This window comes from Ambystoma mexicanum, chromosome 6q (assembly GCF_040938575.1).
Source record: "Ambystoma mexicanum isolate Mex_15411 chromosome 6q, UKY_AmexF1_1, whole genome shotgun sequence".
Lineage (NCBI taxonomy): Eukaryota > Metazoa > Chordata > Amphibia > Caudata > Ambystomatidae > Ambystoma > Ambystoma mexicanum.
In genome coordinates this window covers 210,953,890-211,025,978 of record NC_090937.1, presented here as the reverse complement: position 1 = coordinate 211,025,978, position 72,089 = coordinate 210,953,890, and positions in this window count along the sequence as shown.

Sequence of the window (72,089 nt, the reverse complement as noted above, 5' to 3'; positions counted from 1 at the left end):
ACATCAATAAAAAAATGGACTAAGGAAGTTGGCAAAGTACATCTGTTTTAATATCAGGTATTTAAAACAGGGTGTTAGAACGATCATCAAGGACGCTCGTTCAATTTCTCTCAATGCATTTCATTAAAAAAGTAACTTTTATACTAAGAACTCAACATCAATGACGTTAATCTACGTGGCAAACTACAAAAACCTATGAGAAACAGTGGTTGGCTTTCAGGGAGCATCTAAGTATACGTTCTATATATCCGAGGGAAAGTGATTGTGTATCTAACAGGTGGGGCAACTAAGCCCTCCCTTAGTGCACGTCATTATGTACGTCAGCAAATACGCAACTTCCCATTGTTTATACAAACTATCGGGCTCCCTATTACGTGTCCCTCTATAATTGGTTGGCACCCTTAAACCCCCCTGTAATATTCCACACACGCAAGCAGTACGCAGGCTGGCAGACAGGTGCTTGGTGGGCTGGTCATAACCATAGGGTCCCACCAATTAGCTTGTCATCCATCATCACCCTTGCAGTCCACTAGTCAATTAAGGCTTTGAACTCGGCATTGGAAATGTTCTGTGAGAGGAAAAGGGAGTATACGTCTACTCTGTCCTTTAGTTTCAATGTAGCTCATCCCAGTGCCTACTTCCATCCAACCACGTGACTGCAGACCATGATTTTGAGCCTTTTGGTGTATTTAAACTCTATTAAATAAAGAACCTCTGATGTCTTCAATGCTCTCATATCATACTTCGTCCAAGAGTTCACTCCTTTCACACATTGCACTGCTTCTGTAAGAACATCCTGGCCCAAGGTGGCCTTGACTTATTGGTGTTGGGCCAACCAAGCCTTTCTTTGATTCACCTCCATGGTTAAGCTTTTAATTTTTAACTGCGACACATGGGAACATCCTTTTTGCTCATGGTGTCCAGCTCTGCTAAAATACGTTGTGGAATCATCCATAGTCCATACACTTCCTAAGAACATATGTTGGTGCATCGCTGCAAACTATTCACTATATAGCCAGCCTTCAAAAAATACTTTATCTACTTGCGTTGCTGCGACTGTACAATTGCAAAACGACTTAATATCTTCTTCATTATTTCTGTAGCATGAACATCTTCATCTCTAGCCCGAAATGTTGCTCATCTTTAACAGTTCTTCTTGGGTGCTTATAGAATATTTATATCTTCTCGTCTCTGCATCTCCTCTGGATGCATCAGCTCTGCTCCATTATGATGTCACCAATCTGCACTTTTGCTCGTAATTCCCACTTCCACTGGGATTTCATTCAAATGGCCTTCATATTGTTGTGAATGAATGTATGGCTTTCTTAATGGGAACATTACTTCCATGATCCTTTTCGGTATTGGTACTGTCACTGGTACTGCATGTGTCTCACACTCTGGGTCCCAACATATAGGCAACCTGGGGGAGGAGCTTTGGGTGGGGTACTTGGCTCCACCTTTACACTCCCCCGTGTGGGCAGTCCGTCGACCACTCTCTCATCAATCTTCACATCTAGACATCCTTGTCTGCAGAAAGGATTCTTTGTGCCCATATATTTATGACTCCTTTCAGACATCCTGCTGATTTCACATGCTCATCCGTCCTCCAGGATATAGACATGCATTGTCCACTAGGACTACAGTAGATCCATTTCCCAACATACTTCTTGTGTTTCTTCGGATATAGAAACTTCGTTCCATCAGGTGCGTGATTGCTGACCTTCACATAGTCTCTGATTTCTTCATCTGCAGCTCCTTGGTCTTCCATCCTGATTCAACATCAATCATGATCTTCATTCTGACAGGTTTCTTTGCAGTCTTCTTGCTTTGCGAGATTATTATCCTGATCACACAAAAGCCAAGTAGAATCATCACTATCAGGGCTCCTAGGAACTTGAACATATCTGCCATCTATTGTGGAACCCATGAGAATATTGATCCAAACCAACTGTCATCAGTAATGTCTTTCACTTCATTTATTATCTAGCCGTTTAAAGGACTAGTGCGCTCAAAAATATTACTGTCCCGAGCGTTCGGGCATGTGCTTTTAAGCAAACTATGATCGATCGTAAAAACATTTCCTAGGCAACTTACTTTAGTTTTCTTCACTTTTACACATGCAAAATCAACGAGCGGGGCACAGCCATCTTGTGCTAATCTTATTCGTTGATCGATCGCCCTATGTTCAAGTGCCCCTGCGGCACTAAATCATATCACCCGCCCATGAAGCTGACATCCATAGACCTGTACGGCCCATTTCACAACGCAAAAGTACATCTCATGTCAACATTCTCTGAGCCCCAGATAATAACGTGTCTCCATGGAAATGGCAGGACGCCTCTTTTCTCAATAAGGATAAACAGACCGCTTCTCATCAGACAACATCAGAGTTGCTTTTTCAATTGTTTCACTGTCTTTTTTTGTATAGCTTGTGACTCGTTTCTGCTCTGTTCAGCTATCTTCATTGCTCATAGCCTGTGCGAACAGATACTAGTACTATCATTACGATTGATTTTAATGTTGTCGTATAATATCAACAATACAGCCCTACCAGACCGAGCCAGAGTATTCCGAGGCGGAATAAGTTGAAAGAGAAAGATGCGGAAACGATGGGGCATCGAATCACCGGATCATGAGTCTGAGGCTAGTCGCATGGAAGATGTTTCCACCTGGTATACCTGTAATCAGTGCAAGGCCATGCCAACCGAGTTGGAGAACTGCTGCTGCAGGGAAAACTCTGGATGCTTGGCCTACATATCGGAAGATGACTCACCACCGCCATGCTTTATCGAGCTGCATGACTTCAGGGCAGCCTGCCTCACAAGGTCCGTGTTGAGGATTATGATGGTGCTTATGCACATACTTTGCGCAACAGTTTGCCCACGCAATCCAAGTAACAAGTAAGTTTACTCTAGATGTCATGTCACTTGGACCACTGAGGCCACTAACATTTCTCCTGATTGTCTCCTATATTGTCGTAACTTTGATCTATCACTGCCAAATGAATGTAATCTAGCAATTCAGTACATCTCTCGCGCTTTGGGGAAATCATAGTGGTCATCTTATGTGTCTCTCTCGTACAACTAAGAAACAACATTTCTCTGTGCCCTAAATGTTATGGATTGCATGGGTGTTCACTTTTGTAATGTGTCTATACTTTAAAGCCCAAGTTGATTGATCCATGAAGTAACATTGGTATGGGCAACTATGCCATAGGATACAGGGTGCATTTTCAAATAAAGTTTGTACACTTATCTGGTTTATTGAAATATAGTATGTGTTTCTCTTCCACAGGTGGTACAGGCTGGTGACCTATTGTTCGTTTACATAGTGGCTTCATTGGAGGCTTGGATACCGCGCTTGATGAGTAATACCCGCCTATGTCGTTGGAGCCATTTGAGCCAAATTCCCCACTCACAGCGGCCAGTACAGGGGATTTTCCCACACTGTGCTGCAACCAGAAGCATACAATATGTAGTACATTTGTGCCATCAACATCAGCAATAAAATAAAATAAAAATCACCTTTTATGAATAGTTGTTTCAATTTTTCAGTGAATCAAGGACACGCTCACTTGTCTATGAGCGACATGCAACAATGGTTGTTGCCCTTTTACGCTCACCTCCTCAGCAATCATCCATGCCCATCCACTATCAATTGCAGTGCAGTTCTCACCTGTGGCCTTAGGCTCCCAAGGCAGCTGGCACAGTGAACGGCCAAGGTGCCAAACACCATGTACACTTCAAAGGTATAGTCCGCACAGCGGCCATTGTGCACATGGCCTCCCCAGACCCAGTGTCTCTAGTCTCCACTGAAGCAGATTGTGAACCTGCAATCCACATAAGTGTCTCCTTTCAGCAGTGTTCCGGTACTTTTCTGCATGCTTCATGCCCATCCACCCCCACCTCCACTATCAATGGCAGTTCTCACCTGTGGCTGTGCACTCCCAAGGGGACTGGCAGGGTGGGAATGGCCGAGGTGTCAAACACCATGTACAGTTCAAAGGTATCTTCTGCACAGGGGCCATTGTTCACATGGCCTAGCCAGACCCAGTGTCTCCAGGCTCCCCTGAAGCAGACCGGGCCAGAAACATGTCACTAATTCACATACACACCCACTTTTCAAATTCTTTATAAACCCTGTGATATTTATCCGGAGAACATCTGTGAGCACTGGAAGTCAACTCGCAATCGTGCTACTTGTGAACATCTTCGAGCCGAGCACTGGATGTCAACTCTTGATCGTGCTACCTATTCACCTGCTACTAACTACCCTGCTTGCTGAATCAAATTGTTTGTTAGTCAAGGCAAGGCCAGGTCACCTATTCACTCCACTATAATCATCTCTTTCTGATATCAAAATTTCTATCTATTTCGACCAAATGTACCCAGTAGTGTAATGTTCATTCATCTCAATAACTTTACAATTGTTTAATGTTTAAAGTGTTCTGATCTCGATATATAGCAAATTCCATAAGTGTCAGATGTGATAGAATCACATCTTTCTCAGACTATAAAAACTATGAAATAATTTTAACTAATAAAACAATATTTTTTGTAATTATATGTACTTTTTTAACAGATCTTATTGATTTTTCAAAAATGCAGCCATGTCAAAAGTAAGTGCACAATCCTGCATAAATTCCAGAGGGATATTAATTTAACAAGAGAATGGGTTCAACTTTGTGGTTTTCCGGTTGACGAGTTTAAAAGTAGGGCCCAGGCTGAGACCTGAGGGCCAGTCGATTCCGCAGCCTGCACTTTTCAGATGATATGTACGACCAATCGCAGTACACAAACAAGCATTGACTCAGAACATCTCGTAAATTGCTTCCAAATGCAATTCCAACTCTATTCGCGCACACACTGCCTGAGGTGAATCCCGGATGATGAATTATCTGTAGGTGGTGGGGTACTGAACAGGTAACTACATGAACGGATTGGTGCTTTCGGTGTAAATGTGTCTTAACAAAGTTTGCATATTTACCAGATTGTATTACTTTTTAACTATAGCACATTTTACTACACATCTGTCACAGGGTTATGGAGCATCAAAGCAAGTAAATATGACCATCACAAATATGCCATGTTGCCCTTCGAAAGAAGCATAATCTTTTCGTAATCGGTTTCTTAACATGTCCATTTCGCTAGGAGACCTTACTGACGTGAGCACAGACCCTGGCAATTGACAAAACTGCCGACACGTCCAGTATACCAATGGTGAACCCTACAGACTTGCAGAAGTTTATATTCTAGATAGTTGGATCTTCCCACATACCTAATGAAAATCTTGTTTTCCCTTTTACCACTTCACCACAATGCACCGAAAATGAATGCGCAAGATTCTGCATCCATTTATTTACCGGAGTCAACAACAACTTCAAGTGCCTATCAGGTAATTTTATTTCGCGTTCCAATTACTAGAATGTATTATGCTTGCAATTTAAAATAATATGAAATCTATTATTTGTCGAGTCGGTTGTTTACGCTATGTGTCATTTATGGTTTTGGCTCTATGTGTACCATTGTCTGCATCTTATTTTCTCTGTTCATTTCGCTGTTTTCATCCTTACTAAAACAAGTACTGTGTTACAGGGGGATGTTGGTACTGTGACTAAAATTACACATCTTCCTGTTGAGCTGGTTCAGAGTATGAAGTGTGCGTACTGCACGTTCTCTTGAATGAAAGAAAGTAAATCTGAAATAGGATACTATTAGACAGTGACATTCATATAAACATGCAGTATTTCAAACTTTTATGCTTTCACGTCTAACGTTAAACTTCATCCCTAATGCAGAATACATTGCTAAATGTCTGAGGGCAACATTACAATCAGTATGTTTTGTAAGGTGATCTCTGATCAAGTAACTTTCCATCAATCAGGTGAAATTTGCAATGTATATTTGGACAAAATGACGTACACTGTTTGCAAGGGTATGTGTGTAAACGCTGTGTGCAATGAAAGTTTTTAATTTCCAATACGATTGACTATTTGCTTTTTTAATGAATATTCTATGCAAGGAATTTAGACAAGGTGTGGAATTAGAAGCGGAGGCACATGGATTACAGGTGGCGGATCAGCTTACTGTTGCGGTCGTTACAGAGAAGACCACGGTTTCACAGAAAATCAAGAAAACACAGGTAAATAAGTAGCAATTCTGTTATCTAGAATTGTTTTGGGCTGGTCTTTTCGTCATAACATTGTTTTGTATTTAAAGTGCTATCTGTTGTGTGTGTGTGCTATGCATTGAACATGTTTTTACAACCCATTTCCTAGAGGCTCAGAAGGAAACGAAGTATAAAGACACAGACAACAAATGAAAATAAAGATGCCGCGTGCCAAACAGATTTCACCATGGAGCAACTACTATTTGAGGTGCAGCATGGTCTAGTCAAAAAGCAGACTCGAGAAGCTTATGTCCAATGGCCTGAAACTGAATTGAAAGTGACCGGTGAAGCCAGCAAAGTGTTCTTGGACCATTGCTTCAATGTGAGAAATACACAGGATGATACTGAATATAATGAAGATGCATTGGAATACCTCTCAGACCACTTGACACAATTGACACCTGCAAAAAAATTACACCCAATAAACGTTCGATGTTGACGGTTTCTCCAATTCGTGTACAAATTGCACAAGCACAACTAACTGAGACTGAAGCTCCAACTCAATTGACAGAGGAACTTGCCAAAGATCTCGACTTCAGTGTGGGCAGTTTGGGCGATTTGTCCACCACAGTTCAGTCACAAACCACAGTCATGCAGACGATTGGCTAATAAAGGTGCACAAATACATTGGATCTCATTACGAGGTGGGCGGTAAGGGTTAACGGGCACCGGTAAGGAGACCGGTGCCGGTAAACCCTTACCACCCTATTCCGAGGTCCCTTAGCGGGTCCCGCTATGGGTGCCTGGTTTTAGCAGGCACCCTTAGCGGGAGCCGCTAAGGGACCAGGGAGGTAATAACGGGACCGCTATTAGTGGGCCAGTTATTAGCTCCATCCCCATTCCCATTGAGCCCTACGGGTGCTCGAATGGGAATGGGGAATGGTTCTCCGAATGGGGACTTACCGGGTCCTCCAAGGTTGGAATGACCCGGTAAGTCCCTATTTCAACAACCTGGACCTGGAATGTGGTAAGGGGGTAGCCATGGTGCTAATAGCACCATGGCTACCTCCAAACTCGTAATGAGGTCCACTGTATTTGACAGCTGCCTAGTAGAGATTATACTGATGCTGAAATGTGTCCATGCAGTGAGTTGTAAAATATGCAGGGAGCCATTGGTGAATGTGACTCGTGTATTGCAAGGCACTAACCTGAAAATCCAAGCCAGCTGTGTCCAGCTCCATAGGACATGTTCATGGTCAGCTTAACCGATGCTGGGAAAAGTGCCAGCTGGTAATCTACTATGTTCAGACGCTTTAATTTTCAGTGACTCCACTTTTAGTAAGTTGGCAAGTTTCTGTAAATTGTGGGATTTCAGTTCCTTGCTAAAACCCAGTAGTACAAAGATCAAAGAGAATTCTCATTCCCCGTTATTAGTCAAGAATGGAAAATTGAAGAAATGTCAATTGAAAACACATTCTCTGGCAAACGGTTCAGGCTAGCAGGATACGGACAGTGTGATAGCCCAGGACTTTCAGCAAAGTACTGCATATACCACTTTCAAGAAATGGAAACTATAAAAATTGTGAGTTCGGAGATCATGCAGGTAACCCAATGTAAATCCTTGGTGGCCATGGAGAAACATGGTTTCATAAAATCTGTCGAAATCTTCAACCGAGGGGAATGCAAATAGACCTCATAGCCACTGACAGACATGTTTCAATAGCCAAGGCCATGTGAGAGCAGTTTCCAAACATTCATCATCAATTTGATGCATGGCACATTGCCAAATCAGTGAATAAAAAAATGATTGCTGCTGGTAAAAAAAAGGTTTCCGAAAATATTTTACAGTGGTCTCAGTCTTTCAGCAACCATCTTTGGTGAAACTCCAAAACGTCTGATGGGTCTGTGGAAATTCTACTTGAAAAATGGGGTTCATTGATGCACCATTGTGCCAACGTTCACCCATGGACAGAAAACCTACATTTTCACGAATAAGCACATGGACCTTTATCTGAGGAGCAGGAATGCAAGAAGAAGTGGTTGATTCCATTTTCACCTCCACACAAAGCTCTTGAGAAGATCGTGTTTGATAAAACTCTTTCAAGAGACCGAAAGGTACTCACAGAATTCTGTCACACCGGAGATTTGGAGGTGTTCCACAATATGGGCCTCATTACACGGTAGGCGCTAAGGGATTACCGGAACCGGTAAGGTCACCGTTGCCGGTAATCCCTTAGCACCCTACTACGAGGTCCCTCAGAGGGGTCCCGTCCTTAACAAAGGGTCTGACCAGGCATTAAGGACGGGACCCGCTGAGGGATTTCAGAGCTAATAACGGTACCGCAAATTGTGGTACCGTTATTAGCGCCTTCACCATTCCCATTGAGCCCTATAGGGGCTCAATGGGAATGGGGAATGGTATTTGGAACGGGGACTTACCAGGTCCTCCAGGGTCGGAATGACCTGGTAAGTCCCCATACCGCCTACCCGGACCCTCTATGCGGTAAGGGATTAGCCATGCCGCTAATAGCAGCATGGTTACCTCCTACCGTGTAATGAGGCCCTATGTGACTAAAGTACAGACCCAAAAAGTTGCATTTCGGCATAGACAGAATACAAGCTCAAACATTACTAGCCGTATTAGCATATAACCTAGTGAGAGAACATTTCTAGACCTGCAGGAAACTTTGGGATGCCACGTTACACCATGGCCTTTGCAAAATGAAGTAAAAAATGGGTGGCCAAGCCAATATACCAAGAAATGGAATTCAATTTTGTGAAAGATCTCACTTTGACTGCGTTAGCCATGCATACTCATGGAATCGATCCTGATTCTGTTCTGAGCACATGTACATTGCCACAAAACATTGCAAACAAGCCCTGTCCACCTAAAGCTGAACTCGTTGAACAGTTGACTTCCCGGTATAAATGATTTGCAGCAATGTTCTTAATGTGCCACTATAACTGTTGGGATATGTTTGCCAATGTTTGTACATTGCACATGAACAATGGAATGCTATTAAACTTGAATTTCAAAGCTATTAAAAGTAGAAAGAAGTATTTAAAGGCATACTCTAGTAAAAATTTTTATTGCCCCTATGGGTCGGCCATGTTTTTTTAAGGCTAAGTGGCTCGATTTTAGAAAACTTTCCTATGGACCTTACCCGAGTTTTCGTCCATTAAACGCACGCGAAAACAAGCACCTGTGAGCCGCCATTTTCTGATAATCCTATCTTTTCCCCGATCGCCCTGGCGGACCTGCTTTTGCGGCACTAAAACAATTCCCCCGCCCCTGAGCCTGACATTATCAAAACATTCATATTCCCCGCCTTTCCCCGTGACGTTACTGTGCTGCGTAGGCAAACGCGCCCAGTCGTCTTCTGCGCGACTCCACACAGAACCCGGAAACCAACACAGATCAACTCACAACACAGCGCGCCACAATTCGGAATATGAAACTGTACTTTACAATGAAACAGCAACACGGAACATTTGGTAAAGTATATTTATTTGGCATCAAATGTTTAGAGAATATTCATATGAACTCCGGAAGACATTTATTTTCTTTTATCTGTATCCGCAATAACTGTTCCGTTTCATCTTGGGTCACGCGCTGTTCCATTATGGCACACAGGGTGTTCATTTTCATAAAAAGAATCACTTTGGAAGCACGGTGAACCGCAAGGCTGTTCCATCAACTAGGCACTAGTCCAGCCTAAAGGTTGGTATGTTGCTTCTAGCCACTAGTACAGCGTAAGGGCATGTGGGCCCTTGGCGATCGTCCCATAATATGGTGATCGTGCTCCAGTTGTTGACACGAAGCTGCAGGTGTCTGCTGAAGAATCCGTCCGCCGGTGTCTCAAACAGGTGGCAGTTGCAGAACGGGATGAAATACCTGTTAAGAAAACAAATAAATGATAATTAGTCTCACTAGCCGAACCTCATTAATATTACTCATTTCATTCATTACGGCCGATCAGAAACTATTTGCTTGCAAGGGTAGTTCAATGGAGTATGTTCTTCTCTAACATAAATGCGAAAAGTAACGAGATAAATCTAGGGCAACACACAATGATAAACGACACTCTACATGCACGAGGAATGATATGATATATGATATGGCATTTCTAACGCGCGTATACTCAAGTGTATAGTGATACTGAGTGTCAAGTGTATACTGATCGCGCATGGGGATGGGCTGTACAAGGATAGTTGAATACAAATTAAATAATAGGGCCAGCTGGGGGCAAGTGCAAGGTAAATGCCGGGACAAGGGGCTGAAGGATACAGAGACAGTCTCGTAGTGCAGGGAAAAGTGGCTGGGCCAAGGAGCGAGATCGGTGACACCAGTGAACCTGCATGCCCATGTGCCCACTTCAAACAGTTTTAACATCTTTTACAGTCTTCATTCATTCATTTATTCATGCAACCATTCACTAAATCTTCATTCCGGTATAAAAGCGTGTCAAGAATTACTTACATTATATTTGAAATTTCCATTGTGTCTCTTCGTAATGCAGTCTGTAAAACGGACCGTGCTCTTGACAACGATTTTTCGTATACTGAACTAAACTGAAACTCTAGTTTCTGAATTTTCTGCCTTACCGTCTCTTACGTTATTGCGCACTCCCTTCAAATGTAGTTCTTTCGGCATGGTCCCTGTCTCAAGGTCAAAAAACAATAGACCCTTATACTTCCAGTGCGACTTGTGGGCCTCATCTGCACACTGTCCTTCGCATTCTTTATTTGCAACATCACGTAGTATAGGCATCTGTGAGAACTTCAAGTTTAGAATCCGTCTATGTAGTGCGCCTCAATGTGCAAATGCGAACTGGCTTCTCTCCCAAATGCCACGGCCTGCTTGGCTGGCGCGTTCTAAGTGCCCCAATTTTGTCCCCGTTGTCTGCGAGCTTTGCAGCCCAAATTGAAACATTTAATTTTTTGCGGAAGGTCAGGGAAAGCATAAAGTACAACAGGAGTTGAGTTAAAAGTGAGATTTATTGTTTGTTTGTTTTATTTTTTGCAATACGCAAGCCTCCCCTCCGTTAACAGTGCGCAGCATTTACATTTACATGAGATGAGACATGAGAAAAATATATACATACACATATATGAGGTGAATAGAGAGAATTCAAAGATGACACCCAGCTCCTTCGCCACCCATGATGGTGAAGTTGGGGGTTAGGTTTACTGGTACACTGTACAATAACATTTATTTACAAAAATACAATCCTATTGCAATTATTTAAACCGCGATTTGTACTTTACAATCAGCTGTGCATCGGGTGGGCATGGCACAGTCGCAATGTTTGGTGGCAATGGATCACTGCTCTGTACAGAAACGTCCAAAATTCCATATCTGTGCTTCTCTAACACAGCAACAATAAGGCCTTTCACAAAGTCGAACTGCATTTCATCATAGACTGGTTTGATCACCCATTGCTTACTTCGTTTAGAAAACACCTTGGTGTAGCGAGGCATCCTTACTTTGCCCCTAGTCCTAGATTGTTCACGTCCGACATTGCTGTTATGGGCCAAGACGGCTAGTAGAGTGCGATGTTTCATGCCCTGAAAGCTAAAATGCAAGCGCTTTGGCCTGTACTTTAGGCACATATTGTGGAACACCTCCAAATCTCCTGTGTGACAGAATTCTGTCAGTCCTCTCAAATCTCTTGATAGAGTTTTGTCGAAAACAATCTTCTCAATGGCTTTGTGTGTCGGTGATGATGGAATCAACCACTTCTTCTTCCGTGCCTCCTCTGGGGACAAAGGGCCATGTTCACATTGGTGGAAATGTTCATTTGGTGTCCAGCGGTGAACGGTGGTACAGTGGTGCATCAGTGACCGCCATTTTTCTAGTAGTATTTCCACTGACCCCTTGCAAGTTTTTGAGCTTCACCAAAGATGGTTGGTGATAGAATGTGACCACTGCAAAATACTTTCAAAACCTTTTTTTTTTCCTGCAGCCGAGATTTTCTTATTGATAGATTTAGCAAGATGCCATACGTCAAATTGATGTTTAATATGTGGGAACTGCTCTCTCATTGCCTTGGCAATTGAAACGTGTCTATCCGTGGCTATGAGCTCGATGTCCATCCCCCTCGATTGTAGATCTTGCACTGATTTTATAAATCCTAGTTTCTCCATGGCCACTGAGGATGTACATTGTGTTACCTGCACGACCACCGAACTCACAATTTTCTTACTCTCCATGTCCTGAAAGTGGTAGGTTCAGTACTTGGCAGAAAACCCAGGGCTATCACACTGTCCATCGCCGGCTAGCCTGAATCCTTTGCCTTTGAATGTACTTGCTAGAGACAATTGTTCAATTCTCCAAGCATCACTAATGGCCGGAAACAGATAATCACGTTGGTATGTGTAGTACAGCGCACTAGAAATGAAATGGAGTCCCACAAACTGAAAGAAAGCCTCTAACTTCCTAAAACTGGAGCCACTAAAAAGTGATGCTGCTGCACACAGTAGACTGCCTGCTGGCAGTTTCCCCAGCATCGGTTGTGCAGACCATGAGAACCTATGATTTGATCTACAGGCCGCATTTATTTTGACGTTAGTGCCTTTCATTTTACGAGTCACATTAATCAATGGCTTCCCACATACTTTCCCTCTAACGGAATGCACACATTTCAGCATACTTATAATTTCCATCAAGCAACTGTCGAATACATTGTATTTGCTCTCTTTCATTAGACTGTCATCCTGTGTCAACGTTGTTTCAGCTGTTGACGCTGTGGAGATGTCAACACATTGGAAAGTATTATCGCTGCTATCAAGTATTGTTGCGTCTATGGATGCTGCGGCTGGTTCATTCTCTCTCATTTCAGCATCTGCTAATTCAACATTGATGGGAGAACACAACAATGTCGACATGTTTTTTGGTGGCAATTTTTTGGCTGGTGTAGATTGTGTAAATTGATCTGCAACTACTTCAGAGCTATCTCCAATACATTCAATAACATCTTCTTGTGGTGGTCCGGTCGCACAGTAGCTATGGTCCAATGCAACTTTGCTGTAGTCTCCAATCAGAGCTAATTCATGTTCTGGCCATTGGACATGAGCAATCCGAGCCTGAACACGCCTCGCCTCAATTAATAGTTCCTCCATAGTGTACACGGTCTGGCAAGCCACATCTATCATTCGCTTCACTGTCTGTGTTTGTATAGTTCTGACGCCCATGGGTAACTGGAGGAGAGATTGGAACAGGGATGTTCAGTTTAAACACAAGATGGAGTGTAGTAGAATTGACTAGAAAAAAACATAAAATAGTCCCCACCACAAATTTTTTTTTAAAGTTATTAACTGTTTGTAACTAACCTTTTTTTGTTTTTTTTTCTTTGCAACTTTTTTGACTCGACCTTCAACATATGCACGCTGTAGCTCCGATTCGTTTCCTCATGTCCTCCTTTCCTCTTGCGCTGCAACGAGTATATTTTCTGTATCCGCATAGACAGCAAGGAATGAGGCTCCATTGTCTCCCTGAAACATAGTACTTTCATTAGTATGTATCAAAATATTGTTAGCATAAAACACGTGAGGACAAACACACAGGTACATCTCAATAGCCAAATACGATTTAAACATTGTGTGCAACAATCAAACGACAAGTATTCGACCAGTGATGATCTATTTCGATGGAACTGTCAGTATCCATACCTCCGGCTCTGCATGGACAGCCATGAATGGTTGTATTGGAGAGGAGGCATCCGCATCTCCCTGAAACACAATACTTGCATTAGTATGCTTTTCAATATTGGAAACATAACACACACTTGGGGTCGAACGCACAGGTACATATAAAGAGATAACCGCGAAAGATGCATTGTCCAAAAGAATCAAGGAAAATCCAAATATGATCACTTTTCATCGACTTATTTCAACGATCCCTTTACATCTGCATCATCTCAATGAGATGTTGTGATTGGGGTGGAAGCTCCGTCGTCTCCCTGAAACACAGCACTTGGATTAGTATGGTTTTCAATATTGGAAACATAACACACACTTGGGGTCGAACGCACAGGTACATATAAAGAGATAACCGCGAAAGATGCATTGTCCAAAAGAATCAAGGAAAATCCAAATATGATCACATTTCATCGACTTATTTCAACGATCCCTTTACATCTGCATCATCTCAATGAGATGTTGTGATTGGGGTGGAAGCTCCGTCGTCTCCCTGAAACACAGCACTTGCGTTTATAGGGAAGAAAGTATAGCAAATGGAATCACGTTATATGATCACGCATGATGGAGCTGTCAGTATCCATACCTCGTGCTGCTGAAGAATATCTATGGATGTTGCAAATGTAGTGCGCACTTCCGAAAGCTGTTGCGCCGATTCGTATACTTGAAGGTCAGGCTCTGCATCAAGTGTAGGGGTTGACGCCCCATCAACTGCCTGAAACATAGTACTTGCATTAGTGAGGATTACAATTGTGAAAACATAACATACACCTGGGGTCGACAGCACAGGTACATATCAACGGCTAACCACGAATGAAACATTGTGTAGAACAATGAAACGACAAGAATTCCAGCTCTGATGATGATGCTCGATGGAGCTGTCAGTATCCATACCTCGTGCTGCTGAAAAATATCTAAGGATGTTGCAAATGTAGTGCGCACTTCCGAAAGCTGTTGCGCCGATTCGTATACTTGAATGTCAGGCTCTGCAACAAGTGTAGGGGTTGACGCTCCATCGACTGCCTGAAACATAGTACTTGCATTAGTGAGGATTACTATTGTGAAAACATAACATACACCTGGGGTCGACAGCACAGGTACATATCAACGGCTAACCACGAATGAAACATTGTGTAGAACAATCAAACAACAAGAATTCCAGCTCTGATGATGACGCTCGATGGAGCTGTCAGTATCCATACCTCCTGCTGGTGAGGAACATCTAGAAACGTTGTAGATGTGGCGGACGCTTCAGCATCTCCCTGAAAGACAGTACTTGCATTAGTATGGATAACACTAATTATAACTGAAAACAAACACCAGTGGACGATAACTAAGGTGTATATCAATTGGAAAGCAGTAACCAAAAATTCGGTAAAATAATTACACGATAGAATAAAACTATTACTTGACATGCATAAAACAAGTATGTAGCGGATTAGCCTAATAAGATTACCTGATACGCGCTAGAAGTGGTTGATAACTGCGACCACGTCAAGGATGTAGACTGTTCTTGCTTCAGATTCAAGGGATAGTCAAGAAGTTGTAAAGGTCAATTAATGATTGATAATGAAATGCCAATATTAAAAATAGCCATGTAAGCAGACAGAATACTTGAAAAATGCTCAATACAGCACAGTTCCCTGTCCCCATATATATATATATACATTGCGTTTGTGGGTTATGAAATCGAAAAAGAATATATTGATAAATGTCATTTTTCAAAAAACTATACACTCATATCAATATTGAAATTATTACAAGGGATAGAACACCTACAATATCAATTAATCCATTTGGCTACCCACACACTACCGCAAGGCCTAAAGCTAAATCCGGACACTTGACTCACCGGTGGCGGAATGTGGACGAATAGAGTCGGAATAGCGTTTTCGAGCAATTTCCGTGTCGTTCGCCGTTTATTCTTCTTTGTTACCCAAGATGTTGTGTACATGTCCAAGGAAAAGTTCCGGCTGCAGATGCGGTATCGATCGCCCCTCTTGTCCTCTAAGACTTGTTGGACTCTACTTTCCAGCTCATCCAGTGGATATCCGCAATGTCTGACCCATTCTCTTATTCGATCGACAGTTTTCGGGAATACATGCATTGTAGTTCCTTCAGATTTCGCATGGGTCTTCGAAGGGCAACCACTAATCGAACAGGCAGGCATTGTTGATAAATCTGAAAAGTAAATATCGACATTATTATACAATCTTCAAGAATAAAGATTTGATACAAAAGTAAATGAATCATACAATGATCAATGCAAGGTTTGTTTTGGTCGCAGGAACTGTACCAGTTCATTATGTGCAGCTTAGTATTTGCATAAATTGCAGAAATGTATAAATGATGAGATTAAAATCTGAACATGTGACTCATCCCTTGGATGTTCTGTATTGCACGAGAAGGAAACATGCTTACATCATAGATTGGATCCCCGAAGGATGCAATTCGATGACAATAGACACAGATGAAAATAAATGGATCTATTGATAGCATAGCAATGGAAACTATAGTCAATAGCAATGAGACCAATGAACATAGCACTATTGTGTACTCTACTCGCAAATAGATAGAAATTTAAAAATCTGCGAAATAGGACTGGGATACATGGCCTTACCTTGACCAACAAACAATCGGATTCAGCAAGCAGTGCAGTATGTTACAGGAGAATAGGTGGGTGGCCACTGATGGGTTTGCTCTAAGCGGTCACAGAAGTTCACGGATAGCACGACGATGACCAGATTAGCGTAGATCTCGGTGGTTGCCAGGTAAAACGTTCAGGAGTTGACTTGCAAAGCACAAAGATGTTCTCATGAGACATATCAAGTGGTTTATAACGTTTTTGGAACAGGGGTGTGTTTGTGAATGAATGACGTATGTATGTCGTGGTCTTAGGGGGGCGGCCTGCTTGAAGGGGAGGCCTGGCTGGAGACACGGGGTCTGAGGAGGCCATGTGAGCGATGGCCCCTGGGCATGGGATACCTTTTGAAGTGTACATGCTGTTTGGCACCTTGGCCGTTTGCGCCCCTGACAGCCCCCCCCCCATGCCAGCGCTCATCGACGGGTGCGACCCGCCTTTGTTAGAGGGGGAGGAATGGATGGGCCTTGGGCATGCAGATAAGGCACAGGAAGACTGCTGAATGGAGACACACTTATGTGGATTGCAGGGGGCGGCCTGCTTCAAGGGGAGGCCTGGCTGGAGACACGGGGTCTGAGGAGGCCATGTGACCGATGGCCCCTTGGCGTGGGACACCTTTTGAAGTGTACATGTTGTTTGGGACCTTGGCCTTTCGCGCCCCTGACAGCCCCCCCCCCATGCCAGCGAGCATCCACCGGCGCAAACCGCCTTAATATCAATATACAGTATATCGCCTTTATTTGAATGATAGTATATTGTTGCTTATCAATAACAAATTCCACATACCGCAGATTCTTGTGAGCCCAGACCCACACTTCAACCAGTGTATTATAGTGGCCAAGACCCGAAGGTCTGTATAATCCAATGGTAATTGATAGTATAGATATATGTGATTCATTTAAAAAATCGAGACAAATGTGGTTAAAATAAATGTGGTGTTTTATTTTGTATCTTATTTTCATGACACAAAAATACAAGACTTTAAAGATTATACAGGTCAGGTTGCAGCACAGTGAGAGAAAATCCCCTGTACTGACCGCTGTCACTCGGAAACGTTTCTCTAATGGCACGAACGGCACAAAGGGTATCACTCTTCGAACGCGGTGCCCAAGCTTCCCGTGAAGCCACCATGTATAGGAACGATAGGCCACCAGCCTGTACCACCTGTGAAAAGGAATGAAACAAACTGTTTTTAAATGACCCAGATAAGTTTAATAAACGTTTGTTGTCAATGACAATTCTTGTAACTAATGGCATTTTACACGGACAAATGCTATCTAGACAATGCACACTATTCAACGCCTTACATGCGTTACAATGATATGTAGATGTAATTTTGGATATAGTAGAAGACCATGAAATAGGAGTGGCATGACAAGCAGAGTATACTTACTCGTTACTCGGATTACGAGGACGAACAGTTGCTCGAAGTTCGTGCATAAGCACCATCAAGATTCTCAACACGGCCCGTGTGAGGCAGGCTGCCCTGAAGTCTGGCAGCTCGGTGATGCATTGCGGTCGTGGCTCGCCTTCCGAAATGTAGGCCAGGCATCCCGAGTTTTCTCGGCAGCAGCAGTTCTCCTCCTCGGTTGGCATTAGATCGCACCGATTGCATGTGCACCAGGTGGAGACGCTGTCCATGCGACAAGGCCCAGGCTCTTCATCTGTTGAATCGTCCTCCCAACTGCCGTCCGAATCCCCATCGTTTTCGCGTGCTTCCCTTTCCAGTAGTTCCTCCTCGGTATACTCAGGCTCGTACATGTAGGGCATTATTGTAGCCATTGTGTGGTAAACAGAGTAAAATAATTTACCGAGATGGTACAGGTGTTCACACGGGCTACAAGCGGCGAAGGTAGCTGACCAGAGCACTGAAACGAGGCACAGAATACTCAAAGTAACACAGAGAGAGGAATGGAATCGATAATCGGCTGCTGTGTGTTGTGAAACGGTCTGTTTATACTTATTGAGGAAAGAGGCGTCCTGCCATTTCCATGGCGACACGTCATTAGCTGAAGCGCAGCGAATGTTGACACCAGACGTGCTTTGGCGTTGGGAAATGGGCGGTACGAGTCTGCTGATGACAGGCTCAGGGGCGGGGGAATTGATTTAGTGCCGCAAAAGCAGGTCCGCCAGGGCGATCGGGGAAAAGATAGGATTATCAGAAAATGGCGGCTCACAGGTGCTTGTTTTCACGTGCGTTTAATGGACGAAAACTCGGGTAAGGTCCATAGGAAAGTTTTCTAAAATCGAGCCACTTAGCCTTAAAAAAACATGGCCGACCCATAGGGACAATACAATTTTTTACTAGAGTATGCCTTTAATTATGCACTAATCTGGTTTATGAATCATTTATTTAAATCTCGAAAGATAACATACATGTCTCTGGTTGCTTGGTGTCGGTAAAGCTTGACATAGGTGGCCATAGCGTCCGAATTGTCCTTTCAACTGTATCCTCTATGTCAATTTGTTTTGCAAGAAGTACCTATTGTACAATGCCATATGGTGTAATTTTGTGTTTTCCTCCTTCCCGCTTTTGGCCAGCTCTTGTTGGTTATTCACTAATCAGGGCATGGGAGGGTCAGATGGATATCAGCATGAAAGGAACAGTGGGGTCTAAGATGGTGGGCTCAGTACTGGCGGGTGTAGGTTGTAGTGCACGGGAAGTTCAGTGATGATGGAAGGGCCCTTGGATTTATGACTTGTTAGTGTATCACGTTATCCGCAGAGGTGCATAGGAAATGTTTTTACTATCGATCACAGTTTGCTTAAAACCACATGCCGAAACGCTCGGGTCAATAATATTTTTGAGCGCACTATTCCTTTAAGTTCGTCAACATCGATATGGCCCCTGTCAAGGTGTCATTCTCATCGTCGTGCGAAGGTATAAATGTTCAACATGATTCTCCAATTTTGGCACAAACACCACCATCCATAGCTGTGATCATGTCCAGAGCGTATCTGTTTTGAAGACTCATCAGTCGAATGGCTCTCAACTCTTCCTTTATAGCATTGAACCCCTTTATGGTAGTATTAATGATCTGTAGGAGATCCCATCTAGTTATCTGTAACCTTTTGGTGTTGGCTACAGTCTGGATCCTGGGCAAGATTGTTGTGAATATAGATGATGTCTGGCTGAACAATCTGTGCTCATATGGGATAGCATCAAAAGCTTCTATTGACTTTGCTGAGAAAAAGTTCTCTATCTTCATTCGATTCAGGAGTTCAGCAGATCTCCTCTTCCTCAGGTGAGCGTGTGCCTTCGGACATTTGCCAATGTCCAGGTCACTTCTAGGAATTACCAATGCTGGAACATGGACGTTTGCTATAGAACATAGTCCTCCCCAATGTTTGGGCAGCTTCATGTATGCTCTGGATCCACAAGCTCAGCATTGATCCATTATTACTGCTGTTCCTATGCTCATTCCTGGTACATCAAAGGTCCGACCACAATTCTGGTTTTCTCAAAGTTCTCTTGTGCCATTATTTCTGCAACACAACTTTGAACTTTCCAGAGCCACGTTCTGCAAGGATCATCCTTTATCTTGGACGCATGTCAGTAGTTTAGCAAGTCTCAGCCATAAAGGCTTGCATCTATTCTGTACTCTGTAAATTATCAGTTTGTAGAATCCAATTACTACCCGTGCTCTGCAGATGACCACTCCCTCTTCCCAACCATCTGGAGAAAGTACTGATCCCCAAATCTGCATTTGGCCCCTGTTCTTTCATCTTCAGATTTCTCCTGATGATTTTCCTGGACTTCCAAGTCTTCTGTTTACTTCCCATCTGATTCCAGATTATTTCACTCCAGGCTGTTTGCATCTTATCACATGATTCTTGGTGTGAACTCTTGCTCTTGTCTTTGTGTCTTGCACATAATCATCTTCATCTGGATCTGTCCATTCTTTGGCCCATGCTAAATAGGCTGTTTCGGCCCATGAACTGACCTCTTGTTCTGCAGAGTGCAATGTGAGATAGACAGTATGCAATCTCAACATCCATTTCAATAGCTATGAATATCTTAGACTTCTCCATACTATAAGGCAGGAGTGCACATATATAGCATTCCTCCTCTGAGGTCCTTCTTCCTACCTCTTTCATGTGCTGATACCACATGTTCTTCCCCAAATGTGCTGTGCTGTCTAGATAATCATTCAGGTCATGATCATCTTCTTTTGCAACTCTCTTAGGTCTCCTCCTTGCCTTATGAGCATGTATGATCATCTCATGAAGTATATCAGCATCATTCCTTCTCACTGGGGGAATCATAGAGACATTTGTCAGTATAATTGGTGTTGTTACATGTGCTACTGGTGTAGGGTCAGTTACGTAATGTCTCCTCCTTTGTTTTTCTCTAAGTTTCTGTACATGGTGCTCAGAAATGATATCTATAAGAGACATTCCAGCATAAGGATTTCTAGGGATATTTGCCAGAGAATTAGATGCCTCCACATAAGCTATTGGAGTAGGAACAATCACATAAGGCTTGGCTGCCTTACAGTTGTCACATCTGTACCCTCCTGCTGTATAGGAAGATATAACTACTGCCTTGTTTGGATCTACATAATACACAGTACATATTGTACGAGAGGGAAGAATGATAATGAACATAATGCATGTTTATATAATGTACCAGTAGGTCCACCTGATACAACAATAGCTTCTTGCACGTCGTGGTGCACTCTCAATGGTTGCCACATTGTTGTTGCTATCAATGTTGCCCATGATGCTTTTCAATGTTGCCCATGATGCTGATATTACTTTTAAGGAAGGAAAAAACAAACTTTAATCAGGCAATCTCATGAAATCTTCTTGCAACTGCAGAATCTGCTTCACAAGTTCCAGTATCTGCTGGCTGAATGCAGGACAATTGAAAGGCTCCTGGTTGAACACGAAAGAGTTGTTTTTTCACCAAACCAAATGCGATTGAACCTTTCAGCAAATAGTAAAAAGTTAATGCCAATAAATTGTGACCGTCCCCAGTCGACAACACCATCAGGAAGCTCGCTGTTCTGTCTCAGACATGAAATGGACTTGCTCAATTATATCATGTAGCAATTGATTGATTGCAACTTGATTCCTAGGATCTCTCAGGAATGAAAAAAACATTGCTTTGTCTTCCTACAAGATGCAGGCATTCTTCAATCAATTAGTAAAAGACCATTCCACCTAGTCTATGACTGTCTTCCATACAATATTCAGGAAGTTGGAGGATTTGCTCAATTATAGCTGTGAGCTATCTCCTCAGGACTGGGACATTTTTAAGATCTTGCAGGAACTTGTGAATGTTAACAGTTCTCCCAACCAGTGCAGGATATGCACAAATAATGAAAAGGAAAACAGTAAAAATGATCCGATGAACGTTGCCATCAGGCACCACCATAGTCCCCTCCAAAGAAAAACTCAGTAAGAAAGGAATGAGGATATTGGTCCTTCTTCCAATTGCTGGCATGGAAATCCAATTTTGGCATTCATCACTTCATCCCAAAAGTCTCTGATCAGCACACTTCTGTGGCTCAAGAACAATAGCTTTTTTCACCCCATGCTTAGCAGCTACAACGAGTGTCTTGAATGAACTATAGTCCAATTAACTCTATCTGTCCACTGGACAGTCTCTGCGTCCTTCTTCCTTGTCATCGATTTAGTCTGCACATGCTGAACTTCTTCTCCGATGCTTGCTTGCTAATGGAGTGGGGGTGCAGTGGTATTGCCGGTGTAGTTCTTTACATCACCAAGGAATATCCAAGCGTATCTCCCTAGCACCTTCACTGCTGATGAAGTAACGTACCCTACAACAAAAGGGCAGTTAAACCTGGGTTGATGCCATTTGCAGACAAATTTCCTGATTAATATTTGATCGCTTGGGAATAATTTTGGCAATAATAGTTCCTTTGGCCCAGTTGCGGTATAGTCTTCAGCTGTGTTGTGAGACCTGCACCCAGTCTGCTTAACATGTTCTGAAATGACACAGACACGTAGGCATCATACATGTTAAATATGCACATAGATCATCTCCTAACAATTCTGCTGTTATCTAGGCATCACTCTAGTCCTCGATGGAGGAGTGAGAGGCATACTCATTTGCCTTCCCGTACTAGTTCATGTGGTGTAAGATGATGGTCAGAGCCTGGTTGATTCCTCAATGCATATAATGCAAGGGGCATGCAATGCAGCCATGCTTTTTTCAATGTTAACTTAAGCTTGGCTATTCTCTCTTTGAACAGCTAAATTGAGCTTCTCACATATCCCGTTAGCTTGCAGGTGATAAGCTTAGGAAAATGTATTTTTTATACTGAGCAATAAGATGATTTGTTTGAACACTTCGTTCACAAAATGGGGGCCATTGTCTTATCTCCATACCTCACAAATACCCCATCTAGGAAATACTTCTGTGACTAAATATTTTGCAGCACAAGTGGCATCTGAGTGTGTGCACGGACTAGCTTCGATCCACCTTGAGAAATGGCACACTACTACTATTATATATCTGTAACCATTACAGACCTGCAGCATATCAACATAGTCGATATGTAAATGCTGAAATTGACCATTAGTTTGAGGGATAATACCTCTGACTGTTCCCAATGTGTGCCTATCAGTAAACATTTGACATACAGTGCAATTTACTACATAAAATGCAACGAGTTCTAATACATTTGTGATGAACCAGTCCTCCGCAATTGTTGCTGCAAGGCTTTCTCTAGTGACATGCACAGGGTATTATAGCTGTTACAACGCCACCCTTAATAAGGCTACAAGTATCACCAGTTTACCAGTGCTTTCCTGTCACCACGGTGCCTGGGAAGGGGATGAAGAACACCCCCTCTGTGTCCACAGATCTTTCTCATTTTGTCGTGCTTCACCTTGAACTTCCATCAATTGTGTTTTCGATAAGTTATTAAAGCTTTCTTTTACAATCATCATCAACACCATTCTTTCATTCACATCTGGCATATCAAAGCTCATGATATCTACTAAATATGCAACTCTTTTTGCTTCTTCATCTGCGGCTTGATTTCCACGCAAGATAAAGTCTGCTCTCTTAGTGTGCGCTTTGCACTTAACCATCGCAATGACTACTGGGTGTTGCACTGCTTTAATAAGTCTGTCCAATAAGGTGGCATGTTGCACTGTTGTGCCGTCTGCTCGGGGTTAGTCCCTCCTTTTCCAACTTGCTAGTCCTGCTTGTATTGTCAATGTCACATAGGCAGAGTCACTGTTCATGGTTACTTCCTGTTCTGCATGATTCTTGAGCGCGACAACCAGCGCCACTTATTCTGCAGCCTGCGCTGAAAGTGAGATGGCAGTCGTGCACTTATCAAAACTTTGAATTCCCCGTTAGCCATGTAACTTACTACAGCAGCACCTGAATATCTTTGGCCATCAGTTTGATCAATTTTTGAAGAACCATAAATAAAGATGATCTCCCCACCTGCCAGAGCATTTTCTTTCACCCTCAGGATCTCATTATAAAACTCTTCATAGTTTGAGCAATCAGGTGCATGCTCATCTTTTGCCAGTGGTTAGTTTACAAACGTGGCAGGATTCAGTGTTTTACATCTGACTATTTTAATCACCGGATTCGATATGACCACCTCATAAGCAGAAGCTCTTTCAGATGTCAGTGTACCCTTGGGTTTTTCTAAAACAGCAAATAATGCATGCTCAACAACAACCTCATGGAAAACCCCATTACTATTCTGGCAGACTTTTCAATGGCGAATGCGGTGGCTACCAGTGATTGTTCACAAGGGAAGTGACCCCTCATTAAAGGGTCTAAAATCCCACTGTAATATGCAAGAGGCTTGTACGCCTATGTAGTTCTCAGCGTAAGTGCTGCTGTCATAGTTGTTCCATTTGTGTGTGAGAATAAAAATAATTCCTCTGAATAATTAAGAATCCCCACAACTGGAGCAATACAAATTGCTTTTGTTAACTCCTCAAACCTTTCCTCCATTTCCTCAGTCCATACAATCTTGTCATGACTCGCTTGAGCCTTTTTCAAGGCCTTCATCAATGGCCTTGTGTATGAACTATAATCAAAAACCCATGCTCTCATATAATTGCAGAGTCCCAAAAATGGTTGCATGTGATTTATCGTGTGTGGTTTTACAGTTTTCAAATTTGCATCAGCCCTTTCAGGTGTAACTTTCTTTCCTTCATGCAAGATTAACTGGCCTACGTATAACACTTCTGTCTACAAGTACTGTAATTTCTCTTTGTCCACTTTATATCCTTTCTCTGCTAGAATAATCATTAGCTGAACTGAGTCTGACATGGTGCAGACCAAAATGTTCATCTACGTATTGCAGCACGACACTTGGCAAATCAATATTGGTTAAATCCATTTGCAGAACTCTATTGAAAATCGATGGTGACTCACAGTACTCACAGTACCCTTGGGGTAACCTCGTGCTTTTCAACTTAGTCTAATGAAACGTAAATTACATCAGATCTTGAGAATCTTTATGCAATGGGATTGAGAAAAACACATTTGTCAAGTCAATCGCAGTAAAATATTGCGCCCCAGCAGGGATATTACACAAAATGTCACCGGGTTAGGAACTAGTGCAGAAACTCGGCCTCTACAATGTGGTTGATTGGGCACATGTCTTGCACTAAATGCCAGGACCCCCCGATTTATTGATAAGATGCACTGCAGTATTGCATGGTGATTCTGACATCACTAAAATGCCTTGATCCATCATGGCGAATATCGTCTTAAAAATGCCTTTGTCTGCCTCTCGAGACGTAGGATACTGCCGTGCTCGAGGAAAAATTGCTCCTGGTTTCAGTTTAATCTTAACTTCTCTAACACCCTTTAATAGGTCTACATCCTAAGCACCTTTAGTCCATAAAGAAACTGGCACCTTCATCATGTCTTCATCAAAAAACGCAAGACGCTGTCTTACTATCATCATTTTCTGTGGCACCTTGCGTTTATCTGCTCTAACCCAATATATAATGCTCATTTTGAACATTACTTCCTCATCAGAGGGATCATCATTAAACATGTCCTCATCAGTGACATAGTTTCATCTGTAGCCTTCTCCAATGGTGATCACTTTATCATCAAATCCTATGAGAATAGCCAAGACTCCTCTTACTACAGCTGCTTGTAACTTCAAAGGAAATATTCGTCCCCCCTCTTCGTCTATGGGAATCTCTGGCCTAAAGAGAAATTCATCAGCAGGTATTCTTATAACCTTACCCACTAGACCAGGCAACTATGTTAACAGAATGCGCACCCCATAATGAAAGACTTCTGGTTCTAACGGTACTCCTCGTATGGCTATTTGTCCTGCAAATGCCATGATAAATTCACTCACATTTAAATAATGTATTCCTGGCGTTGAGCACACTATGCCTTCATCAGTAAAAGAAATCGTCATATTCAGCTTTGTCATTAAATGTCGGCCCAGTATGTTAACTGGAGTCTGCTTTGAATACAACAACGGAACAGACATATCGCATTCTCCAATAGAGACTGGCAATTTTTCAGTAAAAGGAATTCTACTTGTAGCTCCTGTGAAACCCTGAGCATTCATGGCATTTCCCGACATTAAAAATGTTCCCTCTCGTATACATGAGCAAGTTGCACCCATGTCTATTAAGAAAGAAAAGGATTTGCCTCCTATCATGATGTCAACCCTTGGTTCATCTTGAGGATTAGGCATTACAGATGCTATCGAACACATCAAGTCACCCAGTGAGCTGTCCTAATGTGGTACATACTTATTCTTGTGCCCATAAAAGAATTCCCACCCTCGACAGTGACGCCCCCCATCCTAGGAGTCAGTAACTGTCCTGTGTTTGCACTCTGCTGTATCTGCATGGGTGCATGCTATGACTGCCCTTGTGATGGATTCAATGATGCTTGCTGTGATTGCAAAGCCTGCTGTGTTCTCTGCGCTTGTGCTTGATACACTGTTTGATGTTGGGCAAACCGATTCCTTCCTTGTGAATTGTATGCAGGAGGATAAACTGTCCCCGCTCTTGAAAATTGCTCATTCTGTATATACCCTTGGCTTCCACATGTTTGCGCTATATGCCCTGACATTCCGCATGTCAACCATACAGGAGGAGGTCTTTGGGTCTGCCCTCCATGCATGCCTTGATTATTGTTCTGCATAGGTTGAAACCCACCTTGGTTACTCTGGAAGTTTCCCTGATTATTCTGAAATCCTCCTCTTCGTGGAACTATCCCCTACCTTGTGGTGTGAATCCATTCCCTCCTTGATCAAACTGCGCTGGTTATTCACCTGTGGCATACCTGCTGCTTGCTGCAATCCTAGCCCTTCTCCACTAGTTAACATCACCCCTTCTATAGCATACTTCTATAGCTTCTTCTGTACCAACTTAGCCTCCTCAAGCTTATTATTATCTTCTTTCTTTAGATGTTTCTCTTGCAATGATCGACAATGATGCGCGATGGTCAGCAGTATTTCTGGCCATGATTTTGCCTCCATACCCACCAGATTCTTAAGCTGTCTCTGTACCTTGTCTGGTAATCTCTGACATAATATATGATAGAACACTGGTATAGATTTTCCCCCATCACTCCGGCGTTTCAAAGCCCCATTGCTCTTGGAAATTTTGAATATAAATCAACAGATCTTCCCCTTCCTGCATCTTTCGTGCCATTATGGCCCCCATATCTGATGTGTCCGGATACAGTACTCGAAGCACTTTCCAATCTGCTGCACTGCAATTATTAAATGGTACTCCATCATGAGCAGTGTTCTGAACACCTGCATATCCTGCTTTTGACCAAATGTCATCAGAGCTTCCCCCAATTATAGCTGCTAGAAGACCCTTAATGTCCCCTATAGCCAGCGTATTTCCTGTCATTTTTTCATAGATCCAGTTTCCCACACCCAAAATCAAACTCAGGAGTTTACACCTTGAATTATCTTTATCCTTTTGGGGCCATGGTATATACTGTGGTCTGACCCCTCCCTTCTCTAATAACGGGAATTGCAAGATCCCAAAATCACATTCATCCTCCATCGTCTGCCTGTTCATAGCAGGGACAACGGTTCTGAACCGTCTTCTTCCTGATAATGACCTTAACCTTCTCACATAAGGGGGCGAGTCCCCCCTCACACTATGGGATTGCCCTGCAGGTTGATCTAGCTGTGCCAGTGGTTCTGGCATTCTTGGTTTAGGTAGGTCTAGATCTAACCATCTCACTTCTCTGTCTGTCAGAAAATACCCCTTGGGACCATATGCATTATCTCCCTCCTACTCACAAAGGTTTCTCTGTCTTCGTCTGACATATCCTGTCCCCAACTGGTGTGGCTTCCCTCTTTTCTATCTCTATTTAACTTTAGTTTGTCCAAAGACAAAGCTCTATGAACAAGGATGAACAAGCCTCCCTCTTTGCCTTGAGACTGCGCACTTTCAAATCGATCATTTTTTCCCTTACCTTTTGATTCACTTCTGGTCCTCATGTCATGATAAACTTTTTATTGATTTTCTCCCCAATTCTCCTTATATCAAAATTGTCCTCTAGATCTGCTCTAGATGGACCTGGCATTGGTTCATGTGTCGAGAAGAACTCTTCTGGGTCCTCACATGCTACTACTGGATTATGTTCCATTAACTCTTTTTCTATGCGATCAATGTCACGTGCCCTTTGCCTTCTCTTTTGTTCTATTTCTTCATCGACTTCCCTGCGCTTTTTTGATTCTTCTCTAACCTTGTCCTCTTCCTGTCTTTTTATCTCTCTTCTCTCATTTGCTCTACGCACTTCTTCCTCTCTGCGTCTTTGAATTCTTTTATCTCTTAATTTCTGTTCTTCTTCTTCCTCTCTTTTCTTTTGTAGCCTATCTCGTTCTTTGATTGTTCTCTGCCTATTATCATGCTTTCTCGGCTCCTCTGCTCTTTCTTGCTTTTTCAACTGTTCATCTTGATACAGTTGCTCTCTCCTTTGTCTACTCTTTCGTTTAGCCATGTCTTCTTTCAGTTGTTTCTCTCTTTCCTTGTCTTTTTTATCTCGTTCGTCCTGATATTCTTTTTTCTAACTTCCTCTATGCTCTTTCCATCAGGTTTGAGCAGTATCTGACCGCCCATCCATTCATTCTTCACTACCGCTACCTCATTAGCTTTGTCTTTCTCTCCTTTCCATCTCTTTATTTCTCTCTCAATCTCCAAAGACATACCTGGTTTGTCCCTTCTCTCCTTGTCTCTTTTCTCCCTGTCCCCTGGGTTTTTAGGGATTCCATCCCTTTCTGGAGTCTTTTCGGGACTCTTGTCGCTGGTACATGCAGGTGACTTATACGTTGGGTTGCTATATCCTGTCGCCGCTTTAAGCTCTCTTAAAGGATATACTTGTTCATCTTTCATACTATCGCCATTTATCTCAGGCACAATAGGAGGGCAGAAGGCTCTTCACCCCCCTCTTTACACTGGTTAAGCATCCAGTCCTCTGGAGCTGGGTCTGCCCTTTCCTCCTGGTACATTTCCCAGAGCACTAAGCTCGCTAGCCTTTTCTCTAACTTTTTCCCTGCATATGCTGCATGCAAATATGTCATCATATGCTGCAAAACTGCTTTACACAGTGATCCTCCTTGTGGCTATGGCATGAACATTTTATCTGCTGTATCCTTAACCCATTCTGCACTGTATTGTTTAAGCTTAGGTGCATGTTTTGGTAGCTGTCTGCACAAATATACAAGAGGAGTAATGTCCTTCAGCAGGATTTTAATTGTAATCAATTATCACAGTTTTATCATTATTTCACACAGATAGATGCTTTTCAGAAAAATAATACAATATAAGCATGCACCAATTCATTGCAGCTCCAAGCCTCTATATCACGTTTGTTTCAATCTACTTATTCACGGAACATCAAAAGTTAATTAATATAAGTAAATTATTTATCTCAAATCTCAATGTTTCCACCACAGTCAATTTCTTCCATATTTCTCAATATTTCATTTCTTTACCATATACAACATACAATATACAGACAAATAGACAAAACTTGACAGACTTGCCGGCCCACATATAATTTGGTCCACGCTCTGCGTGACCTTTCCTCTGCCCCTAAAAAATGACTCAGATGGAGTATGAACTGTCCTCTTTAATGATCATTGATCATTCATAGCCTAGATTCGTCCACTTGGACTTTATGACAGTTTCCGTCTATAAGTCCTTGATGTAGGATTCCGGGCTCATTATATAGAACGCTCCTTGTCTGTATACCTTAAATGTTGACGCTCAACGCCTCACAATGATGACGATCTTTGTCTGAACTTACAACGCTCTTCGTCTTAAACTAAAATTCAACTCTATCCTCATTTATCAATCTCCCCCACTCAGTGCTCATTCAGTTTGCCACCTCACTCAGGCTACTCACCATTCTCATTTTCGACTTCCGACCCTCGGGATCGTCTCCTCCTCAACCAGCCTCTTTAGCCTTTGTTTCGTTCAGCTTCCTGTAGAAGTCTGGAGAGGAATTCCACTTGAAAACGAGGGGCCCGTTCCACCTGGAGTTGCAAGATTTATTCAAGCTAACAACCACTATCTTCTTAAAGGAGCTTCACGTTCTTTCAGCTAAATGGCACAGGACATCTGATATTACCGGGACCCCAAAGCTTACTAGATCAATTCGTTTTTAACCATCCTCTGCTACCACGTGAACTGGGGTTTCCAAACCAGCCCTTTAAGACGAGATAGCAATACTTTGAGATGGATGGTGATGCAGAATATACTGAAACATCAATAATAATACTGACCCAGGAAGATGGCAAAGTACCTCTGTTTTAATATCAATTATCTAAAACAGGGAGTTACAACGATCATCAACAGACGCTTGCTCGAGTTCTCTCAATACATTTCATTAAAAAAGTAACTTTTATACTAAGAACTCGTCATCAACTACGTCAATCTACATGGCAAACTAAAAAAACTATGAGAAACGGTGGTTGGCTTTCAGGGAACATCTAAGTATATGTTCTATATAGCCGAGGGAAACTGTTTGTGTATCTAACATAAGGTGGGGCAACTAAGCCCTCCCTTAGTGCAGGTCACTATGAACGTCATCAAATACACGACGTCCCATTGGTTATACAAACTATAGGGCTCCCTATTACATGTCCCTCTATAATTGGCTGGCACCCTTGTACACCCCTCTGATATTCCACACATGCAAGCAGCACGCAGGCTGGCAGCCAGGTGCTGGGTGGGCTGGTCATAACCATAGGGTCCCACCAATTAGCTTGTCATCCATCATCACCCTTGCAATCCACTAGTCAATTAAGGCTTGGAACTCGGCCTTGGAAATATTCTCTGAGCCTGAGAAGAAAAGGGAGTATAGGTATACTCTGTCCTTTAGTTTCAATGTAGCTCATCAGAGTGTCTATTTCCATCCAGCCACGTGACTGCAGACCATGATTTTGAGCCTTGTGCTGTATTTAAACTCTATTAAATGAAGAACCTCTTCAAAGTTCTCATATCTTACTTCGTCCAAGAGTTCACTCCCTTCACAAATTTCATAGCTTCTGTAAGAACATCCTGGCCCAAGTTGGCCTTGACATATCAGTGTCGGGCCAACCAGGCCTTTCCTTGATTCGCCTCCATGGATAGCTTTTAATTTCTAACTGCGGCACACTGGAATATCCTTTCTCTCACAGTGTCCAGCTCTGTTAAAATACGTTGTGGAATCATCCATAGTCCATACACTTCCTATGCACATATGTTGGTGCATCGCCCCAAACTATTCACTATATAGCCAGCATTAAAAAATACTTTATCTACTTGCGTTGCTGCGTCTGTACAATTGTAAAATGACTTAATATCTTCTTCATTATTTCCATAGCATGAACATCTTCATCTCAAGCCCGAAATGTTGCTCATCTTCAACACTTCTTCTTGGGTGCTTATAGAATATCTATATTCTCTCGACTCTGCATCTCCTCTGGCTGCGTCAGCTCTACTCCTTTATGTCATCACCAATCTTGACTTTTGCTCGTCTTTCCCACTTCCTCTGGGATTGCATTCAAATGGCCATCATATTGTCTTGAATGCATGTATGGCTTTCTTAATGGGAACCTTACTTCTATGACCCATTTCGGTATTGGTACTCTCACTGGTACTGCACGTGTCTCACAGTCTTGCTCCAAACATATAGGCAACATGGGGGAGGAGCTTTGGGTGGGGCTACACTGGAGTTACTCAAAGGTTATAGTTAAACATACATACAAAAGGGCTCAGTATTATAATCGTGACATATTACAAACCAAAGAGAAAACACAAAATGATAGGATGACATGTGTGATCACCTATGGCCCAAACAGCAATAAAATCAGGAATCTTATTCTTAACAATTGGAGGATTCTCCATGTTTATGAACCTGACTTGCCAAAACCTGTTTGCATTTAAGAAGGGCAAACACATCAGGCAGCCTTTGGTGAATGCCACCAGACAGGGTGAGGACAGCCCAAGGGATCTCAGGAGCCACTTAAAATTGCCACCTCTCATAGGGCATTTTCCATGTTGGCATTGCACAGCTTGCCAATATACCATAAACATTCAAACATTTCCCTATATAGGGAAAACATGGGTTCTAAAAAAAATCATACATATTGCAATAGTGACAATGTTGTATATAGATGTTTTGCCCATGCAACCCACTCCATGTAGGTAAAACAGAGCGGCCAGTCCACTTCAGGATCTGTGTGCATATGTCCAGGTTTCGCAAACAAAAATTAGCAAGCTCCAGTAGTTGCACATTTTCTTGAAAAACATCATGAAGTGGAAGATATATGCTGGTTTGTTATAGAACAGATTAAACACACTAATGCCCAAGTGCTTCGAGCAAACAGCGAGCAATTTGGGATTTCCACTGTAAGGCCCTATCAGAACGGGCTCAATGAATGTGAGGATTGGACAGCTGCACTGTGAACTGCTACAGCACAGACTGGTACTAGTCAAGCAAACATTTAGACAAGTATTGGTATTCCCACAGGCGGGACTATTACCGCTCCCCCGTATGAACAGCATAGACAGTGGCCTCCCTTAACTATTCTATTAGCATAGGGTCCTTAGCTACGGTACAATGAGAGCCCCAGGGCCCCCAATATGTCGACATCTATCAGGCGTACTACATGATTATCGGCTCACCCATGCGGGGAGATGCAGCTATTAAAATCATGGGTAGAGGATAGGACACAACTGGGTACTCATAATGTCAATTGGGACATGACACTGGTGTTACTACATCCATTCAGCCCACATGATCACAGAACCCTGAATAAAGAATTAAGCATAGATAAACATGGGCGAGTATGATAGGAGGTACTTAACCATCACTTACTACCCTGGGTACATTATATATTATATATAATGTATTTCCAACAGTCCAGCAAAGTAGGCAGGGTGCCCGTAAGAACTTGAAACGCCAGAGCATAAGTAGGTAATAACACTACCGTAGCAAAATGGCTGCCATATTTACAGCAGCCACCCTAGAGAGAGCCAACATTGAACCCAGAACACACTCTATGTTGAGATTCAACTTTAGAGAATTCAGAACATTAGTGAAGCGGTGACAGGTTGTCACCTAGTATCAGCGTGGAAAACCATTGTCATGCTCCAGACACCTCAAAGGTAAGCGCACAGAGCAGGTCCAAACAGCAGCTTGTCGCAGGGAGGGAAGCATTAGCCATCTATCAGTACACGCCCCGTTCTGAGATCTATAACATATCCTTTATCAACACAGGAAACAGCATGCAGCGCACAGAGATGTATGTATCTTCCGCCAAACATTTATACAATGGAGAAGATACACTTTACTGCCGACGAGCCATGAAAATCACCTGATGGCAGGTAGTATTACTATTCAGGTAACAATATAGTAAACAGGAATAGGTAAAAGTATTCAGTAGATTTTTGCCATCAGTTCTTATATGTCACACCCTGGGTGTATTTCACTACATGTAAGCATGTAGTTAGTTAAGTGGTGTGTATGAGGACGACCTAGTGACATTTACAGACTAGAGCCTCATTGTCCCATTTGCACAAGATAGAGTATCACAGTAGCAAGATAAGTGATCTTGTCCAATTGGATAAAATACTCTCTCAACAGGGTCCACAAACCAGTAAGGGAGAAACACACAAAAGTGGTCTACAGTGCACAGACAAGACTTGCAGCCTTCGCAACACCGTGCCCCTGAAGAGCACCTAAATTATAAGGTACATCCTTTAGGGTCACTTTTATACATTAGTCCATTGCACATGTATGTATCAGCTATAATGAAATTGTAAACACTTAACTGGGTTTATGTTTTTATATTGCAGTATCTATCCAAATCCTTCCGAGGTTGGAGGTAAGGAATTACCGGCACCGGTAAGGGTCCCGATGCCGGTAATCCCTTAGCTCCGTATTCCGAGTTCCCTTTGTGGGTCCTTCCTTACCTCCTGCTTTTAGCAGGAGTTAAGTACGGGACCCGCAAAGGTACCTCGGAGGTAATTACGGTACCGTAATTTACGGTGCCGTAATTACCTCCTTGCCCATTCCCATTGAGCCCTACGGGGCAGAAATGGGAATGGGGAAAGGCAAAAGATGAATGGGGAATTACCGGTCCCTCCAACACTGGATTGGACCGGTAATTACTCCATTCACCATGCCGGATTTGGGACGGTTTCGGAGGCAACCATGTAGCTAATTACTCCATGGTTAGCTCCAAACCTGGAATGAGGCCCCTTGGGCCTCGTTACGAGTTTGGCGGCAGCCATGGAGCTATTAGCTCCATGGCTGCCGCCAAACTGGGCTCCTTTACCGGGTTCCCAGAATGGGGAATTACCTGGCCATTCCGAGTACGGAGGGCCCGGTAATTCCTCCCTCTGGGAACCCGGGCCTGGGCCTTCCCCATTCCCATCTGAGTCCCCATAGGGCTCAACGGGAATGGGAGAGGGAGCTAACAATGGGCCGATTACGAGCGGCACGTTGTTTGCTCCCTCTTCCCCTCGCGGGACCCCGGTAACGACGCCTGGTTTTGCCAGCCGTCTTTACCGGGTCCCACAAGGGGACCTCGTAATTTCGCGGGACGGGTTTAACGGGTCCCTCTCCATTAGCGGAGCCCGTTAACCCATTCTGCGAACCTCGTAATGAGGCCCATAGACCTAGTCGAAACTCATGCTAGTCTAGACTTAGAGACTTTCTCCTTCTAGACGTAGCTGAAGAACATTGCAATATAGGTTTTGCTAGTATACACTACGTATTACAGAGGCACTGAGCACTGTAGCATAATATGGACAACTTGAACAATTAGAAACTAGACGAGAGAAAATAATGTGTTGAATCATATAGCACTTCTAGAGACAAGCTATCAATAGAAAGACACATTTCTATCTTTATATGAATGATCTCCCAGAATTAGTTGGAATTGAGACAAAAGACTTGGCACCATTAAATGGAAAATAAGTCCTCATGCTGCTGTATGCAGATCACTCCATCATTATTTCAAGGAGGCCAAAGGCATTCCAATAGATATTGTACTGGAGGCCCAACTATTACACAGAAAATGATCCTAAAATGAAACTGTCCAAATGGAAAGTTATGACATTTGGTCCAACTTCGAAAAAAGTATGGTCTCAGAGCTCCAAGTTGGGGATGGATACCCTTGTACAAGTAGCACAGCACCTTTTAAGTTTTCGTCATCCTAGACTCATTGTGCTCGAAACCCCATTTGGCACAAACAGCGAAGAAAGTGGAAGCAGCAGTTTGTGGATTAAAAATCAGAAAGAAGAAACAAGGGGATAGGCTCAAAACAAGGCTGCATTTAAAGCAAAATGCGGAGGCTTCACGGAGTAGAGTGTGGAATGCTGTGCCAATGGCAATTTTCTGAAGAAATTAAAATTAGCGAAGGACAGCTTTTGGAAATCTGTCCTCAAACTGCCAAATAAGCTTACACACCACCTCTCTAGAACTTGACCTGATCGTAGTTCCAATTTTATGCGAGATAGTGGCAGTGCAGGCAAGATATTTCATAAAGCATGCTACATCACAGGGAGAAAAGACACCGTGGAAAGAGCAGGAGGTAATGCCAAAAGCACGACAGCTGCTGGCTCCAACAGGGAAAATATGAACTGCATTTCATTTTGATATTGCCACTTCCAAGAAAATTCCACAGAGAACTAAATTGAGCACAATTATGTAAGCACCCACAATTTATAAAACGATGCAGAAATAGAATTTACGTTCTTAAGCAACCAAGTAAAAATGAGGAATTTTTTATGGGATATGTGTAACAAAAGTAACCTGGCAACTCTCGCCCTCTGCATTGCCATTTTCTGCTCAAATTTCCAGTGCTATGCTGATGACACTCAACTCATTTTCAGGCTTTCCTCGGCCAACCCCTCTCCTTCTCTCTTCTCTGATTGCCTAACTGCCATTCAAAATTGGTGTGCCGCTAATGATATTTCTCTAAATGCCAACAAGACTGAGATCCTCCTCAACGGTACACTTTCTCCATCCTTTCCCCTCACCCTCTGGCCTTCCTCCCTTAGCCCTCCTCCTACCCCTACCTGTGAGGCTAAGAACATCGGGGTCATCTTTGACTCTGCACTTTCATTCTCCACCCACGTCTCTGATGTCTCTAAAAAGACAAACTTCCTACTGCACCTCCTCAGAGGTACTCTACCTTTTCATCTCCTTCCCCTAGAAGCTCACTGTGTCCTTCTAGTTCTCTCCAGGTTGGACTACTGTAACAGCCTCTTTCCGAATCTACCTGCCTCCACTCTCCACCCTTTACAACTAATGCAGAACAGGACTGTGAGACTTGTCCTTGGCCTCAAGCCCTGCGATCGTATTTCTCCAGCTCTGAAATCCCTTCATTGGCTTCCATTTAAAACCCTCTGCATTGTCCACAAGGCTTTCTGGGGCATGGGTCCAAAATACCTTCAACTATCCCTCCATAAATACCTCCCCTGTCTAGCTATTTGCTCCTCTAACTCTAACTCTCTCAGGGTCAGTCGTTTTTCAAAGAGACAAGCTGGGGGTAGATCTCTCTACCTTTGGCTGGTGCCTCCATTTGGAACAGCCTCCCTGCCACTCTGTAACTTATGTAGAACCATCTCCGGTTCCAGAGGCACCACAAAACCTTTCTCTTTGCTTCTGTATTTGCCCCCCTTCTCCCCTGCTGATATGTTTTCTCTCTCAATATTGTGCACCTGGCCACCCTCTGTCCTCCAAGCCTAGATACCTGCTCACCCTGCTACCCTCCTGCACTGCCTCTGGGCCACCCCTTGCACTGGGGTCTGTATCTGTACCCACACAGTCCCCCGCCCACTTTTCATATGCACTTATCCGATTTACCCTGTCTGATATAATCAGCACTTGCCACTTGCTGGCTGCACTACCACCGTTTTATTGCCTTTATTTATTAATTTTATTTATTATTATTTATCTGCTTTATCCCCTCTTCCACACTTTCCACTTCTCCCCGTTCCAGGCACTTTTCCCATGCACTTGCACATTTTCCAATGTCACTGGGCCTAGTAAGATTGTTGTTTTTGTTCTCCCCTGTTCCCCTCCCTTGCCTTGTCGCGGTCTGAAACACCTGTGCACGAGCACTATATAAATAAAATATCATATCATATCATATGTAGCTACTAAGAAAACCTGAGATTAATATATGAAACGAGGTTTCAAATATCTGATCCCTCAGATCCCCATATCCAATAGTTGCCCTGGATTGTAGATGGCATAGATGTATAATGTTACTAAGATTCAACCAATTACTCTCCGTTAGGTCCCAGCCTTATCATCCCAACATCGGAACGTTAGTGCAGAATGCCAGCACATTCTGATTTAGAATGATTTAGAAAAAAGAAGGCATTTGTTAACACAATGCTCATCCTTAGACCTAGCACATTATACAATACATTCCTAGGCAAACATGTACATAGTACACAGAATATAGGTCAATGATCCTATCAAATGGTTTACATGAAACCTTTTTGAATAATTGATGAATTTTACGTTTTTTTTATTGATGTTTTGTTTGTAATTTGGTTCATTTGCTCAGGCGATGGAATTGTGTTAAAACAACTAAGTAATTAAGAATTAGATATTTGTGTTTTTATCAATTTTAAGATATAAGACTTTTTTTAAAACAAATGTGAAAAGTTCATCTGTCACACACAATAATATAAATACATAAATAAAAAAGATATTTCAAGGGAAATCAATAAAGTAGAATTACACTAATGTAGGAGACGCATGGTGGAATGAGGCAATTGTAGGAGGCAAATACCTAAAGGCGGTTTATCTTTCGTCTGTCAGATTCACAAGAAAAAAGGAATTTTATGCTATGCAGTGATGATTGACTCATTCTAAAATGAAATAAAAAAAGCTGTATACAGGCTGCAATCATTGATGCACCAACAAAGATTCTCTAACTGATTTACTCCATTCTTATCCATTGTATAACATTTTGAGAAGAAGTCTGATCTTCCCACATCTAAAATCGGAAGGCATCTGCAATGATAAACCAACAACAGCTTTTTTGCTTGCTGATTCGGTGCCAGCAGTCACATCAGAAATGTCAAGGTTTTTGCACCTGGCTATAAAAACAAGACTGTCATCTGAGGACCACCATAGATCCAGTTAGATCTTATACTAACAGTATTGCTGTATGTCTGGGTAAAGAAGACTTGATGGGGAGCACTGATTATCTGAACTTGCGCTCAGACATTCTGTTATGTGCAGCTGAATGTGGTTTTATACATTTTTTTTCTCTCTCTGGTTTTTCCTTTTTCTTTTTTTTATTTAATGTTGAATTATATATCAGCAGCCTTTGATCTGATTGAACACTCTATTCTTATTCCCAGATTACAAGATGTGGCCAATCCCTCGGTCTCGGCAGCACAGTGGGTTCAGTCTTTCCTGGAGCATAGAAGCAGTAGAGTCTGCTCGGCTTCGGCAGAAGCCACTCCTATATCGGTGCTATATGGCGTTCCCCAAGGGGCGTGCATGTCACCTTGTCTATACAACCTCCTTATGGCACCTTTTTTCTTCATGCTTGAGGAGGAGGGGGTCATTTTTTCAAATTATGCAGATGACACTCAATGTGTCATCTCATTAACAGGACACCACAAGAGGGACGGGTTTGAGGTAAATAGAATTTTCACCTTAATTGAAAGGTGGATGTTGGAAAACTTCCTTGCCCTGAACCGTAGCAAGACAGAGCTACTGATCGTGGGTAGTCCAAGGGCTCTAAAAAATCTTGATATAGCTTACAGCTCCTTCAAATTAGGAGATGACATCATCTCTCCTTTACCGAAAACAAAATTCTTAGGGGTTACCTTGGATTCTACTCTAAGTATGAAGGCTCATGTTTCCACGGTTGTGGCGGGAGTAGCTTACTATGTTAAGCTTCTCTCCCATCTAAGGCCTATGATCTCACAGGATTCCGCAGAGACTATTGCCAGGGCAATAATCGGGGCAAAGTTGGATTACTGCTGCAGTCTTCTTCTAGGCATTATTCAACTTGAATTACGCAGATTGCAGGTTGCTCAGAATTGGGCAGTCAGAGTAGTTCTTAAACTCCCTAAATATATTCATATAACAGAGGCTAGATGTTCTCTTCACTGGCTTCCGATAGAAGACTGAATAGTCTTCAGAGTTCTGGTTATCACCTTTAAGTGTAGGCAACAAGTTGTGCCCATGTATCTAAAGCAGGGGTGCACAACTGATTTTGACAGAGGGCCGAAAGTACCTTACATGAGGGCTATAGTGGGCCGAAAAGTAAAAGTGGGCGGGGCGGTAGACGGGACATGTCAGGAGGCTTTTTCAACCCCCAATTTGTATTAAACACATTGAAAAAGATATGTTTTTGAGGGGTAACGATTTTTATTGCATTTCAAACTTACATTTTGTACTACACATTTTCCATTGCTATCATTTATTTCGATTTAGTTATTGTATATCGTCTGTTTAATTAAATTATATATATTTTATTGACCCTTGATTGGACATTCCGTTATTTTGGACTGCTATAGTTTGCTGTTTGGGTTACCCAAGAGGAGTATGGCCTTCGTTGAGTCAGGTTTCCTCAAAAAAGCAAAGGATGTACATCTCCTAACTGTGCCTGTTTTAGCTTTATTATTGAGTTCACTCTTGGAGTGCAACACTATGCCCCATGGCTCCCATCCCCAACCAAACACTATGCCCCATGGCCCCCTCACCCCCAACCAAACACTATGCCCCATGGCCCCCTCACCCTCAACCAAACACTATGCCCCATGGCCCCCTAACCCCAACCAAACACTATGCCCCATGGGCCCCTCACCCCCAACCAAACACTATGCCCCATGGGCCCCTCACCCCCAACCAAACACTATGCCCCATGGCTCCCACCCCACCAAACACTATGCCCCATGGCCCCCACCAAACACTATGCCCCATGGGCCCCTCACCCCCAACCAAACACTATGCCCCATGGGCCCCTCACCCCCAACCAAACACTATGCCCCATGGCTCCCACCCCAACCAAACACTATGCCCCATGGCCCCCACCAAACACTATGCCCATGGGCCCCTCACCCCCAACCAAACACTATGCCCCATGGCTCCCACCCCAAACAAACACTATGCCCCATGGGCCCCTCACCCCCAACCAAACACTATGCCCCATGGCTCCCACCCCAACCAAACACTATGCCCCATGGCCCCCACCAAACACTATGCCCCATGGGCCCCTCACCCCAACCAAACACTATGCCCCATGGGCCCCTCACCCCCAACCAAACACTATGCCCCATGGCTCCCACCCCAACCAAACACTATGCCCCATGGCCCGCTCACCCCCAACCAAACACTATGCCCCAAACACACTCAAGCATGCACCCATACAGACCTGAACCCCCCACCCCCCAAATCAGCACACACACAAACATGCACCCATACAGACCCGAACCCCCCACCCCCCAAATCAGCACACACACAAACATGCACCCATACAGACCCAAACCCCCCACCCCCCAAATCAACACACATACAAACATGCACCCATACAGACCCAAACCCCCCACCCCCCAAATCAACACACATACAAACATGCACCGATACAGACCCAAACCCCCCACCACCCCAAATCAGCACACACACAAACATGCACCCATACAGACCCAAACCCCCCACCCCCCAAATCAGCACACACAAACATGCACCCATACAGACCCAAATCCCCCACCCCCCAACTCAGCACACACACAAACATGCACCCATACAGACCCGAACCCCCACAAACATTCATAAACATCCGACACACCCCCCCACCCATCCGACACACCCCCCCACCCCCGCATCTCAACATGCACTCAAAATACATTAAAACACAAACATTCAAACACATCTGACACACCCCCCCACCCCCGCATCTCAACATGCACTCAAAATACATTAAAACACAAACATTCAAACACATCCGACACACCCCCCCACCCCCGCATCTCAACATGCACTCAAAATACATTAAAACACAAACATTCAAACACATCCGACACACCCCCCCACCCCCGCATCTCAACATGCACTCAAAATACATTAACACAAACATTCAAACACATCCGACACACCCCCCCACCCCCGCATCTCAACATACACTCAAAATACATTAAAACACAAACATTCAAACACATCCGACACACCCCCCCACCCCCGCATCTCAACATGCACTCAAAATACATTAAAACACAAACATTCAAACACATCCGACACACCCCCCCACCCCCACATCTCAACATACACTCAAAATACATTAAAACACAAACATTCAAACACATCCGACACACCTCCCCACCCCCGCATCTCAACATGCACTCAAAATACATTAAAACACGAACATTCAAACACATCCGACACACCCCCCCACCCCCGCACCCCCGCATCTCAACATGCACTCAAAATACATTAAAACACAAACATTCAAACACATCCGACACACCCCCCCACCCCCACATCTCAACATACACTCAAAATACATTAACACAAACATTCAAACACATCCGACACACCCCCCCACCCCCGCATCTCAACATGCACTCAAAATACATTAAAACACAAACATTCAAACACATCCGACACACCCCCCCACCCCCGCATCTCAACATGCACTCAAAATACATTAAAACACAAACATTCAAACACATCCGACACACCCCCCCACCCCCGCATCTCAACATACACTCAAAATACATTAAAACACAAACATTCAAACACATCCGACACACCCCCCCACCTCAACATACACTCAAAATACATTAAAACACAAACATTCAAACACATCCGACACCCCCCCCCACCCCCGCATCTCAACATGCACTCAAAATACATTAAAACACAAACATTCAAACACATCCGACACACCCCCCCACCCCCGCATCTCAACATACACTCAAAATACATTAAAACACAAACATTCAAACACATCCGACACACCCCCGCATCTCAACATACACTCAAAATCTCAAAATAAATTAAAACACAAACATTCATACACACAAACATAAAGCAAAACAAACCCGACACACAAACACAAACAGACCACTTACCGGAGACGTGCTGGAAGGCAGGCAGGTAAACTGGAATCGCACTACGGCTGGCATGGTCCAAGGCTGAAATGCCTTCCGGCATCAAGCCTTATGGGCCACGCCAGCCGTAGTGCTGCTGGCCCTCCATTGGTGCAGCACACACGCATTACATGGCTCGTAGGAGCGACGTGATGCGTGTGTGTGCTAGCCAATGAGGGCCAGTGTTTTCACCGGCCCGGAAGACAACAAAGACTTTCCTAATGGAGGGCGGCCGCGGGCCGCCCTCCATTAGGAAAGTCTTTGTGCCTTGCGGGCCGGTCAAAAGGGCATGGCGGGCCGCAACTGGCCCGCGGGCCGTATGTTGTGCACCCATGATCTACAGAATCACATAAAAGAGAAATCGAACCAACGATCCCTTAGATCAGGAACACATAACTTGATTGTGCAGCCCAGAAGCAGGACTGCTAAGGCAGAAAACGGGGCTTTCAACGTCAAGGCTCCTTCCCTGTGGAATAAACTTCCTGACCGATTAAGGCATCAGAATTCCTTGCAAGTCTTTAAGAAAGAACTTAAAACACATCTCTTTGCCTAATCTAAACTAAGAGAACTACTCGTTATGACTTCTCGTTCTACCATTACCTAGATCCTGCAATTTGATCTCTAGGGTTGACCCAGCTGTATACACCCCGGCCGTCCCCTTCTACCTCTTACCTTTTTGTCCCTAAGAGGAAGTTGTGTCTTGTGTCCTATTGTTGTATATTACTTGTCTGTTTGATCTGCGCCTGTATGCCTGAGGGTCAATAGTGTGCACTATAAATGTAATGTAATGTAATGTTGAGTTATGTCCTGTCATTCTGTACAAAAGGTTTGTTTCAGCTGGAGGTGTTTTAATAAATATCAAATCAAACCTATGTCACTTCACAAACAAAAATACCCTGATGTTCACGGCTTAACTTTCCTATTAACAGTCAGGACAGGTTCAAAAACAAAAGCAAAGGTTCTGTGGTCCATAGAATATAGAGGGAAAGTTAGCTAAAAAAGAAATCTTTCCTAATATTATAATTGTAATTGGTGTTTATAACGCACTTAATACCCAGAGACCCAGAGGTTTCTAAGCCTGGACCTGACCTGTGTTGCTCTGCGTCATCTTGCTTCTAAGGCGAGCGTGTTGCCCCTGAGCTATCCTCCTGTTCATAATACTCCTAACACTCAGTCTTTCAGGTGCTTTCACTACAAGTGCCCACACTTTATTACACTCCTAACAGTAGGAACTCCTCGTCTATTTGTTATGCCTTCACGAATAATGAACATGACCAATAACCACAAGGTTCCTCATTTTCCTCTGCCACCATTTCTCATGCAAAGTTTGACAAGCAATAATTGCCTCAGCCATATTTGTCACATAATTGAGTTGATATTCTGATGCTGAAAGACACTCTTTAATGAAACCTTTTTCCTAAATGTGTCATCACACACCGTGAAACATGGACACATTTAAGAAGCAGAATGCTCTTTTGATGTCACATTCAACAAGAAAGCCCAGTTTAATGAAGTTGTCTTTTCATCATCATTTGCCTTCATAAATGTGAAAAATTCTTTGACAAAGAATTTTAGCAGTCACTTTTGCAATCTTTCAGACACTGGCGAGTGATGTTTGCTGATAACATTTATGTTCAACTTGCAGTCACAGGTTCTAATCCCAGCAAAACCATTCTACCTCTGGATAATTCGTTAATGCCAATCAGTAGGGTAACAATAACATCTGATTTCAGTGTATTTCTTTTTTCATAATTATCTTTTTATTTAAGGTGTTATCAAAGCTAGGTAGCTGTCCTTCAGTGCTAACGTCTTCAAGGCTAGAATGCAGCAATTCCCCCGAACTTTCCTCCACCTCCTCCTCCTCACCTGGTGACGTGGGTAAATCCGACTTCCTTCTTCGAAGTTTTTGGGAGAGGGGCTTTTTCTTTTCATGCAGATAAGGTCTGCCTCGGAAAGAAGCCACCGTGACCCAGAGTCTGGGACTCACCGTGACCCCCCTCCGTGACAGCCAGCAGGGGAAAAAGCCTTTGGCAGAAAAAAACCCTGGTTGGAATGGAGTTGGTCGCAGAAGACACTGCAGCAGAGACCGATGAGAAGGATGCAGGCTGGTCAGGACCGGATGGAATAGCGTAGAAAGACTTCAAGATACTCCGTGTGCAGCTGAGAGCAGGCAAAGGGTAAGAACCCTGGCAGGACAAACGGGGAAAAAATACTCCTACAGGAGCTGAAGAGGAAGAAAGATAGGAAGAGGAGCAGGGAGGCGGAATGAGGGCAGAAAACAATACCCAAAAAATTAATTAAAGGGCAAGCGGGAGAAAAAATGGCAGAAAGAATCCAAGCAAAAGGGGGAGGAACAGAAGCCTTGAAAAATAAAACAGGCGAAAACAAACGCCCAGAAAGAACACTATGGAGCGCAAGCAACAGGGAGGAAACAATTCCTTGCAAAGTGCTGAGCTGCCCTAACGCCGTCTAGTAAATACTATCCGGCGGCGGCCATCTTGGAAAAAACACTAGACCGCTGCCTGCACGTAGCGAAATACGTGGCAGCACGGTCTAATGGCGGCCCAACCTCCACCTCTTCCACAACCGCCGTGACAGGTGTAAACTGTGCAAATCAACCAACAGTCGAATGATACATTAATTGCAACCCGTACATAAGCAGTTTAATTCTGTGTTCCCAAACTCCACCAGCAAAGATTTCAGTGTATTTCTATACATGGTATACATTATTATCATCATTGTCATCATCTTCACCACCATTATTATTATGAGTATTATTATTTTATTATTAATATTAATATTATGAATACTATTATTATTGTGATTACTATTATTATCAATGGCCCATAGTTGATTAGGTTTCTGTTAGTAAGGAACATCAAATGCCACTGAATTTCATTGACAAAACCCATCACTACTTCTAAAATGCATTAAAATTTCAAATTGCATGGACGTTGTTTACATTCTCATAAGTTTATGAAAACATGCACATGTGTAAGAAGGATGCCCTATGGAATGAACATAATAAATTGATTATCTACAATACGATAGAAGATAACAATCAACCATTGTCACAGGAAAATTAGTTTTAAACTTCATTTTACCGGGTAGAAAGATTTCTTTTTAAGATATATGTCTCCCCTTAAGTTCTGCAGATTTTTTATTTTGTATTATTCTCTTGTATTTTGTGTTTTTTGGAGGTGGGGATAGTTTGTCCAACGTAGGCTTTTTCTACCATTTACAGTAACTTAGCTGTTCAGACAACAGACAATTAAAATGCTACCTTAACCTGCTGTGAAATTTATTGTGTGCCAGCAGCTGACATTAATGCACAGGTAAACTGTGAAACTGCTGTGTGGCACTACAGAGCTTCCACTGTCATGTCAGTGGAGTGGCTACAGCAAGCCATCTGTGTGCACTAAAGTTTTCCTAAGGAACATTTTGAAAGGGGGAGGTCTGATGGGCAGAACACCTTTCACAAACAGAGTTACCCACACCATTTTATGAATACTAATCAAAACATCTAGGGCTGTCACACCCTTGCAGGTGGCAATTTGCCAGGCAACCAATATGCTGTGAGTGAGTAGGTTTCCCATACATAGGCACCTTTTTAGGCAACGTAGGGTGAGGCATCAGACTGCTCTCTCCTACCCCTTCCGCCATGAGAAATAGGAAACGTGGACCTGCAGTTTTCAAATCCATCAGAACTCTTTCAACGTAAACATTAATTCTCAGACCTCTTGAAAGGCACTTAGGAAAATTAGGGGAATTTCCAGGTAGCCACTCACCTATCCGTCTCAGATCCTTATTGCACAATGGGGGTCATTACAAGTTTGCTGGTCTGGGAACTATGGTACTGGTAAGCTTGCTGGTATCGTAGTTCCCGGACCGGCAAACTATGAGTTTTGCTCGCGAGTGCCTTTCTTTCCACCAGGTCTGACCTGGCGGGCGTTCCCGGTACCTGCGAATAGAGCATGTTGCACGCACCGGCACCATTCTGAATGGTGCCGGTGCATCCGTCCTCTCCATTCCCATTTGAGCCCGAACGGGCTCAAATGGGAATGGACAGCATTTCATTCCAAGGATACCAGCAAACTTATAATGAGGCCCATGTGTACCATGTATCTATTTAGAGAGAAGAGAAAGTGGAGCGTGCCTGGAGATAGAGAGGGGGAGAGAGGGAGAAGGGCACAGAGAGAGAGAGAGAGAAAGAGACAGAGGAGGGAAGAGGGGCAGTACATATGTACATAGGCTACCCTCCATCATTCCACGTTTAATATTTCACTTTGTAATATGCTGTATTGCATGATGGAAAGTGGTGTATTCAAGGTTTTGCAATGTTTGCAAACTTTCATGATCCATGAAAAATGATTCTACATTTATGAACATTTTTGATGTTTGATAGTTAATTCTGTGAGTAATAAAACTGCCATCATCGTACCCTAACGACACCCACTTCCCGTGCAGGTGTCTGGGAAGTCCCTTTTGGGACACATTCTTTATGTTTTCAAACGTGTTCAACTCTCTTCACTGCATATACAGCACCAACATGCTGAACGTGCAGATGGAAATGGTTTTAACTTTGTTGGTCCAGAGAGAGCACACTTTCCCTATGGAGGCATATATGATAGTGCTTTGGGGGTCAGGTGGATTTAAAGAAAACACTTTAAAGTCCCTTTGGTGGTTGACTATGATATAGCAGTGCTTTATTTGTAAAAGATATGTGTCAAGGCCCACACATTGTCTAGCAAGTCTGTGACACAACAGAGAAGGCACTTGCCCACTGTTGCCAACAGCCATGGCTGCTTCGATAGCGTCAGGATGTTATGCATGCAAAGCTAACGGACTCACAGACTATGTCATATGTGCAATTTACAGATGCCAATCATCACAACATAAGATAACATATTAGTTGTGTCTTGAAATAAGGTTATGTTTAAGTGCTTGTTCAACACATTATCATTGTTAAAATTGTGCTCTGATTCTGTAGGTGGCAAGTGGAACCTGTTGACCATCTATCCACAGGAAAAAAAGAGCAAACAAGCTTCCTCTTATGGTAAATTGATGGACACATTCAGGAAAATTACTATTGGATTGATGTACTTGCCTGTCAAACACTGCAGAAAGATCTTCTTGCATAGGTTGGAACTCATGACAAACACTCCTCTTTGCCTGTGGCCTTTTCCCTGGCCGTGCTCCTTTGTTGGTGCTGCTGGCTGGTGACTGTTTTCTTTGTTGTCAACCTACACTGCTGTGACAGTTCTGCTGGTTATTACAGTAGAGGAACTGCAGCAATGTTGCACAGGCTAACTGCAGCTGTATGTAGGAATAACCAGCAAAGGTAGTCAGAATCGCTGCATTCCAACTCAGTTATCCATGAAAATAGCTAGCACTGCCCTGTTCACCTGGGATTTCAGACTCACTGACACAAAGATCCAGCCCAGAATGTAGGGGCTCTGGCAAGTCCAAACTGTTATTTCTTGTGGTGTGATAATGACTGGCTGACAGTTAAAATGGTAAAGATCCTAAAACAGCACATCAGTATCAAAATTAGTCTGAGACAGTAAGTGTTGTCACTCTCAGAAATAAGTGCTGAGGCTGAGCCCTGGCAAATACCCCACAAATTAAGCATTTTTATATAGTATTCATCCTGCTGATGGTAGTTTCAGTGCCTTGCCTGTGAGTCAATCCCTGTTTTAAATCCTTGAGCATGGTATTTGTTGTTTTTGGTTTTGATATTACAAATCTTTTCTCATGTTGTGAGGTCACTCTGGAGAGCAACATTGCCTGTATTTTATACTTTTGTCTGCCATACTTGCTCGTAAAATGCAACTGTGAGACCACTGGATTGAGCAATTCCGTCTGTGTTTTTTTTTTTTTTTATAGTTGCAACTATATTAATGGCACAAAAAGAAGACTGTGGGGCAGTAAGTGCGTTGCACAGTGTCCTTTCCCAGATATGAGCAAGAGCTGCAGTTACAAACGGAAAGATATACCATCCCCAAATGTTATTGGACACAAGATTCTGGTATGTTATGGGAACATCCACCGGCACACTCCCTCTCACAGCCAGCCTGTCTTCAACTGTCACACATAAAGCATTCAGCAGTCAGCACTCACACTACATTCTACTCTCAGAACTCTCATGACATCACCATAGCAGACAAGGCAGGGAAAAAGTGCATTATAACAAAGCGCTTAATTGTTGGGTCGGTATATCCACCTGATTGTATCAAACCCACATATATTGAACGTTAGAAATGTTCAATCATAATTGAAGAATCTTAGAGAACAACACATACGGATAAATATAAGAAATGCTTTCTGAAAACAGCAAACGGTGGCATAGAAAGAGGCCAGGAATGTGAGAGGAATGTATTACTGACATGCCACCTTTGTGTTCTTATAGGGGTTTGATGCAGAAAAAGGGAGGAATACATTGGGAATAGTTGTTTAATGACTTATTGCCTTTGGGATATTCTGTGGGTGTAACAAATGCTACCTATGAGACAACCTAACATATCTGTTTAAAAGTGTTTATTGTCCTGATCAGGCTAGTTAGATCATTTACGAGTGTCATTGCCAATTGTCTACAGAATGGCTTCTCCTTTGGTTCAACGAGGAAGTCTCTGGGTTCTGTGCAAAAGCCTCTTGGTTTAAATATAAGTGTCTCTAGACTCTAAGTCTGCAGGGTATCACAAAAGTCTCTCGGTCCAAATACAAATCTTTGGGGCTCTCCTTCGGTAAATGCAGGTCTTCTGTTTCTCTGACCCTTCCATCCTGACTCTTGGGGCCCTACATGTGCTGGCATGATTTCCCTGGCTAGTGGAAAGAGCTAGGGCTGGTCACCTGAGGTGCAATCAGAGGTTCCCCCCACCTCCATGTCTTCATGTTCTGATGCTAGTTCCAAACACCCATCCTCGTCTATCACCTTGACAAGTCACAATGGTTTCATGCCTAAGAGTAACATACCTTTTCTATTTTTATCCTTTCCACCTCCTCAATGCTACACCATGTGTTCAAACCTCCACACCTTCTCAAATCACACCCCTCAAATGTAGGGTTTGAATGCTCCTCTTTCACTTCACTCTGCTCTTTGCCTGTGACCTCCTCGCTCACCTCACTAGAATTGTGCTCCACCTGTTCCTCCTTGGCTCTCTGCCACATTCTCATTCCTTCCACCTCCCCAGGGTTACCCTTTTTAAGTTTAGGTTTTGACTCTAAGGCATCTGCAACCTTGTTCCTCTTATGACCTTGTGTTCCTTCTCCTCTAAGCACATCCCGAATACACTCCTCCTCCACTTTCTTTCTAATAGCATTCTTCTGTCTTTTCTGTGATCTTTCCTCCAACCACCTTCTGGATACACCCATGCTCCTTTCTATTGATATTATCTCCAACCTATTTCCGAACACATTCTTCCACCTCTTATATATAGCCAACAACCTTCTCTTCACTCTTGATACCTTCCTCCTCTCTCCACCTGAGGTTCCACCTCTCCTCCTGATCACTCCTTTCACCCTCCTCCTATCCTTGCTGCAATCCCTCCTTATCACCTTCTTTTTCTCATGTACCTCGCCACACTCCTCCTGATATCCCCACTTACTCTTCACCACTTCAGACCTCCTCATCTGCCTCTGGCCACCTCTCTCCTGCCTCCTTCCTCCTGGTTCCGCTCCTTCTGCTCTCACGTCATGGTTCCTGCAGGGCTCTCTATCTGCCTCATTCTACCAATCTGCAACTCTGGAGCTGCTTCTCAATGCTGCAGTGGGAGCTGGCACCTATGATGAATGTCATCAGAGTGATTGTCATGATCAGTCCCTTGCTTGCCCTGTATATCAGATACTAGAGAGAAAGACTTTAAATAGGCCAGCTTCCATTGTGAATTCCATTCTGGACATTTCTCTCTACTGGATGGATAAAAGGTATTGCTCTCTTTCATACCTTCCGTTGCAGCGACTCTCCCCCCTCGAGTTAATCTTGGTGGATTCCTGTAGATATCAGTTCAGTGGGAGTGCTGAGCATTTCACTTGAGTGGTGGGGGGGGTTAAAACCCCACTTCTGTTTGTGGCTTGGGTGCGATGTTTCTCCCACTTGTAAAATAGTGCGAGGGGCATTGCTTTCTTCTGACCTTCTGCTTGTCATATGGGCCAGACATGCGTGTTCTTTATGACTGTCTTCTTTGGGGAAACATAAAGCAACTCAGTGGCGTCCTTATATATTCACCACAGTTTTCTGCCTCCAATTCTGTTAATACAGTTCTCTAGTCTGGTAAAACTCTTCCTTTCTTTGGAATGAGGCATTGTGGTATATTCACTCTTTTTTCTGTTGGCAGAATCCAGGTAGCTTTGGTTATGGATATGTCCTTGGGTGTCTTTTTGAGGTTCAGTGACATGGCTATTGTCTTCAGTGGTCTTTCTCCTCTGGGATCCATATTTGAATCTCCTTTATTCTGTCCAGGCTTTTCTTCGGAGAATGTGGGTAATTCTGTGAGTCACATTGCTGGACTGTTGGCCTCTCTGCAAGAGTCACTGGGCCTGGGCATACGGCTGGTCTCAGCGACCTGTGGTTTTCCTCCTAGGGAGGGTAAAAGTGCTCTGTTGCTTCCCGAAGCTAGGTCTGCGCTAATAAAATACTCTGATAATAATTATATCACCTACAGGTCCATGTATTAAGTGGAGCAGGGCTGGCAGGCTCCAAAAATTGTGTCTGAGACAAGGCTCTGCTGGGGCTCCTTAAACTCTGCTTCTAACCCCAGCCCACTAGACTGCTAGAAGCCAAGTCTTTTTTCACAAAGCCTGAAGCTCCCACTCGTAAGCAAGAGCTTCAGGCTTTAGAAAAAAAGCCCTGCCTTTTCATTGTGTTGCCGACCCCCCTGCTAGGCACCCCTATCATTAGAGATGCAGGGGTGATGATGCTTGGGTATCAGTGATCATCAACCTCACACCCAACGTGAGAGGGTGATGATCCACGGATATCTATTGAAAGAGGTGCCTGGAAGGGTGTGAGCACCACAATGAAAAGACGAGGCAACACTTACCTGACCTGAATGTTGCTTGTTGTGCCACGGCCCTGGCCTTTTGCAAAATCAAGTCAGGTCTCTTACAGGGCGTGGCCTAACAGGCAGCATTCAGGAAAGGCAAGTGTTGTCTCTTAATTGCGGCACCAACCACCTGCCAGGCACACCCACCTAAGAGCCTGGGCTCGAGTTTGAAGGCCAGTTAAAGCACTGCCCCAACATAGATATATAAATATCTATTCACACACAAGCACTCCACAAACACACACAAGCAGGCCATACACGCGCGCACACACACACTAAAAATAATAATTATTCTGTTGTTACCAAAATCGTTTTTATTAACTCTTGAGGTTACATGACAATAAAAAGGAAAAGGAGAAAACATGTCCGTCTATATTTTGACCTTGACCATGAAAGTTGACCAAATTGTGAGAAAAAAACAAATTGACCACATTCAGGCAAACATGCCGTATTCAGAGTATTTTAAGGGTCTTGTCACGTGAAAACAAATGAACTACAAACATATTTTTTGCACTGTTTTTTTCCACAGACTAAGGGCCTCATTACACAGTAGGCGGTAAGGGTTAACGGTCACCGGTAATGGTACTGGTGACCGTTAACCCTTACCGCCTTACTACGAAGTCCCTTAGCGGGTTGGTACTTTAACGCCAGGCGTTAAAGTACCAACCCGCTAAGGGACCTTGGTGCTAATTACGGCACTGCAAATTTGCGGTACCGTAATTAGCACCTTCCCCATTCCCATTATGCCCTATGGGGCAAAAATTGGAATGGGGAAGGGCAATGGTGGAAGGGGGAATTACCGCCCCGCCAACCTTGGAATAGGGCGGTAATTCTCCTTTCCACCAAGTCGGTGCCGGTATTTTACCAGCATGGACCAAGGTGCTATTAGCACCTTGGTCCACAGCCTACCGTGTAATGAGGCCCTTTGGCCCTCATTACAACTCAGGCGGTGGGCCATGGTGCTATTAGCACCATGGTCCATGCCGGATTCCGCCATGGTGGATGGCGGAATTACCGCCCCATTCCAAGGTGAGTGGGGCGATAATTCCCCATTTACCATTTGCCCTTCCCCATTCTCATTTTTGCCCCATAGGGCATAATGGGGATGGGGAAGGCGCTAATTACGGCACCGTAAATTACGGTGCCGTAATTAGCACCAAGGTCGCTTAGCGCCTTGGACTTTAACGCCTGCAAAAAGCAGGCGTTAAAGTGTGAATCAGGCGTTAAGGCTTAACGGTGCCGACGGCGCCGTTAAACCCTTAACGTCTGACTTGTAATGAGGTCCTTTGTCTGTGGATTAAACATGTGTATTCACAAATCACACACGTGCGCGCACACATACACACACGTGAGTAACCCTTGGAAATATGCTGGGAATATGCATAGGTATTGTTCTTTTTTTTTTTTTTAAATGTTTACCTTTATTTAATTCTGACAGAACAGCATACAGTATACAGTGCGGGACCAAGCCCGCCATATGAGTCATAAAGTGGTACAATAAAGTGGTACAATAAACATTGCTACACTAAAACATTCATCGTTCATTGTTCACAATTGAACCATACGATCTGAATAAAATGCACACACTCACACAAGCACACCACCCAACTATTTCATCATGCATGGCCGAGCCTTAGCAGGTGACTGCAGACGAGGGTACTTTGAATTGTAGGAGAAAACAGTAGAAACCATCTTGCCCTCATTGCACATAATGGGGCCCTCTTCAATATAGGCCATTCTTATCGCAATAGCAATCTTTTTTTATGTTTTTTATTTATTGCGTAATAGCCAAAATATGACTTTAAACGCATGCCAAATAATAAAAAACAGAGGAATAAAATTAAATCAGTTAAAACAGTTACAACAAAAACAATAGCAATCCAACCCCAGCCGCATGTGAATGAATGTGCTCTCCAGTTTCATGCTCATGCGGCTCATGCTTCTCCTTGACGGCCTCTGGACTGCACAGAGTGTGTTCACTGCCCTCTTGGTTATCACCCTAGTCGGCCATGTCAAACATTCTGCATGAAATAGGGTGTCAGTGTGTCGCCATAATTCCCACTCTTCGATGACGTGCATTATTCCGTGTAGGTTGTGGAGATTGGTGTTTACACACCACCAAGCCTCGTAGCTGAATAAGTGTAAAACGCATGAAGCAACACTGACTAAGGTCTAACCCAGAAAGAAATGGTCCTGGAGAGCCTAAACAAAGATCCGTGCTAGCATTCTTCAGAAACCTTGCACTGCAAGAACAGACAAGTGTATTACCAAGAGATCTCTGGTTTTGCGCTATTTCAGAAGGCAACATACATCCAGTAATACTGAAAGTAATACGGAAAGCCCACCCAGTGATCAGGAACTGCTTCTCAGTGTGTGGGCAAGGCGAAATAATCCTAGAAACGCTTCTCTTGTTGAACGACAACAATCAATCATCCCCAAAACACCGATATGATGCATTATTGATTTTGGTTTTGGATAATCACTCTGAGCCACATCAAATATTCCAAGGAACCGAGGCAACGTAAAGCAGTTGACTTCAGTGCAACACCTCCAGGTTCATGGCAGGCGAGATGTCACTTTCAAGTCAACACAAAGGGATTCAGTGATATTTATCACATTCTCTGCAGGACAATTCTACAGCAGGAGAAAATAACTAGATGCCACATATTCGCTGCGGCCAAAGCAAGTCCAACCTAATTACACTAAGTTAAGAAATGCTGTAGCGCCTTCAGGAACTGTGCATGTCCTGCAGAGAGCATAGAGAATAATAGGCATCTTAATTACGTGTCTTTGTTGTTGCCATTTACGTTACACATTTGGAACTGCTGGATATGTAGATGTATCTATACTCTTCGACCCTAGTGCAGGGTTGTGTTCAATTATGCTTTCATAAAACAGGACTGGCTGGATGAACATTGACTTGTGTTTCTGGGTAGTGCTACCACTTCAGTGTTTTCCGGGGAATATGATAGAATGCTGACGTATGGGGTTAATGACCAGATGTTTACATGTGACAGTTTGTAATGGCTATCAAAATACCATTCACCTGCATTATACTGTGATCCTGTGAGATGTGGCTCCCACAGACAATGTGATAGTACTGTGGCAGATTAATTGTGCTAATGAATTCTTCAAATAGAAACATATAAAATGCCAAGAACTGACCATTGTATGTGTGTGCGGGTGTGTGTCTGTGTGTGTGTGCGTGTGTGTGTGCGTGTGTTTGTGTGGTGTATGTGTTTATGTGTCTGTTTGTCTGTATTGCATTTTGGAAGAATGGTTTTTGAGAAACCCTAAATTCATGACGAACAAATAATCAGAAATGTAATGCATGAAGTCAAAATTCATCAGCAGGACGAGAACAAAATAAATAAATATTCAAACAAAGAAGAAGGGGCAGGAGTTTATTTTTGCCTGTGGACTCTTGATCATGAACCAAAAGCATATTGGCCCATCCCTATAATGTCATATTGCCCATTTCATCATGATTTTCTTTTCGAGCAGACCTTTGACAATGGTTTCCCTGGCCCGTCTCGGCTTCGTCATTGCTTGTCCAAATTATGGACTATGGACATGAATTGTGGACTGCACATTAAGGATCCGACCAACAGCCGCTGTCCGGCCCAGATAAATGGGCCAAAGTTGAAGACCCTAACTCAGCTGACTAACAAGTATAAACTAGTAAGCGGCCCCGGATAGGCAGACACGATGTCATCCAATTGGATGTATGTCTTTACTTATTCAGCATTCACTTCGACATACATTCACTTCCTCACATCCACCTCTTCATAAATGTACTTCTTCTGTCTTTCATTTCTTCTAATATTCAGTTTGTTATTACAGGGGGAGGCCCCTTGAACTCCGCCTTCTTTTATAGTCCATAATCTTCCCCCCAACTTCTCATTGACCACAACCCTAACCTTACAGCTAACCTTACCACATCCATTGCCACCTTGACAATGTGAAGATGCAGACGAAGTAAAGGGAAGATGAAGTTAATGCATGTATAGGTAAATGTCTGACGAAGTGAATGTAGAAATCAGCAAATGTTGAAGAAGCTTTTTTGGCAACTAACGGCCGGATATCATTCAATTACGTCACTATCCACTATCGTATATGGAAATGAAGAAAGCACTACTTGGGAATTAATACATTTTGGAGGCAGACGGGATAAATGTGACGGAAGGCCTGCATGTAGCTTTTCATGATCATTCTCAGGTCAGGTGACTGAAGCTCTTTAAACTAAAGGAGTATGGAGGGCAGTCAGGTCAGTCAGATGACGTCATGTTAGATGCATTATGATGTTTTTCCTTGACGTGCAAGGCAATGAACTAGCTGTATCGGTTTGAAATGTGAACCTGGTTTCATCATCAATTCTTGTGCCGTGACTTGGACCTGCACCGGGGCTTGGGCACACCGCTGATTTTGAATGCTGCCTCCTCTCAAACTCTCCACTGCATAACCAAACAAGAGGTAATGAGTCCTAGTTAAAAACTCCAAGGACAGGTCAGGAGAAGGTTGACCATATGTTGTATGTTTGTATTGGGCACATACCTATTTCATGGGTATGGTAATATGTTGGAGGCTTTGGGTCAGTTATATAGTATTTCTGTTTATATTTGCCTGGCATACTATCATGATTCTGGGAGATATGCAATTATTGTGTCCTGGCATAAATCTGGAAAATGATTTGCAATTTTAGGTTTACATAATTCTGGTCTTGTAAGAATAGCTAGGCTCTCTGGTAAACTCTAGTTTCTGGTCTGGTTCAAGTTTGTGTATCCCAAACAATTTCTGACACCCTGGTATAATTAGTTAGTAATGGGAAAACGTAAAAACTGCACCAACATTGGATATGTGGAAAATGGTTCAGCCCAAAGTAAATACCGGACAATGGGGTTGAATTCCGATTGAGTGTCCCCATGAGTGTCCCCATGACCATTTCAGGACTACTTCCCGCAGTCGCAGAAAAGATCCCTTCCTCCTTAGGACCTCATAAGAGTGAAGTCACACTCTGAATAGTTTAGGAGCGAAAGATATGGTATCAGTGGTATTAGAACGAGGGACAGACATGAGCAATGGACAATCTAAGCAGGTGGAGGCACAACCAACGCGTACACCTGCTTATTTCATGTACGCTAGAAATGATAGCACTACACGCTCACCAACACAGATGTCAACATTGGTGAGTTCCACATGACTGGCACTTTAAGCACAATCCCAGAGAGGTTCTGACCCAACTGATCCGGAAATAGTGTCTACTGAGACAACCATACAATGGGACATAGCCTGTGCAGAAGTGCACTATTTCCCGAACAAGCAACATAACAGCCTAATAGAAGATGTGTTTTATCACTGCAGGGAGAGAATCTTTGGAAGTCACACTGGAAGGCTGTGGACATGGGAAGACCTGTGCAAATACAGTGGTTGGAGATGGGAAAAGTGAGCATGCACTTTCCAGGTGGAACAACAAGTAGAGCAAATGAAACTAACAAGCACATTTGTGCCAGGTCTCTGGGCAGGCTGCAACTGGGACCGGGTCACACTTCAAGGCATGTCAGAGGTGCCACTTTGCAGAAGTTCTGCTCACTATCTCACTTCTGCTCCATCGACAACGCATGACCTTTGGTTAGATATTGGATCAAATTGAAATGTATGTCCCCTAAAACCTCCACAGCTTCAATGCTTTGTAAGTTTCTAAGTGGACAGGTTGTGTTGATAGGAAGAGAATATGTTGGGATGAGTTTACAGTACAGGGTGAACTGCTCTTTTAAGAAAATAATAGTTGTATTGAGATAGTGTCTTTGCTTTCTATAGATATTCATTTTGTTTTACAGAAAAGAATGAAGTGGTACAATGTCTACTGGCCTTCTGAGGAGAAAAGGGTGGTAAGACTGCAAGTTGATTTTGAGCAAGAACAGATAAGAATGATTCTGAGAAGATGTAAGACTGTGTTAGGGCTGTTGTAGCAAATAGAAAGAAAAACAGATCTACAACAAGATTTGCATGTGCTAGAGGTTGTGTTTAACAGTGAGAAAAGGGCATTTTAGATCACCAACTTTACTGACACTCTGGGCCTCATCCCGAGTTTGGTGGCAGTTCGGCAGTATTTCTGCCAAACTTCAGCCAAAATCGATTACTGTTACCACCACTCCATCCTGTGGGTTTACCACAAGATTACAAGTGGTATCATCGTGGTCTAAATCCCCATTTTCGGAGTCCACAGGACTCAGTGGGCATTTTGGTAGAACTACTGCCAGAATTAGTTCTGTTGTGGAAGATCCACTGAAAATTGGGTGATAAAAAGGATTTACTCAAAGCTCTTTGCTGGATGTAAATCCAGTCCTCGACCACTAATCCCATAGTTGGGCAGTGTCAGACTGCAGCGAGAATGCGGAGGTAAAGGGATTACTGCAGCATTACTGCCTATTTTACCAGCACTGCTAACTGTAAAGACCGGTAGGGGGTGGCTGTACTTCCGCTCTCTATATGGTAGAGGAGAGGCACAGCAGATCCCAGCCAAGATTCTCTATTACGGTAGCAATGGAGCAAGGCCTAGCTTCTCAGGAGGTGATGCGGGCTGGTTCTAAAGTATAGTGTAGTCCCCGAACCCCCACAAAGGAATGTCCACACACTGTTTTACTGAAAACACAGTCTTCATATAATTAATATTCAAAGGTATGTACACGATCACAATAACGCACTTTGTACTCGGAAGTCAATAATGATAAATATATACACTTCTAGAGTGGTACCACTAATGTTATCAAATCTCATTAAAGTGCATCAACTGTACCGTTAAAATGTCACACAGATCAATAACGAGTAAACCAGCAATAGAGATAGGCAGGAACGTAAGATGGTTGAAACAATAGGCAGAACACTGACCCCTACCACTAGGCACAGTTCTGTGTGGAGATCCCCCCACCTGGGCAACCTGTAAATAAAGATATATAGCACAAGCCCAGTCCATATAATGTTCGATAGTCTTACTTCTTCCTATTAAGGTTTCACCCCCCAATGTACCTGGTGGAGTAGAGTTCTCCGACGATGCACCGACCGATCCTTCTTGAGTGCCTCCCTTTCAGGCGGGAGCCACGGATCGTCGAGAGGTGTCCGGGAACTTGCCGTTCGGTGTCGGGGAATCGACGGCCCTTTTTGAGTGCCCTCCCTTTAAGGCAGGAGTCACAGGTCGTCGAACGTCCGACGGTGAACAGGGTGAACTATGGTAGGGAAGTGGCAGCTTCGTTCCTAGCGGTGCTCGTCGACGACAGAGCGTTGGCGTCCTGCAAGGAAGAGGCGTGCGGGGCACCTCGGTGACAATAGTTCTGGACCGCAAAGAGATGATGAAGAACTGTGGCCCAGCAAGGGCGTCGAGTCGTCTGCGTCTCTGCGGTCTGTAGGTGGCGGGAAACCAACCGCTGGATGCTCCTCGGCGTGTCGATTGTCGAGCCTTCTCCAGCGGGAGACAAGCGGATGATGATGCAGACAAGAGCGTCCGATGATCAATGAAGTTCTTAGGAAAACGGGAGCACGGCGGCTCCGGTCGGCGACGGCGGTCGTCGACAGTGGCGGACAACAGTCCGAGTGCTTCTCCTAGGTGTTCCGCAGCAGTCCCCGTATCGGGTCGGCAGCCTGTCGAAGGTCTGTCTACCAGGGAGTGTTGGCAAAGATCAGCTGTGCACGATGGTCCTTCGTAGCTCGGGAAGAGGGCGCCTTACCAGGTCCTCCCTGGGTCAGTCCTTGGAGGCACAGCAGCTTTCAGATTGTGAAGGAGAGCAACAGCAATTCTTCTCGTCCAGTAGGGCTTCAAGGTCAAGCGTCAGTTAATCCAGTTACTCGTCGTAGTGGACTTCAGCTTCTGAACACGATTCCTAGCAGTGAGAGGTCCCCAGATATACTGTTGATCTCCCATTCATTCCGCTGGGTCACACTCAAGCATCCAATCATGACTACGGGCATTCATGCAGGCAGGCAGCCAATCAGGCACACAAGGTATTCAGGCCATTCACTTCTCTCCAGACACTCACAACAAGTTATGTGTATTGGAACAAGTACCGAGCCATTCAACACTCCAAGCTGCATTCATACTGGTTTCGGGCAGGGTTGTCTCGGTCATTGTGTCAACGACCAGATACTAGACACCCACAACAAGGAATGCATATTCGTCACCCACTCTATTCACCCAGGTCCCACCCACAGGAGGTACCCACAACATACATCACCGGGAAGGCTCCAGCTAGTCTGACTGGGCCTTCACAACAACACCATATATGGCACTTCCATCCAACAGCCAGTCAGGGGGAAGGGACAGAGTCAGTGCTTCCCAGGACTTTGGGAAAACAAGGTAATGGGTAATAGAAAGCAAGAGGCCACCGGGGCCATCTTGTTTTCCATCAGGAATCAACTCAATGGCAGGGCCGGGGTATCCCAAAATGGAGGATACTCCACGCACCTGTCACATTCAGCATGGAGCTGCCACCAGCCCATACCCTGCTCTGTGGGCCACCCACAGGTGCCCAAAAACATACACTAGGGGCACAGGGTTGTACCCCCACCCATGCGTGCCAGAAGGGTATCCCACGGGTCCGTTCACCAAACCAAAAGAAAGAGAGCTGCACCGCCAGGAGTCCCACATGAACTCCTGCGCGGAAAACACGACAGAACACACGATAAAAAGCAGTAAAGGACAAGGATACAGAGGCCCTGTCCCTCCGATGCATTTCCAGCATCACACTAACCTTTTAATGTGGTCCTCTGTATACTACTTATGATATGATATGCTCTGTCACCAGTGAAGTCTGAAAAATACCTTTTCTTGTCTGTAACACTTTACTTTGTTCTCTTGACAGGAACAGTTGTTTGCAATGGTAGATGTTGCATTAGAAGGGATCAAGTATTGGTGACTGCTGGCCCCTCCAGACACGGGGGAAATTATGCTTTATTATTATTAGTCCATATTGTTGCATGAAATCTATGATGAGTCAAAGGAGTTACAAATAGAGCTAGATGCCCTGATGCATACTGAAATCCAGATTGTAAAATAGGGGACTATTAAACTAGGCTTCTCTTTGTTGGCCTTGTTCCGATGAAACCTTAGTTGCTTCTGTAACAGGGCAAGGGACAAGATTTGTTGGGTGTGGGCATTTTTAGCTGGCACAAAGGTGCGTAGGGGTGGGTAGGTGCCTGGCAACGACCCATGGTTATACGGTGAGAGAACTGGTGCTGTGACAAAATTTCAGGGGTGGGATGATCAGAAGGGTCAGGTTATGTGAACGGTTGGCTCAAATTTTTCATGGGTCTCATCTGTATTCCATAGGATGAGAAGATGTGTTCTTTGTGTATGATTAATCGAGCAGAATTTATTGATTGGCATTCGGGTGATTGGGCTAAGCCTGTGCGGGTATGGATATATTATTGTGGAGGTGTGCTCGCATTTCCATAAAAGAGAGATTGATACCTGTTTGGAGAAGATCTTGCCGAGTTGATCATCAAGGCTTGACTGGGTTGCCTTTTGAGGGGTTGCTGCTATGTCCCCCCTTGTTGACTTCTCAGGTGCCCTGGCATTCCAAGAGGGGGTGAGAAATAGTTCCTCCAGAATATGGGCTGAGTTTTTAGGGCTGTTGGGGGAAGAGCCAGGTTTAAAGACTCTTCCTAAAGGGGTCAAGATCTTCTATTTGCTGGATGGTTAGAGGGATTGAGCTCCAGCTGGTGGGTGCTTGGACTGAGAAAGATGAGCTCCCTATTCTTGTTGATTTTGTCACTGGTATGAAGAGGAGAAGTGCTGCGCCTGATCTAAGGTTTCTGTTGGGCCTGTATTGTGTATGTTTGTGCTGCAGGTATCGCTGTCCTGTGTTGTGGAGTGCACAGTGGGTGATGCACATTACTTTGAAGGTGAAACGTTGCTCGATTGGGAACCAGTGAAGTAAGCAGAGGGTGGGTGAGATGTGTTCTCTAGGGCCTATGGCTAGGGCTAGGGCTATGAGAAGATAGAGGCACTGTTTTGTACTCATTGGGGTTTTCTTAGCTGTGATGCGCTGGTTCCCAGGTATATAGCATTGGCATAGTTTGTGCATGAAAGGAAAGCAGCAGAGAATGTAAATGTGTAAGAAGCAGCTTTTTGTTACAGAGTTGATGTGATGTTATAGGGTCAGGTAAGCATCCATATCGCATGCAAGGTTTTTTATTGTGTTGGAGAAGGTGGGCGTAGGGCATAGAGGGAGTAGCCACGGGGGGTGGGAGGTGCCGGGAAAGAGGGAGGTATTTCCACAGTGCATGATCTTAATATTGCCTGGGTTGAGTATGAGGTGGTTGATGTCTGAGAGGTATGTTTTGAAATCTTGGTAGCAGGTGGAGTGGTTCCACCTCCTAACAAGGATTTTGGGATTTTGAAGATGATTTGGGTGTCATCTCTGTAATCGTAGCAGGTTAGGCCATGGAATTGAATGAGTGCAGGAAGGAGGAATAGGTAGAGGTTAAATTGCAGAGGGAAGAGAGAAGCCCCCTGGGGCAGTCTGTTGGTGACTGGATGGAGGTAGAAGAGAAAGGAGGCAGGTGTACTATTTGGGATCTGTTGCAAAGAAAGGAGGATATCTGCTTCAGAGCTGAGTCCCTGATGCTGAGCAAGTGAAGTCTGTCTGTGAGGGTGGGATGGTCAATAGTGTTAAAGGCTGGCGAGACGTAGGATTAGGGTGTTAGAGCCTTGCAAGTCTGAGTGTCTTTTGATATCATCCCAGATCGAAACTAGGCAGGATTCTGTTCCTCCTAGAGGTTCGAAGCCAGATCGGGGCAGGATTGAGAATTCAGTTTGATTCTGTGTATGCCGTTTGGTCAGTTATTTTAGCTATAAAACCGTTGTTTGAAATGGGTCTGCAATTTGTTGGGACAAGGGGGTTGAGTGTGGATTTTTTGAGTAGGTTTTGAATTCTGCAGGGAAAATGGTGGGGATGAGTTGACCATAGATCTTGCAAAGTCACCGGTGCAGGTGGATGTCAGGATTTCTTTAGGTAGAGTGGTGGGCGGGTTCTCTGGGAAACCTGCAGAATGTCTGTTTGTTAGTAGCTCGATAAATTCAGGGTGGGAGAGAGGAGTGAAGGATGAGAAGAGTGTGGGGTGGTACTGATGTCCCAATTTTGGTCTGGGGTGGGAGCGGTGAGCAAATGTATTTTCAAGCAGATGGTGATGTTTCTTTCTAGGGCTATGTTGTGGATATGTTGGGCCCCCTCAATGAGGAGGCCTAACAAGGGTGAAACACATGTCTGGGGTTGCTGACGGTTCAGAGGTGAATTGCCTAGCATTTTGTTGCTGGACTGTTATTGTGGGTGGGACAAAGACTAATATGCAAATGGGAATTTCTCCTCTGTGAAGGGTGCAGTGAGCTAAAACATGGTTGTAGATCCTCCTGAGAGGAAGAAATTCCATAGAACAGGTAATTTGACCCATGTCCATTCTCAGAAGTAGGACTCCCACACTCCTTTGTAATATTGTTTCACCCTAAGTAACCCATGCATAAAACAGACATGGACTCCTTGCTCACTGTACCTTAGAGAGGCTGAGCCTCACCTCACTGGGGAGGCCCAATAAGACTGAAACATGTCTCTGGGGTTGCTAATGGTACTCTTGTTCAGAGGATAATTGTCTAGCATTTCGATGCTGGACTACTCTTGTGGGTGGGACAAAGACTAATATGTGAATGGATATGTGTCCTCTGTGAAGGATGTAGTGAGCTAAAACGTGGTTGTAAACCATCATGAGTGGAAGAAATTCTATAGTACGGGGAATTTGACTGATGTCTGTTCTCAGAAGAGGGACTCCCACACTCCTTTGTAATTTTGTAAAATTTGGCGTTTCACCGTAAGTGACCCAGGGTAATCTGGACGTGGACCCCTTGCTCACTGTGCCTTAGAGAGGCTCAGCTTCACCTCACTGAGGAGGCCCAATAAGGCCGAAACACGCGTCCGGAGTTGCTGATGGTAATCTTGTTTAGAGGAGAATTGCCTAGCATTTTGGTGCTGGACTGCACTTGTGGGTGGGACAAAGACTGATATGCCAATGGATATTTCTCCTCTGTGAAGGATGCAGTGCACTAAGACATGGTCATAGACCCCCCTGAGTAGAAACAAATTCCATAGAACAGGGTATTTGACCCATGTCTGTTCTCAGTAGAGTGGCTCACACACTCTTTTGGAATGTTGTTGTGGAAGAGCTCTGAGAGGGTGTCACAGAGGGTTTATGTGTGAATGGGGCTGGAGTCGGTGCATGCTGGTGAAGAGAATTCAGGGATGAGCTTATGGAGTTCCCTGGGGCTTGGGAGGTATGTGTGTTGTTGATTCTGTTCCAGTAATAGGATTTTTTGGCCATGCGTATTTCTGCCTGTTAACCCCTGGGCTAGGTGATGTATGTTAATCTGTTTGATGGTGAAGGGTCTATGTGCAACCTCCGTTCTAGGGTATGGTTCAGCGATTTCAGTGTGTTAAGGGCAGTGGTGAATCAATTGGGTTATATGCCTTGTCTATTAGAAAAGGATCTGGGTGGGACTAGGGGTCTAAGAGCTTCAGAGAGACAGCGATCAAAGTGGGGATGAAGATCTGACCAGAATGGGGGGTTGAAACGGTCAGGGAGGCCAGAAGGGAATCTTCAAGATCAGGAGTTACTTTGACTTTCTTCCAGAGGTGAGAGTGGGTAAGTGTCACCAGGGATGTTGGTGGGGATGGAGGGTTCACCGTGGACATATTGAAGAGATGGCTGCATGGTCAGTCCAGATGAGTGGGTGGAGTCGCAGTGTGGTGATGAGGTCTGGTCTAAAGACTGCATGCAGGATGCGACCTGCAGAGTGTGTAGTGCCTGACCCAAGTTGTGCGAGATTTATGGTTTCTAGTTTGTCCAGTAGGGCTTGTGTGATAGGGTTGTGTAGGATGTTGAAGCAGATATTGAATTTCCCTAGGAGTGTGAGGATTGGGTGGAAGACCATAATCAAAAAAGTGATGGTTGGAAGTTTTATAATTAATCTGAACCACTAGCATTGCTCTGGACAACCTTCCACACCACCATTGCTTAGCCTATCTGTGCCATTGCAGAAGGGTTCCCATTATTTGCAACTCAGTCAGGCACTGCCACCAATGGGAGCAACCCTGCCCCTACTGTTAGGCCAGGTTCCCTCTGTTTGGAGCGGCTTGTGGTCTCATGCAAAAGGGATGTGACCAAGCAGTTTGGGCTGGGCTGCCCCTTTTGGCGTGGGACCAAGCCTAATTTGCATATGGTCTTTTCCCTTCTGTAATGGCTTGGCAGATGAAGACCGATGGTCTGGAGGGTTGTCCAGAGCAATGGTTGAGGTTAGGATTAATTCCAAACTTTACAGCCATCACCTCTTTTGTTTTGCCTAAGTCAACCGGAGTGGGACTGGTATGCCCAGATCTGCATCCCGTGCCTGCTGGGCCTAGAGACCCAAGCTACTCCTCACTGATGAGGCCCAATAAGGCCAAAACATGTTTGGAGATGCTTGTGGTTTTGTGTAAAAGGGATGTGACCAGGCAATTCAGGTGGGGCTGCTCCTTTTGGAGTGGGACCAAGCCTGATTTGCATATGGTCTTTCCCCATATCTAATAGCTTGGCAGGTCAAGAACAATGGTCTGGAGGGTTGCCCATGGTAATGCCAGAGGTTAGGATTAATTCTAAACCTTCCAGCCATCACCTCTTCTTTTGTTTGCGGAAGACCATAGTGGTGGCTACAGAATCACTAAGGGATTCTATGAAGCATCTATTGTATCTCGGGGGTCTATATATGAGCATAAAGCTGTAAGTTTGCACAGTGTTGGGATGCAAGTGCAAAGTCCTAACAGTGGAAAGAGGTTTTGACTGCGCAAATTGGATTAGTAAGAAGCACTGGTCATTTAGTGTCAGTATTTTGCTCATTGGTTTGGCAGTTCTGCACACTGGTTATTTGTAGTTATCATTCACACACCTTAGGCAGCATCACAGAGACTTACTAGATGAAAAGAAGGAGCCACAATGTAATAACGTTGCTCATTATATCTAGAGGTTAGAGTCAGGGATTGGGTAATAAGATTTGTAGCTAGTAGTGATTGATGTTGTGCTTTGGTTGTATTAAGATTTCAGAATATGCTGTTTCATTTTATTTCCAGGAAAGCTTGTGGTACCAGGTGAAAAAGTAAGGTGTCCAGCAATGAGATAGGGTAAGATTTGTGCTATAGTAACAGGAGGGTTTATTGCCTCATGAGCTAGAGTTTTTCCATTTTTTAATTAGACCTCGTTAAAAGTTGCAGGTTCTGGTAGTTGGAGAATTAGACCACCTGTTGGAGTTTTTGCTCTGTCCACTTAGAGTGTATACATCCTTCCCTTCAGCGAGTGTGCAGACAGCCAAGGCTAAGGAGGAAGGGAGATGCGCAGTTCAGTTAGAAGCTAATTGTACCAGGCCGAGCTGAGAATGGACTGTTGGTTTCTAATGATTAGTACCCGGCAGGGAGGGTGGCAGCCTCTAAGCCAATGAACAAGGGAATAACCACATGGTAGTCTTCCCCCACCGGAGAATCAGGCAAGTTTTCCTGTCCCCCTCCACAGATTTCCTTTCCCCCTTCCCTCCACTTACCTGCTTTTGTGCTCCTGTCCAGGAGTGGATGCGCTGGAAACACTTATGCACCTCTCTGATATGCCCCCATGGAAAGGAATACGGGACTACACAGTCCTTGCTCCCCTTTTCATGCAGCCATTTATTTTCTTACTTTTTTTCTTATTTTCGTAATGGCCGCCATGGAAAGGGAGTCCATGTAGTCCCTTCTCCTGTTTCCATGGCAGCAATTTTCTTTGTTTACTTTTCTTTCACTATTTACCACCATGGAAAGGGAGAACAGACTATGTTCGCCCTTATATGGCACCAACTGGTTTTACTTTATTATTTCTGTTGTGAAACGCTGGAGCATTTTGCAACAGAAAAACATGCTTTTAGTACCCCAGTCCTACGGGCCGGGGTACTAATAGCAATAAGTCCATCGCAGGGGGGGCATTACCACTTCAGATAATGCCAGAGGGCCTTTATTAATTAACTGTGGCCCTGAGGCATTACCTGAAGTGGTAATGCCTCTCCTGCTCGGGGCTCATTGCTTAATTAGGTTAGTGCTGCCGACGTGAAGGACAAATCTATTGAGAATGGAGCCTGGTGTCTGGCAGTGCCAAGGTGTCGAGCTAGGTTTGGAATAATATTGCCTCCATGAGAAGTGGCCGCTCCATTTGAACTACAGGTGTCTGAGCAAATATATATTAGAAATTCAGCCCCAAAAATTGCCCCTTGACTGTGGTTTTTATAAAGCACGTGGTTCCCAAGAGTGATAAGGTAGGAGGCGTGCGGGGGAAGTAAGGTGTTCTAAGACGGTAGTAGCAAGAGGTTATGCTGGAGTACAGCTGCAAGGTTGAAGGGCTATACGAAAGTGCCAAATTGACTGTCCCATGAGGGAGCCATTTATTACCAGGCAGGGTTGACTTAATGGTTCTCATTCGCTCCTTATTGGATTCTGTCGGGGGTATGGACATCATGAGTTGGCCAAAGTTACCTAGACCAATAAGGAGAGTCCATTGTTTCATTTAAGTACCCCAGTAGCCCACGTGCGTGCAAAAATGACACACGTAGTACGGTGTGGCAGCCAGGAGCCCAAAAATAACATAGGTGATCAACAGGCAGGCCAGTATGGCCGTAAAAAAAAAAGGGGTACATGACAAACACGGACACCCGCGGTGTGAAAAATAGCATGTGCGTGTATTTCGGGGGTGCGCGGGAAGTTTCACATGCGATAGGCCCTGTGTGAGTGGGGTACGTGTATTACTGGGGCTCGCGGGAAGTTTTACACGCGAAAGGGCCCTCTGTGAGTGGGGTACGTGTATTACTGGGATGCGTGGGAAGTTTCACACGTGATTGGCCCTGTGCGAGTGGGGTACGTGTATTACTGGGGTGCGCAGGAAGTTTTATACGCGAAAGGGCCCTGTGCGAGTGGGGTATGTGTATTACTGGGGTGCGCGGGAAGTTTCACACATGATTGGCCCTGTGTGAGTGGGGTACGTGTATTACTGGGGTGCGCGGGAAGTTTCACACGTGATTGGCCCTGTGCGAGTGGGGTACGTGTATTACTGGGGTGCGCAGGAAGTTTTACACGCGAAAGGGCCCTGTGCGAGTGGGGTATGTGTATTACTGGGGTGCGCGGGAAGTTTCACACATGATTGGCCCTGTGTGAGTGGGGTACGTGTATTACTGGGGTGCGCGGGAAGTTTCACACGCGATTGGCCCTGTGCGAGTGCGGTACATGTATTACTGGGGTTCCCGGGTAGTTTTACACGCGAAAGTGCCCTCTGCGAGTGGGGTACGTGTATTACTGGGGTGCGTGGGAGGTTTTACACGCGATTGGCCCTGTGCGAGTGGGGTACGTGTATTCCTGGGGTTCGCGGGAAGTTTCACATGCGATTGGCCCTGTGCAAGTGGGGTATGTGTATTACTGGGATGTGTGGGAAGTTTTACACGCAAAAGGGCCCTGTGCGAGTGGGATACGTGTATTACTGGGGTTCGCAGGAAGTTTTACACACAAAAGGGCCTTGTGCGAGTGGGGTACGTGTATTACTGCGGTGCGCGGGAAGTTTCACACCCGATTGGCCCTGTGCGAGTGGGGTACGTGTATTACTGGGGTGCGCGGGAAGTTTTACATGCGATTGGCCCTGTGCGAGTGGAGTATGTGTATTACTGGGGTTCGCGGGACGTTTTACACACGAAAGGGCCCTGTGCGAGTGGGGTACGTGTATTACTGGGGTGCGTGGGAAGTTTTACACGCGATTGGCCCTGTGCGAGTGGGGTACGTGTATTACTGGGGTGCGTGGGAAGTTTTACACGCGATTGGCCTTGTGCGAGTGGGGTACGTGTATTCCTGGGGTTCACGGGAAGTTTCACACGCGATTGGCCCTGTGCGAGTGGGGTACGTGTATTACTGGGGTTCGCGGGAGGTTTCACACGCGATTGGCCCTGTGCGAGTGGGGTACGTGTATTACTGGGGTTCGCGGGACGTTTTACACACGAAAGGGCCCTGTGCGAGTGGGGTACGTGTATTACTGTGGTTCCCGGGTAGTTTCACACGCAATTGGCACTGGGCGAGCGGGATACCACTCACCGTCTGCCTTGTGTGTAGAAGAACGCGTAGCCAACACCCACCCGCTGTGAAGTAATAGCGTGTGAACCCCAACGGCTGGAAAACACACGCCCGCACCCCAGGAAAAGCACGTACAGAGCAATGGAAAGCCACGTGGGATCTTCAACCCGTGCCAGGGCAACACCCGTGCGCGATACGTCACAGACGTGCTTACACGCTAAGGGCCTTTGGTCCAATGAAATCACATATGTGTGCTGACGCGCTTACGCGCTAAGGGCCTTTCCTGGGATTTCACACTGACGTGCACTTTTTTCACGTGCCAATTCACTCTGTATCAAGCTGGCCACGCGTACACACATGGAAGACCATGCTCCTGCCCTGAAGGCCATTTTCCTGCCCCCCAGAGCCCCGAGCATGCTCCCACCTGCCAACTGCTGCTGCCTGCTGCCCACGTGGCCTGCTATTTGTTGCCTGCACGTCAGCCAGGGTTCCAGTTGCTGTGTCCACCCCTGCTGGAACAGAAGACTCCCGACTGGGATACCATTGCTCCACAGCCCAGCCCCAGGACCCAGTTGCCCACCCACGCCTGCCTCGGGGGTCACCATGTCGGGGCAAACACCATCTGAGACCACTGGCGACCCCCAGCCAGAGAGGCAGAGGGCCACCAGCTTCAGTGTGAAGGAAGTTGGTGTCCTGGTGGAGCATGTCCTGGGGCATTATGATGCTCTCTTTGGAACATCACGCGCCAACAACGAAGGACGGGAGAGGATCTGGGACGACGTAGTGGTTGCCATCAACGCGGAGGGGGTGGCAACCCGCAACATCAAGCACGTCAAGAAGTGCTGGGAGGACTTCAGGTCCAGGACCCTACACAAGGCCTGGTGCCTCGCGGAGGGAGGCCGGGTCAGCATGAGTGACATCCAGATGAGGGTCCTGGAACACATATGCCCAGCACTCCACGCCCAGATCCTTCAGAGGAAGACCCGTCTGGAGTTGAGCGGTAAGTGGCCAAGCATTGGTGTGCGAGACAGGGCATGTTGCAGTGTGCTGGTAGTCTGATACTTGCCTGTATGTGTGACATGGGCCATGTATGGATGTGTGTGTGCAGGGACATCATGGTCATGCATGTGAGACCAGTAATGTGCGAACCACATGGTTGGTGCATGAGTTCCAATGCTACATGGGGAGCTGTATGGCAAATGCACACATGAAAGCATGCCAGTGTCTGTTCTTGCACATGGTGGGGGTGTGAGGGATGGGTGCTGCTGTCATGTACATGTATGGTGCACATGTGTGTGTGTCTGAGAAGTGTGTGTGTGTGTGTGACTTCGATACGCCATGGATTCATGACACATGTCCGTGATGATGTGTAGATTCATTCATGCAGTGCGGTCACCGTTGTATGCACTGTGTCTATCCACTGTGTCTGTGGTGTACAAGGCATGATGCATGACCCTCCGGTGATGTGTGTGCATGGGATCAGTGAGAGCCAGGATGCATGTGAGTTTGAAGGCAACATTTTGATTAATAGAGGCCCTTGTACGTGGATGCTGATGTCGATTGCAGGCACCATGCCTGTTTATGCATGTGTGTTGCGTGCATCCACCCATGTGTTGTGGAGGGACAGGATGGAAGTGATGTTAGACACTGCCACTCATGTGTTATTGCTTCCTGTCTAGGGGAATATTGTACTGTACCCTCATGCTTGTGTTCTATGTCTCCCTCTACGCAGCGTCAAGTGAAGAAGAGGGCGGAGACGGCGCTGTGGAACCAAGCGGCGGGGATGCCTCCACTGGGCGGCAACGCAAGGCCCAGCCACCCTCCCAGGACTTGCCATCATCCGGGAGTGAGGGGGCTGGTGCCTCGTCTACCACTACGGCTGTGGCGGAAGGGTCGGGTGAGCCCCCACAGGGGCTTGCAATGGCGGAAGACAGTACAGAGACATCCAGGTTGGTGGTCTCCACAGAGGAGGAGGAGCCCGCTATTGAGCCGCACATGGGGCCTGGTGGGGGTAGTACCACTGGTGCAAGTGGTGCAGTCCAGGGCCAGGAGGCAGCACAGGTCACCGCAGAGGGGCCTGTGCATGTCCCTGTCCTTGACCCTGTGACTGCACCACCATGCACCAGCAGGGAGGCCCCGTCCCAGGCCCATCTGCAGGTAGGGGAGAGTGCTATGTCATCTGCCTCTCCACTACCTGCGGACGAGGGGTCCCATGAACCTGATTGGTGTTGCGTTGCGCACGCGTGACATTCGTGATGACGTGCATTCTTCCTGGGCAGAGAACGCACGCCATCACGAAGAGCAGCGTCATGACGTGGCACTGTTGGGAGGGGCCTTGGTTGGAAGGTTCCTCCATGTGATGCACACTCTGGCGGACCTCTCCTCCTCTGTGGAGATCCTGCACCAGTCATTCTCCCTGCCGTCTTCCGGCCCAGATTCCACCAGGGCCCCTTGTGGACCTGGCCTGACCAACACAGCCAGCTTGGTGGAGATCCCATCCCTGCCACAGTCGGGAGTCGGCGGTCCAGCAGGGGTGGACACCACAACTTGAGACCAGCTGATGGAGGATGTGCAGGCATCAGCAGACAGGGCACATGGATAGCAGCAGCAGCAGCAGGAGCAGGAGCAGGCTGTAGGTGGGAGCAATGATGGCTCGGGGCCATCGACATCAGGGGGGCAGGCATCGGCCAGAGGGCAGGAGGACCCTGGAATGGATGTGTCTTCCATGTGGCTGCGGTTGGGCCAGTGTATAGGTGGGGAGCGGCGGCGGGCATAAGAGGCCCGGCTCACCATGGTCGGGGTGGAGTTCTCCATGCGTCGGGCGTTGAGGCGGGCAGTGTGCCTCGAGGCGACTCGCAGGGAGTTGGAACATGCCATGAGTGCCTCCCTGCGAGACCTCGGGGCCAGGGCAGAGGCCCGCCTCCGGGACATCGACATGAAGTTCGATGATGCCCTGGCCCGGGACACCACAGAGTGAGCCGCAGGACTTGCCCGCCGCCATTGTATATAGTTAGATAGTGTTAGGTTTCCTTTCCTTTTTTTTTATTTTTGTTGCGCTTGGACAATGCACCACGTTTTTTTGTATATAGTTTTTTATTAGGTAGTATCTTTGGTAGGTTTCATTTAATCAGTTGGGCTCATGGACCCTGGATTGTTCATTTGTACATAGTTCACCATTGGATGATTCTCATTTTTTTTATTTTCACCATGGACCAATGGATTTCACTTTCTTTTTTCCCTTGGATTTGCTTTGTTGGACTGTGACTTTGGACACCATTTCTTTTGGATTTCTTTGGATTATGATTTCTTGTTTTTTATTCTTTTACGGACATGCAGCATTTCTTTAATTATTCCCATTGTTGTGTGTTTTCTTTTAATTACATTCATGTTGTGTTTAATACATGTTTTTCTTCATACTTCGATGTGTGGTATTATCTCATTGGTTTCATGCATGTCATGATATGGGTTTTCACATTCACTTGCACCCAAAGCACTGCTGGGGGGTGGGGGTGCAGGGGGGCATGAGTGGGACATGAGTGGGGGCCTGCTGGCAGGTGCCCTGCACTGCTGGGGGGTGGGGGTGCAGGGGGACATGAGTGGGGGCCTGCTGGCAGGTGCCCTGCACTGCTGGGGGGTGGGGGTGCAGGGGGACATGAGTGGGACATGAGTGGGGGCCTGCTCGCAGGTGCCCTGCACTGCTGGGGGGTGGGGGTGCAGGGGCACATGAGTGGGACATGAGTGGGGGCCTGCCGGCAGGTGCCCTGCACTGCTGGGGGGTGGAGGTGCAGGGGGACATGAGTGGGGGCCTGCTGGCACGTGCCCTGCACTGCTGGGGGGTGGGGGTGCAGGGGGACATGAGTGGGGGCCTGCTGGCAGTTGCCCTGCACT